The sequence below is a fragment of the Pezoporus wallicus genome, unplaced genomic scaffold (genome assembly GCF_028554395.1).
Source record: "Pezoporus wallicus isolate ANWC-B61680 ecotype Strahan unplaced genomic scaffold, APGP_CSIRO_Pwel_v1 contig_7113, whole genome shotgun sequence".
Lineage (NCBI taxonomy): Eukaryota > Metazoa > Chordata > Aves > Psittaciformes > Psittacidae > Pezoporus > Pezoporus wallicus.
The window spans coordinates 111,786-183,874 of record NW_026642076.1 but is presented as its reverse complement, the minus strand read 5'-3'; the positions used below and the strand labels follow the sequence as shown (position 1 = coordinate 183,874).

At 41.9% G+C, this 72,089-nt stretch overlaps 2 protein-coding genes across 3 annotated transcripts in view; both read right to left on the bottom strand.

Annotated features, from left to right (window-relative positions):
- Window positions 1-9,360, bottom strand: part of CPB2 (carboxypeptidase B2) — a 17,096-nt gene extending 7,736 nt beyond the window's left edge. Inside the window, exons 1-6 of the mRNA XM_057426940.1 lie at window positions 9,162-9,360; window positions 5,152-5,227; window positions 2,356-2,480; window positions 2,163-2,271; window positions 1,535-1,636; window positions 875-979 (exon numbers count right to left, since the gene is read on the bottom strand). Coding sequence (XP_057282923.1) covers window positions 875-979; window positions 1,535-1,636; window positions 2,163-2,271; window positions 2,356-2,480; window positions 5,152-5,227; window positions 9,162-9,238 — 594 coding nt within the window. The 5' untranslated portion in view covers window positions 9,239-9,360. The remainder of the gene's footprint in view (window positions 1-874; window positions 980-1,534; window positions 1,637-2,162; window positions 2,272-2,355; window positions 2,481-5,151; window positions 5,228-9,161) is intronic.
- Window positions 9,361-19,951: 10,591 nt separating this feature from the next.
- On the bottom strand, window positions 19,952-66,207 carry LCP1 (lymphocyte cytosolic protein 1). Of its 2 annotated transcripts, none has more exons than XM_057426932.1 (16): window positions 66,189-66,207; window positions 38,994-39,084; window positions 37,091-37,242; window positions 35,664-35,793; window positions 34,658-34,790; window positions 33,993-34,074; window positions 31,944-32,109; window positions 28,703-28,845; window positions 27,033-27,128; window positions 26,325-26,520; window positions 25,558-25,636; window positions 25,207-25,321; window positions 24,240-24,373; window positions 23,115-23,238; window positions 21,655-21,779; window positions 19,952-20,274 (listed from the first exon to the last, which is right to left on the bottom strand). In XM_057426932.1, exons 2-16 carry the CDS (start codon window positions 39,058-39,060, stop codon window positions 20,142-20,144), a joined length of 1,875 nt encoding a protein of 624 aa, XP_057282915.1. In that variant the 5' UTR covers window positions 39,061-39,084; window positions 66,189-66,207; the 3' UTR covers window positions 19,952-20,141. The 2 variants fall into 2 exon arrangements, with proteins under 2 accessions (XP_057282915.1, XP_057282914.1); XM_057426931.1 differs by lacking the exon at window positions 66,189-66,207 and adding an exon at window positions 47,740-47,908.
- Window positions 66,208-72,089: the final 5,882 nt, after the last annotated feature.

Sequence of the window (72,089 nt, the reverse complement as noted above, 5' to 3'; positions counted from 1 at the left end):
TTTACTAGTTCCCATGAGCTGGTACTATGCATGTGGCTGGCAGATGTGGATCGTGTTCTGGAGGTCTGAAATGAGGTTGTCTCTAGGAGGGATGGTACCTTTAGAAGAAGGTGGCTTGTGTGGCCTCGTTCTCTGAATGAGACAGACTGGAAAAAAGCAGGAGCACAAATAAATAATGCAGAGGCAGGACGCAGAGGAGCAGTAGGAGCAGGCACGGCAGCAGGTGACACATCACAGCAAGTGATAAATAGAGATTGCTGGCATTCATGCTGGTGTGGAGCTATGCCATGCCTGGAGCAAGAGGTACGTATTTCTTTAGGAAGGCATGTAGGGAAAAGTCAGGGGTTGTAGGACAGCTTGAGCTCACTCTGGGTCTCCTCTGATCTACTCCAGGCAGGGCCAGCTGCCAGTAATATGGGCATGAGCCACCATGTGCTGCATGATTCAGAGCTAAGATCATTCCTTGGATCCATGTGGTGATATGGGCACAGCCCTAGTAGATTACCAGGTACTTGCTTTTCCTGACATGCCCTCTCCATCCATGACTGTTCATAATTGTAAACATCTATGTTGAATCTGCTGCACATTTGAAGAAACTTTGAAGTTTCTTTCATATACTTGAGAATACATCTGAGCTCTTTTGCGTTTGATCCATATGACATTCTGTCTGTCGCACACATCCCCCCCCTCCACCTACTCACACATGCATATGTGCACACACGCTCACTGCTATGTATGCAGCTTAGACACAAAACTCGTATGTTGGTGTTGTAGATTAAGACTTCATGAAGCTTAGAGTGCAATCTGGTAAATAATCGAGATTTTTTGCTTTGCTTTGAAAATGATAATCAATCAGATGTGTTTAGCTACTCACATGGCCTATGAACCACAGGCAAAAAGCAGGAGAAATCCATTCCCTAGCATGGATACCACAGTCAATCCATATGACACTTTTGGATTTGTCCTGCCTTTTAGAAAGCTGACAAAAGAGAACTTGTATTAAAATGGCACCGTTGCAAAGTGAACCACCTGAAAGCAGAAGTAAAAAGCGTAACCAAGATGGAAGAAGAAACATCTGTCTTGTGAGGAGAGCTTAGTCTGATACTGGGCCAGGATACTGCTGTCAGTTATATTCACATGCAGTCAGGGAGCCATGTTCAGACTGCTTGCAGCAAGCTCCTAACATAGCATCAAGACTACAGCAAGACCTGAGGCCAAGTGAGTAGGTCACCAACTAAGCAGGGCAACAAACTAGGTTGGATTCATAGTTAGCAGAGGAGGGTATTCACCACACCAGTATTTCATGCATTTGGAAGATGGCCTAGATGTGACAACTTTCTTGTGACCCAACAAGGAGCCTAATGTGGTCAAGTGCCTTTGCAAATGCAATACACATTATTGCAAGAATTTAAGAAAATTCTAACCCCCACAAAAATATGCATATAAGTATAGATTTAAGAAAGTGTTCTGGCCAAACCTCGTCACTTGCTGACATTAATACTTGGACAGGTTTTGCAGTAAGTCACAGCTGTACCTTCAGAACATAAAGCGGTCTTTTTTCATATGATGATCCAATATATATTTTCTGGAGGAGGTCGGAATGGACTTTCACTACTTCTTCCATCCAATAATATATCTGCAAGGTTGAAGTTAGCAAATTGATCTTATCCCAATTGTTTGCCTTCATCCCTGAACGTGGTCTAGACTTAGATTAATTCTTCCTCCCAAAATCCTGCCTCTTTAGCTGATGAGAAAGAAAAACTAGCAATTCAGCCTACTTACCACTTTTCTCTCTGTAATTTCTCATAAAACCCCCACTAAGATACAGTCACAACAGTGTCCAAATGTAGCCCTGAAATTCCTCTTTACTTCTACTTAGTTAAATTGCTGTTCATTTGATGTGTAAAATATTTGTATGTTGTTTTGTGGCTTCATTTTCCTTCCGTATTAACTGTATGTGAATGGCAGTTTGAGGCAAAAATGAGATTTTGTCTGGGGCTTCTTTCTTTATGAAGGCATTACAGTAAATACAACTCTCAGTGGCTGAGCAATACAATGGTAATAATTTACCTGACGATGATTTCTTTCCTTATCTCCATTCTCAAACATGAGACAAATTTCAGCCTTTGAATCTACAGAGGGTTACGACAAAAATGTCTTACTTCTTTCATCGAATGGTAGTTTTCATAATATGATGAAGATATGCGTGGGTTGACTGTGTCATTGATTATTTGTTTTTCAATAAGTCCTTGAACATCTCCCAGTGAGACTCTGAAAAAGAGCACAATGTCCTGTGAAATAAATGGCAAACAACTTTACAGAAACATTCACGACAACAAATAAAAAAATACATACTTGTGTTGGATGGTCAGTTGCCTTAACTGAGCTTTTATGCTATTTATGCTGGATGCCCTGACATAGAAATGGACTTCTCTGTCCTTCTTGATATTTTCAACCACAACAGGTTGCCAGAGAATGACCTGCAAAGTTTCCAAAAGCATTTAATTTTTTTTTTTTTTAACTTAGGAAAGAAAGAATATTCTTACTGACATTTAAGAAGTATTTCAAAAATAATCAAAGCATACGTTTTCAGTTTAAGACACCACTTGTAACAAGCAGTTTAATGTTCCCTGTGTTGTGTTTCTGCATTCTGCTGCGGCTGGAAATAAAACGTGTGTGTTTAAGACATGTTTATAGTAACTTCTGCACATAAATTCATAAATCAGGAACAAAGACAGGAACATAACCTTTTCCGAGATAGTATTTCTGGTATAATAGATATGCTTAGCTGGTTATTATGTTACATGTTTTAAAGTCTGCTGAGAGTTATTTTCCCTGAGGGTATTTGGAGAATTAATGAAGATCAGGCTAGTCTTTGTGGTTATTGTATTTGCTGATGACTTTGATCAGGGGGGAAATAAGTGCCAGAAGGGGTTTGAATATAAGTCAAGTTGAAGCAGCAATACAGAGATTAGAAATGGGAGCAAAATAAGAAAATGAGATTCTTCTTGGTAAAATTAAATCTTTTACAATAATAAAATCAGAAGCCAAAATATTCAATAAAAGACTGAAACTTTAAAACCAGTAATACCAAAAGATCTAGGAGTGACAGTAAGAAGAAATTTAGTTATGAATTCACAATGTGAAAAAGATCAACATAATCCTTGGATGCATTTTTGAAAACATACAACACGGAGTTGCCAGACAAAAGGGTTTATTTTTTTTCCTTTCTGATGTGGTTGCATTATTATATTCAACTTAGGCACCATGTTTCCAGGCATGTAGCAGTTGTCAGTTGTTTACCTCACTCATACCTCAGAGAGAATGTGTCTGCAAAATCTTACAGAAAACTCATCCATGCTTTTAATCAACACTTTGGAACAGTAAGTGGGAAAACATTTGGATATATTACTGCAGTGTGCTATACAAATGGTTGAGCTAGTCTCAGTGTATCACCTCACATATTATTGGCAGGGTAGTAGCAGCATCACATGGCTCAGCATTGTTTGGAAACATCTAAGATGCAAGCTGGATGCTTAGCTGCCCAGCACTGATTTTCCAGTTTCCCTAGCTAGACTGCTGTCTCCACCAGCATGCACTAGTTCAGATTGAGTTTCTCTTAGGTGAAGGCATTATTTGAATGGAGAGTGATGAAAACCAAGGAACTCTGGATTGACACAGCTGAGGTGGCAGAGGAGCAGTGAATGGGGGTAAATGGGAAACTCTCATAATGCGTATGATTATTGGTTTCTTTACCTATTATCGCAATGGTCAATACTACCCCATGGCAGCAAGAAAAGACTCTCTTGTAGGTGTTACTGCATCTGGGTCTTCTGATGGAGGCTACGTGCAATGTGTGTGCTGCAAGAACAAAGTATTTCCTTTGCTTTAGGTTTTTGCTTCCAACTGCAGGAGTAGCACCTATAATTAGCCTGATAATTCTTCTTGTAAGATGCTAATTTTCATATGCTTCTTCTTTGCTAGATTGCTAGATTGGAACCATTCAAATTTGTTAGGAGGCACTATTTATGGCTTCCCTTTCCTTCTTTCATTCCCTTTCTCTTCTTATAACTCGCTCAATCTGTAGCCATGGGAAAAAAATGGTCAGTTTATAACCCTTGAAAAATGTTCGGCTTGCGTATTCACACAAGTGACTTGGTAGAAATCAGCACATGCTCTCTCTGCACTGAATGTACTGCAGTTGTTCTTAATGACTTCTTGGGGCTCCTGCATACAGGAGTGAAGTGAAGAATGATGGTGATGAGGAAGAAATGGAGGAGGGAAGATTTACTTTGGTACAAGAAAGGAGACAGATGTGTGAATTGACTTGTGGAAGTGGAAAAGAGGAAGGAAGGTTATCAAGGTTTGTGAGAACTAAAGGGAAGGATCAAAAGATGCTAATAGGGACAGCAGAAGACTGGTAGAATTTTGGGGTGGACATAAAACAAATAGTAGCCAAGAAAGACAGAGAAAGACTGGGCATAAGCACCACTGAAAGCTTTCATCCATCTGTAACACATCCTCAATCATACTGTAAATTATGTTGGTTGATGGAACATTTACAACTTTGTTGCAGAGTGTTGGCTTCAAACTGGGAGGGTGCAGCTGGGCAAATGCTTTTGAAGAGGAAGAGATGGCTCATTTTAATTAAATACTCTAGTCTTTAATGAAAGGTTAAAATGCTTTTTGAGTTTTGGTTGTTTACTTTTAAAAAAGCTATTGCTTAAGAGATTTTTATCTTTTAAATGCTGCTTTAAGAAAACTACCATAAAAATCCAGTACTGATCTTCAAAGCTGTGCAAGTCATATAGGTCAAGACTGCATTGGTCTAAAATGCTGAGGCTCCCTAGCAAGCGTGTTTCTATTTACTGTGTGTTGGTGCTTTGCCAGTTTTTCAGTGTCTTACTCCACAAAATCAATTGCAGAAATCTGAGCTCTATTATAATGCATTACTTCAACTTTATGAAGAAAATATCTCCTCATGTAAGTCAGAAGATAGTGGAGCAATGAAAATCAGGCATTTGTTGAGTTGCTGTATTGGAACAAGTGAATAAAAGTGGGCTAAATCTTCCTCTGGTAAGAAAGGCAGTATTAGTTCACCTGGAGGAAGAAACTGGCCTAGATACAAGAAAGGCAGAGGGATCTGTTTACCTCAGTGGTGTTCAATAAATCCTGAAGTGCTTCAACCTGTTTGTCTGTTTGTGGAAGAGCCCACAAAACTTCATCTCTGAAAAAGAAGGGTATTTAAGTAAAGCACAGGTACTCAGAACTCTAGGTCATGTGAAAGTAGAGAAGCAGGCTTGGCCTTTCTCATCTTCCCTGGCTTGGCTGCCGTGGACTCAAAGATTCAACAATGCAGATGCTGAGCTCCATTCCAGCCTTTGCTTTTGCCAGCCAGTAAAATCCATGAAGGAAGTGGTGCAGGGCTTTGGTAGCCAATATTTATTGATGGACTATGAGAACCATCCCGGGAGCTGGTACCAGCGCAACAGCAACAAGCTCCAGCTGCACCTGAGTGCAGCAGCACCGGTGGAAAACTAGCCTAGACCAGGAAGAGAGCTCTCCTGTTGTCCCCCGAGTTCTGTGGTCTCAGCCACTGTTCAGCAGTGGAAAAAGCCCTCCCAGGTGGGCAAAAGCAAAACATGATGTTTTATAGATGAGCAGAGACTACCACCATCATCATTTCTACTAAAGTCCAGCTGTCCCAGTCTCCTAATTTCTGTCCCTCTGCCAGGTATTGTTTCAGTTGGTCTATACCACTGTCCTCCCCCTCTTTGCCTGGTAACTTATATTCCCCTTCTACTTGAAACCCATGGTCTGGATATGCAGTACATGAAATGGTGCAATCCAGCTGCTCCATGCCTCGCCCCACTATTGGTGACAGAAGTGAAATTCACTTTCTGGAAAGAAAATCCACTATTTTTGCATTGTAAATCCAGTCCTGATTTCCAGTTCCCTGCAAGCTCTGTAGCTCAAAATTGCACTGGATAGATAATTAAAATAATTTGTCTGTGTAGAAGGAGCAGACTCAGGGGAATGTCAAACACTTATTTCCATTGTCTGGAAATCAGGCCCTCAGCCTTCTAATCGTGTGGAGTTGGCAGTAGTGTATAAACCTGACACTGTGGAAGCCCCTGCCAGCTGTGTCTGCAAAGACTATTCTGAAAAGAAAACAGGCAGAGCTATCAGAACTAGTGTTTTCAAGCTGCATAACACGATTGTCACAACTCAGTGTTGTGACTGATTTCAAGCAGAGACATGACAGCATCTGGCAGCCTGGTAATTTATCTTTTCTACTTTTAGCCACGTTCAAAGCAATCACTGTTGTTTCTCATGTAAAACCAGCAATATGCCAGCCCTATTTTTGCCTCCACCGTCATTTAACAGAGCATCAAAAAGTAATCAGGGATAGTCAGAGTTGGCATTTTGCCTCATTTTGCCTATTTCTTTAGGCAAGTGTAGTTCACAGTGTGTTTTTGTGGCTACTTTAAAAGTGAATTTGTCTTCTTGTATCTGAGGGAGTCTTTTCAGAGGGGAGGCCAGAAAAGTGCTGCTACATCTGGCTTTGTCCTGTGATTCACACAGCCTGAGAGTGCTATGATGAGGAAGCTGGTATGTACTTGCACCCCAACATTTGCTGCACAAATATTTCAACTGAGTGTGATAAGTACTGGGCAGGTCATAGCCAGCAGCAATTCCTCTACAGCTCTCATTGGTAGGACCTGAATACACTGAAGAAGCTGATCTGAGTTCTGCCCTTGCTCTTGTAGCCATGTTTAACATGGAGAGTAGTAACAGCTGAAATTGTAGTCGTTCAGCTTCTCAGTTCCTTTGCTTTGAGGAAAAGCTCTAATTGTTGCCTTTATACAAATCTCAGAAACAACCTCCCATCCCCAGCTTCCTTTTCCTGCCTACTGCCCTGGTTGGACATGTTCATCTTGAATACGCTTCCACTTTTTGTCCTCATGCCCTGCTTCCCTAGTTACTCTTTAAGTTTGTCCTTAAGAGGTTCCTTCATATTCCACTCCTCTAACTTTCTGCCAGGGTCCCACTGGGCTCTGTCATTGTTCCCCATCTATTTTGCCTCTACTTTTTCTTTGGGTGACAAAAGTAAGTCCAGCTGCCATCCCCCGCAATGCTCAGGCCTTAACTTGTAGCTATGACAGAGTGAGTGGGGTGCATTACAGCTCATTTTAGATGGTTTTGGTATCTGAGCTTGTCACTCCTAATAAAGAAACAGACATTTTCAGGGTCTGGTTAACCTGAGTGAATTTAGATGTGTGTGCTAAACTGGAATAAGTTATAACCTAAATACACATATTTTTCTCCACTAGCTGTACAGGAGGTGAAGGGGACTTGTTCCCATGCAGCACTCTACAGAAATCCCATATAGTCAGCTGAATCCCACCCATGGGCCCTGGCCACCCTCTCACAGATAGTCGCAAATCAGTGCTGGCTCTCTGGCATGTCAGTCTCTTCATCTCTCCTCTCCACTTCATTTCTCAGTCACTGTGAATGCCAGTGGCATCACATGCCGCAAAACCTAGGCACCAGCAGGGATGTGTCTCTCTGTCCTCATAGCCTGGCTTCATTTGAATCTTGCGTGTTGTGACTATCATCTCCAGAAAAGAGACCTCCGTACCTGTCTTCAGCTGAATGTCTTACCTGCCCCTGGCAGGTAGTGTCACTAGAGGAGTGCTGCCAGCATCATCACCCGTTCTCCTGGACCGTGTAAGCTGTTCATCTGACTCGAGCAGAGATGTCTGCCTGTGGGCTCTTTTCTCCCACCTTGCTGTCTCTCAGTCAGCTGCCACACTTGCCCTTTCCCTACAAGTGAACTGTGTGTCTTTCCACTGTTCCCAACTCTTTCACAAGTCTCACAATGCAGTAATCACACTATAACCTTGCAAAAGCAAGCTTTAATACATGACCATTAAATCCTTCCACACTAGCACCCAAATAAAAGTAAAAAGTCAGTTATATCACCTTTAAAATCTCATTGTTTTAGCCATTTTTATAAATAGGGCTGGGAAGGTCAGACTCAGACTTTTCAGTGGGAAATGTTGCATTCTTCTGTAAGGGTCAGATATTCATCATTTAATTAAAATATGAAATAGATGAACCTTCAAGTAGCACAGAGCAGTATTGCCCAACTGAATTAACTTAAAAACATGTTTAATTGTCCCCCTATTAACCTAAAACCATGTTTAACTGCTCCCCCGCTGTAACCTTCCTCACACCTCTGTAGCAATCTAGAACAAAACAGGATTGTAACACAAATGGGGATGAAATATCCTCTTCTGAGACATTAACTCGGTGGTGTTCATCTCTCACAGGTCTGCCACTGGCATGTGGTGTGGAGTTACAGAGGGGCTGTGAGACATAATTCACTATTATTTGTGTGGGTGTTTCAGTCCTGTGAGCGGGTTTTGTTTAATCGTGATTCCTGTAGGTTGTTCATCTTGCTTAATAGCACCACAAGGGGCTTATCCTCTTAGTTCTACCTATTAAAACATTTCAGTTCTTTAAATCATCTGTACATGTAGAAAATCAAAGCACTTTGCCCGTCTTCATCTCTGACATATGTCCTTGTGTTTTAAGAAAGAGTTTGGTTCCTGGGCATTTCTGAAATTTATCAATAGGTAACAATAAAGCTGCTTCTAGAACATTGTACGAATACCGAATGGTTATTCAAAAATGATTTAGGACTGGAAAAACAATCATCAAAGCTGCTTTAGAAAGAAAACAGATTGTTAGCACTTTCTGAAATGGTTTATCTTTCTACCTCAAGAAGTAATTCACTTAAGATCTTGTTTTAAGGCAAATGAAGCAAATTATTTTATCCCATTAAGTTTCAGAATGCCCTTTACTGGCATTCAAAAGAACTGAATGAACAAAATTGATTGGCACTTAGACCAAAAAGAATAGTTTTAATATGATTAAAAACATGGGATTTATGGATGCAAAGAAGACTTAGAATAATTTCATTTCCTCCATCATCTATATGTTAAATTGAACCACATATCCAATTACAAGACCAATAAATAAATGTCAGCCTTTGCCAAATGTTTTCTTATGAGACTTGGAGTTATTCTGCCTCAGTACATTCCCTGTCCCACTCACCACACTCTTAAAGCCCAGTAGTACCAGTAGATATTTACCTTGAAAGAGTGAAGACATGCTTCTCCTGAATCCAGATAAGTAGGGTAAAAAAGAGCAGGCAAAACTTCATCTTCATGGCATACACAATGAAACTAAATGCAATTGGAAAGCCGAGGGTTCAGGACCCACATTATTGATTTAAAAAACATTATTTAAAGAGTGGTTAAAATTTACTACTGTCTCTCATCTCAAGCCCAAGCTCCCAAGCTCCTGGTGGCTAAGTCAATATGACAGAGCTCCCTGGGGAGGTCCTGCTCATATTGATGTTGTCCACTTCCAAAAGGATAAAGTACATTTTGGGCATTTTCATATTGACAAGTCACTTTGTCATCTCAGCCTCTAAGTCATTTCACTGTGGCTACAAACCACAGACATAAGAAAGAATACACAGCACAAAGGTTTTGTGATCCTGTAATGTTTACAGAGGGTACATCTGTCCTAAGAAGCCAGACAGCTGAGTTTTAGATGGCTGAAGTCAGCAGAGGTGAATGATGCTACCCAGTGAGTACCCTGGGGTTATAATGTCTGTGAATATACACCAACACTGGAACTCCCCAAACTGGACACCAAAGGGAAAATAAAAAAAACACTGACACCTTACCTAGATTTTATAGTTCCTATTTTATCTTTTGTAGGTGTTGTTCAAACAAATTGGAAGTTCTGGTAAGGTACAGAGGCCATTCACAGCAGGGGAAGTGCTGTGCCACAGGGGTTGATTTTTAAACCAGGGGTTCAGATGCTCTTCCCTCATGTAGGCAAAAGGAAGCTGCCAACAGAGGATAAAATACAGGAGATGAAGCTTGGCCATCCCGGCACCCTTTTGTCTGGAAATGTCTGATGCACAGACACAAATTCAGAGAAAAATTGAACCTACTGAGATAGGTGTAACAGAGGAAATTGAAAAGCTGATGGAGTGGGGTTGCTGGTAACAAAGGAAATAAAAGATCATATTTCTTTATGTCTTAAAGCATTAATTAAGTAGGAAAAGGGAACACTTTCTACTAACTACCTGAGAAGAAAGTTTGGGAAAATGTGAGACTTTTTTTTATGTTGATTGCTTTTACTGTGGGTTCTTCAGCTTTTCGCAAAGAGGTGGCTCACACCCTGTTTGAAAGCTGCTGTTTTCCTGCTTGGTTTTGGGTTTCTGGTATGTATTGAAAGTGTTTCACATCCCCCCAAAAAAGCAAAACTGGGTGCTTGAGGAAACTAAAGACACTAAATGAAATTCTGAGGAAGGACAAACTAGAGTCTTGTGGTGGTTAAGGCACTGCACAGGTTAAAACAAAATAAACAGAAAAGTAAATGTAGGATGGAAGACCAAAAAAAAGAGAAACTTAAGCATTAACTTCTCTACTTCCACCCAGCTGTTAGGGGTCATCATTTGTCCTTATGTTGACCATACCCCTACCCACTTGTCTTGTCCTCTTAAAAACACCATCTCCTCCAACTTCATCCTTTCCCAGTGCAGACCACTATACCTGAGTGAGCCATCTCATGCTGCTTCATTGGCACTGCAGAGAAGTGGCCTCTTTCCAGGACTAATCCATCTGTGATCTCTATAGACATCTCAGAGTGTAATGAAACACCTGCTCCTATTCATGGCCATTGGAGCTGGGGTGACTGGCTTAGAGGTAGAAGGCTGTTTGTTCCAGTGAACACCATGAGTTCCAGATATCTCCCTCCCTCAGCTTGGACATTCAGGTCTTTGCTATGGTCAAGCAATAAGAGCTATTCTGGGCTACAAAAGTCATAAATTAAGATATATTTGCTCTACCCACAACAGTAGATTGTTTATTAACCTTCAAGAATTTCTGTGAACCTGAGAAATATTTCCCAGATAAGCTGGGAATAATAATGCAGTCTTAAAGACCACTGTGAAGGGCAACTATAAAAGCAAATGAGTTAATCAAAGTATGTAATTTTCATCATTTCAACCATTATTTGGTTTTACTCAATTTCAAGGCTTTTTATAATTTTATTGAAAATTAACTTGCATTTCTATGCTTGCTTTTTTTTTTTTGACCTGGAGAAAATCAAATTGAATTTAGAAACTCTTGCAAGGCGAGATTTCAACTGTTCAAGAGCTCCCTTCCCTGAATAAATGTATTTTTCTCTAATTAGGAAATTCATCAAAACTGATCCTTTTTTGCTTCTGATGAATCAGCATTCCCTGAGGAAGAGCTGCTTGGTTGAAAGTTCAAAGGTTTTGCTGCACCTGGATTAATTATTCCTTCTACCACGGGTGGACCACGGGCTATGATGAGCTGGTGCCTGTAAGTGTTACCATAGCAGATGTGATCAGAAGCCTTGCAGTAATGAGGGACAGTTGGTTTCTGTTAACTTTTAGAGTAGCACTGGGACACGCACAGGCTTTTATTTAATAAGGGACAATCGGCTCCTAGTTTTCAGAGCAGGTAATTAACAAAGTAGTCTGTTGATTTCTTCGTTGAAAACTACACTTGTGAGATTTAGGACTGGCAGTATATAAACTTCCTGGTGCCATTAGTATATCGCTTTTTTAAGTATAATGACACCTCAAAGGCAATTCTGAAGAGATATCCATTCTTTAGGCCAAATTTGCTTTCTCTCCACTCCCTCTCCACGTTCATGTATAGTAACACTAATGTCCTCTGGATGCTGCGTAGATGTTGTACCTCATCCAGACCAGGCTTTGGCACAGATTTGTGTGGAGGTTTAAGATATCTGTGACGAAAAAGGTGGCAGCAGAACAGGCCAGGTACCCGTGTCCCAGCTAGTCAGGGTATCCATCACTGCTCAAGCACCTACTGCACCAGCATACAGCTTCATGCTTGGCTGTGATGGTTATAGGAGTTCTGAATGCAGAGCATGCTGCCAGACCTCTGTAAACATTACAGGATCACAAAACCTTTGTGCTGTGTATTCTTTCTTATGTCTGTGGTTCGTAGCCACAGTGAAATGACTTAGAGGCTGAGATGACAAAGTGACTTGTCAATATGAAAACGCCCAAAATGTACTTTATCCTTTTGGAAGTGGACAACATCAATATGAGCAGGACCAGGCTGTGCCTGGCCATTGTGCTGTGCTCCTGCAGCTGCTGTTGCTGGTGAAGGAGAGCCAGACCCAAGAAAATGGTCAGATAGAACAAGTCAAAAAAGTAACTACTGGTATTGCTGCAGGGAGATGGTCTTGAGCATTTGCAGCAGTGCCACTGAGTAATCTCCAGTGACTCCCATCAGTGGCATCCTTGGCTTTCAGCAGCTAAGTGTCAAGAAATTTCCTCTAAGATCAACAAGGACACAAGTGTGGCTGTCTCTTTGATCCCAGGCTTTCACAGTGTCAAGCAGCAAGACTTTAAATAACAAGCCTCTTCCTGCATCGAGATTCTCGGATCTGAGTCAGCGAACCTGTTAACAAGCACACAGAAGGGGCAGTAGAACGAGAGGTCAGCTGTTACCAGCAGCCTCATCCCTCAGATCCTTTTTGCTGTTTGGGATTAGCATATTTTGCTACTGTTTTGACCCTTAAGAATCCTTGTTTCCAGTTAATCAACAACGAGGCCCTCTAGGGTTGGATAATCACAATGGATCCAAGTAACTGAAGCAGAACACAAAAGCCAAGTGAGTCTGTGCTGTCCTTCTTGGTTCTTTAAATTCAGATTCAAATACAAAATTAATCTCCTGAAAAATATTTATGGCACTTGCCCTTTTTTGTGCATTAAAACTACTGATGAGGCCAAAAGTAACTGGTTAGCATCCTTCCTAGATGAGGCAAAGAATGACTGGAATCTGACTAAACTCTGATCTCTGTTGCTTGCTGTCAGATGCAGCTGAGTGCCATTGCTCATGAACCACACAAGGATGCAATTAGTTTAACAGCTCTTTATTATGAATACAGCAGAACAGAATTAGAACTCAATTTACAAGTCTCTCTTTCAAACCCATTCAGCCGTTAAGGCCGCATCATCTTTCAGTTTTCCAAGGCATATAATTGATAAATGATTTCTCCTTGCACACCTCAGCTCCTCATCTTTATTCATGAATCAATTAATCTCCATAGGACACTGTGATCATTTACATACGTGGGCAATGTCACCAACCTCTGTCATTTTGTTCTGGAAGCAATTTTGCAGCCCATGAAACCACCAGGAAGTGACAATCTGAACTATGTCTAAATTTTTGTGGTTACAGCATTTCTCCCTCATATACATGTCCACTTTGTTTTTTTGAGTATTCATTTACACCAACCTATCTTATTAAATTTTTATTCTACTCTCCTTACTGTTTAGCTTTCCAGGGTCAGCAGGGAGAAAGATGCTGTAGTGTATGTGCCGTTTTGTGGAGGTACGGAGGTGTCAGTACTGGTTAAACATTTTCATCATGAGCTCTGTTTCCTGAAGGTCTGTTATCAACTCCCACCCAAACAAGTGACTCATCTTTTCTTAATGCCAGTAAATACTGATTTGTTTGTCAGTATCTTAACAAGAAGTACTTGCAAAGCAAGCTTAACTTTGTTTAAAAAAGGATATCAATGGGAACTGCAGGAGCATTCCAGGAAAAGCTACTGAGCGTTGGAGAAAGTTTCTTCAAGTACCACCTACAGAGATCACCTAAGGTGCAAGTGAATGCATGCACATCTGTCCCCATCTCTATGTACTTATGTGCATGTACGTAAATGTCAGGAACACAGTTAGCCCTGGACTAGTAATGTGTTCTGCCTATCTCTTGAGTGCATCAACAGTAATTGCTAGTCTTCTCTGCACTGCTTGCACTTGTTCACATTGCTTGCATGGCATCTGGTAGAGGTTAGAAGAGTGGAACCTGCCTTTGGATTTTGAGGATGCTGCGACCTGTTTGGAGGATGTCTAAACCTGCTTGAGGATGCTGGTGAAGAGAAGCTTCATGGAACAATGCTCCTGCCCCCTTTCATTCACACCTTTCGCTGGTATGGTCCCCAGGTCAGATTGGCACATCTCATTCTCAGCCCATGCTGACCATCAGTCTGCACAAGCAGAGCCACACTGCACAGGGACTCATCACTGTCCCACTGGAAAAGCTCTTGTACAAATGTATCCAAATATGCACTTGACTTGTCTTCTATCCATCCAGGGATAGGGGAGGTTAGCTTTCTTGCAGTGCACTCTCAGCATTGCAGTTGCAGACCCCAACAAAGCCGTGGCACTTCTATGTGACTGCTCCAGCCCCGCATGGTGCGACCGCTCTGGTACCTAAGGGCATCTGTGCTTAAAGTTTCTGCAATCTACGTCAAAGGGCCATTCTCTGAGAGCACCATGATTCCTGTCTGGGGTGTCATTTCGAAATCTTTAGGAGATCACTGTAGGCTAGAGAGGGTGCTGTATAGTATACATGTTCTGCATTCCTCTGCCCAGAGCTTGTATGAGAAGCACATAGTGAAAGTACTTTATGAGAATTTGTTCTTCTATGAGGCTCAAAGCCCCTGGGTGCTCCCAAATGGGTTCCACCAGGTCAGCAGAAGCTGAACCCTCATTAGCAGGTTGGTCCCACATGTTGTGAAGCTTGGCAAGCCAAGGAGGTTTCCAACCTTGGTCGCATTCACAGTTCACAACTTCTAAAATTAGCAGAACCTATAATCCTAGAACTTGGCTTCAGTGGTGAATTTGGGATGTTTCTAGAGTCATTTGGCTGTTCTGTAAGGTTTATCACCACATGCGCAGCATCGCTCCAGCAGTGGAGGTGGGGCTGGTAGTGGGGGCCTGCATTCCTCCTCAGAGAGCTCTATTACTTTTCGCTGATGTGGCTGATTGAGCCTTTCAGTGGCATGTTCACAGGTCTGTTTTACTAGCATCCACGCAGATGCAGGTTATAAGGAGAAGGCATGGACAGGTTGATACACCTAATGCTTATACACCACCTCTCAGATGTTCAGGGTGTTCTGCCAGGGCTGCAAAATCGAGGGAGGGAATGTTACTGAGGGGCTGGTCAGAAGACATCTCCCCACCTCAGTGACAAACCAAAATGTGCTCCGTGGCATCCAGCTTGCTTAACTGCAGTGAAGAGCCAGGACAACATTGTAGGCTGCTGGAGTTGCCTGGCAATGTGACATTGCTTTTCTGCTTGTGTCAGTCAAAGCAGCACTGTGCATGTCAGTTACCTGCTATGAGATTTCCTGAGTGTATGTGTGGGGTTCCTCTCCATGTTTTGTGTGTTTACAGCTATCCATTGCTGTATTCCTTGAGATCCTCAAGACCATGCACTAAATGAGTGCATGCCCTGAGGGAGTTCAGCGCTTCTATGCATGATTGATTATGTAGTTTTCTGCTCTTTTCACAGATTTCAGACATGTCATTACCTGTGAGCACATGTCTGTGTGAATTGTGACCTTCTTGGCTTTGAACAATTTATCATGGACCTGTAATAGCTTGCACCCTGGGACTAAATCAGGTTTTCTGTAAGACACGCCTTTACAAAGTGATCAGGGCACAAAAAGTAAATAAGGTGCAATGGAAAACAGTGCTCTCACTAATGCTGAGAACTAAACTCATGCTTAGTTCTCAGACTAATTAGAATTAATGCTTAGTCTGAGAACTGAGACTCAGAGCTGTGTGTTACTTTGACAGCAGCAAAGGAACCATCAGGGCAACAAATCAATGGCAGAAGAGAACTGCCACTGAGCACTGATTGACATAAAAAATACGAACAAAATGAGAGCATTATCAAGTGATGTTGGTCCTAATTCAGAATTTTCCCACACTAAGCTGTATAAAGTCCACAGATATCACCTTACCAGTACACAGAGCTCCTCTATTTCCTGTCATACTTAGTAACAGCTTCTTAGGTTTGTTGATAAATTTTGACTCTGACATTGCTCACCACACAGCAGGCAGTAAGGCTGGTACTCAGGCATTCAGTGTGCCTCTTGCTGCTGCTCACATTGTCTGCTTGCCTGGAAAGTGCTGAATGTAAAGTGACTGAGCAGCCTTGAGGAAAACACTCCCAAATGCTTGATTCCATTTTTCAGGCACTGGAGGAGGCTGCCAGGAGCAACAGACAATGGAGAGCTGGACAGTCACAGTAGCAGCTCAACACATGGGTTTGCAAGATCAGAGGCACCAGGAACCATTTCTGAGTCAAGCTGAAAGCAGCGATAGCCAAGTGCTTGCTCTAGAACCAGTGCTGCTTATGTGCTTTTTGCAGCCATCTGCCAGTATCATGGTCCCATTTTCCAAGCAGGAGACAGATGGAAGCTGCTTCTCAGTTAGGCAGCAATGGACACCAAGTCCTGACATTTTTGATGAGGCTCACAGCAGAATTAAGCTGCACTTGGAAAGAGGAGTGATTTCAGCTTGCGGTTTTGGTTCAATTCCACCCCTGGAGGAAGCAGAAACATGACTTTATCTGTACAGGAACACAGCAGCCAGCCATACTGGTTGTTATCCTCTTTTTAAGGCCAGAATAGATGGTTTCTAGCCAGGATAGATGATATACAAGAAAGTTTAAAACCCTCATTGTGCACCTAATTATGTTTTACTACACTGTGGGGGAATATTTCCTTCTGAGTCCATCTGCTGATCAGGCTGGTACCCTGGAGCACGTGGATTGATTGCCCTCATGTTTTTTTCTCCTACTTAAAGTAACTGCTGACTCTTTATTTTTATTCATATGAATGTTTAAGCCTTTCTGAAGCATTGAAAATTATGATTAATTGTGCAATGAAAATCAATAATGAAAGGGCTTACAAAGCCAGCTTGATTTGGGAGTGAATCCCAGACAGCTGCTTTTTCTAAGAGTAATGGAAGAAGTTGGAGAAAAGCAACAGCAAAAAATTCCAGATCCTGCTTTTTTGTGATGGTTGTCATAGGTTTAACCCCATCAGTATCTGCTGGGAACCTTATTACAGGCTTCTGTTACCAGTTCATGAAAGCAAAGCCTCAAGTGCCTGAAATAAACAGAATACCCAATTAAACAGAGTTGCATTGAAAAGTGAGAATGTTTTTACTCCTGTAACAGAATGCAGCTATTCCCACACCTCCAGGCCCATGACAGATTTATTTTTCAAGGGAGATTATAGAGATAAAAATGAAGATCTGGTAAGGCATTTGCTATAGTGCCCCTGACAACAACACCTATTCCCTTTTGCACACTGGCAGCTGCTAGCGTTTTGCCTAGGGTTAAATATCCCTATTTTAGTCCATTTCCCAGAGGAGAGCATTTTGAGAACTCGAGCGAGGCAGTCTCTAAACCTCCAGACAGAGCGAGTGCCATCTCGCGGTTAACTCTCCGTGCTGCACTGGTCCAGAGCTGGTGCAGAGGCTGGCTGCAGGTTGAAGCTCAGAGAGTGTCCCAAAACGCAGCCTGGGGCACAAGGGGCTAGCAAAGGGGAGGGTTGTATGGCAGGGTGCCTGACTCCAGCGCTGAGGAGGAGGAAAAGAAGCCCTCTTCACAAAATATGCTTTGACTAACAGTGTACATGACCAGAGCCTGAGCTAGAGGCAGGTTTTGGTCTCCACAGACACCTCACCACTGAGAAATACATGATGTGTGAAAGCCTCCTCTCCCTGCCTCTCTCAGCAATTCTACCCTTGTGCAAAAAAAAAAACTGAGTTGCTAAGGGCTGGTGAATGGGAAATGCCTGAAAATCCCTTCTTCTCTCTGGGGTAACTGCTGCTTGCACTTGTCTGGGACAAAGGGAAAAGCCCCTCCTCTTACCCCTGTGCTGATACCATCTCCCATCCATCACCTACTTCATGCCTCACATCTACACCTGAGTCTGGGGTGAGGACATCTTCCTGAGATGGGGAACCTGGAGCAAGGCTGTCCTTAGGCATGATTACCCGGCCTTTCCAGATCTACACTCTGTATCAAGCCAAAAATGGCCCCTTGCACTTTGCAAACGTGCACAAAACACACACAAAACACATGACCATCCCACCAGAGAGAAATGCTGTTGTCTACATTTTCCTCACTCTGGTTTACCTCTGTAGGACTCTCAAGTAAGGCAACATAAGGGAAGAGCAGCCACCTTTTCAGTGTCACCCCTCTTGAATGGCAACAGTTGGTCCTATGCTGGGGAAGAGGAGCAGCAGCATAGGGGTGATGCTCTGGTAACTCCCCCTTGCTGGACAATAACCTGGGGTGACATCTCCATCGTAACACTAGAGATGTTCTCCTTCTCTGCCAGCACTGGGAAATACTATGACCAAATGAAATCAGTCTTAGGATACTGCACCTTTCCCACCCTGTATTAAATACGTAGGCTCATGAGAAGAACAGGGTGCCCAGATCTGATCAGGAGCAGGATCTGAACATCAGTACAGAAACAAAATAGTCTGCTTGCACTGAGAATGCTAAAAGAGCCAAAGTTTGTGGGTATATGAGCAAAGGAAGACAATGACGGTTACTGCACTGAATGGGGAAAGTCATACTGGGCCAGGCTGCAGATCCAGCAAGCAGAGTCACATCTTTGGTGGTGTCTTGGGAGTGGCATGTTCAGAAATGACATTGGAAATAATTCTTCCTACTTTCTGCCATCTGCAGTATAACAATGTGGAGGATATATCCTTAATGAGCCCACAATTTCAGGGTTTTTTTTACATCTGTCTCCATTTCAGCTCTATGATACATTCTTTCCCATTAGCACATGCATTACTAAAAGCAAAGACTACACATTTGGCTTTATAGAACATTTTATTTGGAGATACTTCTCACGTCATTGAATATTGATTCTTTATTAAGGCAATTCTGGAGGGGCTGAAGGGGAGGGAGGGAGAAAGGGAGGGAACTGAGACTGCATCAACGGGATTGCATTAAGGCCAAATTCCCTCCTTCTGCATTTCACCACAGTAAAATCCACATAAAGGCCAGAACAGTAAATTAATCATGCCCAAGAAGAGATTCAGTGCAAATATATCCCACTGACTACCCATAGATAGGGCCAGGACCTTAACTGAGGCAAACTGACAGCGCCTTGTTAGCTTCAAAGCTATGCTGATTTAGCTCTGTTGAGGATCCCAGCCTAGGTTCAGGGAACCATTTTAGTATATGTTTCATATGCAAGCACAGTTTTAGGTGGCTCTCCTGAATCCAGGCCACAGCCCTTGAAGTGCAAGTCCATGAAGTTATCAGAGTTTAATTTGTATTTACTACACAAGTATGTCACTTTGTGTTCCTTTGGTTCGCTTCTTACCATATTGATACTGAGTGTTTCCCCTTAGTTTCTTTAACATGGCTTTCATTTCCACGATGCTTCCCAATCTGCTTATATTTGAAGTGTATTATGACATAAAAATGAATTATCCATTAGAGAGTATTCCCTGCAAAGGTTCCAAAGTTTGGATGTTCTTGGAGGACCAGGTTATGGTAAGTTTTTTTCAGTGAATAGTAATGTACTCTGTGAGTAATGCCTCTGACAGCAGAGGTGTAACTTGCAGGGAAAAGTACTGCTCTGTTTACATATCAGCAACCCACTGCAGACCCCAGACACTTCTCTCTTTCCACAAAAATTTCCTAAGAGGATCCTACCATTCAAAAAATAGTCACTAGTACTTGCAGTGGCTTAGGGATACTCTTTTGTTATCCCAGGTGCAAACCGAAGGAAAGTATGGCAGAAATGCTACCAAAAGCATGAAGACATTTTCAGACGGAAGCTGTATATAACATTTCATAATCCTAAAAGCTGTTTTTATCTCCCAAAATGAAGATCTCCAGGTGAACTCTGACAGAATACCCTGGTATCCATTAATAAAAGTATGAAAACTTATTCAGGAATACAAAATAGCTATATCTAGAGAAGTGGAAAATAAGGCAAAAAAAAAAAAAAGGTCAAGCACATATTACTGTTCAAAAGAAAACATTTTCTGGATACATGTGGACACACAACTTTAGTATGATCTGGAACCGTGTTAACATTCATGCCTTTAAAGCATGAGCACCCTGCATATTCCTTGATATGGAGAAGAGCATCCAGCAGTTTGAGGGAATGAAAAGGGTGAACACCAGGCATCAGTACAAGTATTTTGTGCTTTAAACTTTCTTCATGCCTTTTCCCATAAGGCAAGCAAACACTGTCATGACCATTTTGGGTTTTACTTCAACCAGGTCTTCTGGAAGGGCATAGACTCTTGCTCCAATTTTTCTCGCCATAGAGATAGCATACCTGCAATGCAGAGGTCAAACAAGCAAGCAAATTAGCGCAGTAGTATTAATTTTCCCTCTGTTAAGAAGTTTTTTACATGATTAAAACCAGAATGAGTTGGGAACTCATTGACTCATGAAAAGTAAACTTTTCTACAGAAACATATAAGCTTCAGAGAAGACTACATTTCTACTAAAAGGTAGAACATATTCCCAGATGGTAGAACACTGATTATCTGCAGCATGGGAGACTGCAGGTTGAATTTTTGTATGAAACATTTAGTCTCCCATCCCCTGAAAGATTATCCTCACAATCAGCCGTTCTGGCCTTGCTCCCCTTCAATCTCTGTGACTCAGTCTTTACACATAAATATAAATTTATGAGGATGGAAAGCAGAAGACTGATGTTGGTGGAGATTGGAAATGTTGGTGCTGTTGGAAATCAACAGCTGATGCTGGTGCTGTTGGAAATCAACGTCCAGGGACCTTCTCTTCTGCCTGAGTCTCACCCAGAATTTGTAAACTGAGCTCCTCATCTCCCTGCTCAGAGTGCACTGTTGCACTGCTACTGGCTGTTCTATTTTTTTAACAAACAAAAACCTAGAAAATCCAGGTTCCTCCTACTGCAGAGCGCACACATTTGTGAAATTCTTGCAAAAAAATGCAGAGAAAGAGGGCTGGGACAACAGGGGTGGGGGGAGAAGAGGAAAACATCAGCAGAGGATGAAGAAATAAGTATAGTTAGAAGCACATGTGGGATTGCAAGGAAAGAAAGAGAACAGATGGTAGGAAACAGAAAGGAAAAAGAACAGTGCTATTTATAAAAATGATGGCAGCTCTGACTCTAGTTGCCACATAGCAAAACAGAAGCTAAACTGATGATGGCTGGGAGGTGATTTGTGTAACTCTGAAAGGAAAGGGAAAAGTCCCCAGCATTTGCTCTCTGCTGGATTTGCACTCAGGAGAAAAAAATCAATATCCACGTTCATAAACCCAGTTTTTCAGGCATGAATCCTGTTCTCCTGCTTCTCTCTTAAATATGCCCTTGTTCCACTTGCATGTGACTAAAGAGGTATCCTGACCTCTAATCACTGGTTTCCATGGCTCACTATTGTTGGCATTGTTCCCTGATCTCTGAAAGAGTTTTAAATTTAATAAGAGAAAATAGGGGCTTGTAAAGCCAAGTGATTTTGATCCCTTCAAGGGAATTATAAAGCAGGAATTATATATAACATCACACACTTCATTTCCATTGATAGTCTTTTTTACTGCTTAACTCCTAGCCTTCATGCTTGTAACTCTGGAGGTATTAGCTGAGGTTGGGCCAGATGAGAATGATAGCAGAGCAGTTTTCAAAGACAGAGCAGGTAACTCATGTAAGTGTCACTTGGCAGAAACATACTTAGCATTATTCAGTTTCTCCTCATCATTCAGGTCCTCTGTTTTCAAGAGGTCATATTTGATTGATCCTGGTTGAATGGCATCAATGAGATCCAGGACTGGCATGCTGGTGCTGATTTTGCTATCCTGCATAGATGAAAAATACAATTAGATGCAACAACAGAATGACAGATCTCCCATAAAGCCTGAGTCTAGGATCAAGAACAATGGACAGCTCAGTCAAATACCATTTAGATCTTCACAAAGGGCTGCTTAGCATCATCTAAGCCAGACTAAGAACCATTTAAAAGATTGATGTTTTGTTTTGTTTTTTGTTTGTTTTTTTTTTTTCCAATGGATAAGATATCACAGAATCATTTAGGTTGGAAAAGACCTTTAAGACCGAGTCTAACTGTTAACCTAACGTGGCCAAGTCCACCACTAAGCCACATCACTAAGTGCCACATCTACACATCTTTTCAGTACCTCCAGGGATGGTGACTATGCCACTTCCCTGGGCAGCCTGTTCCAATGCTTGACAATCCTTTCAGTGAAGATATTTTTCCTAACATCTAATCTATACCTCCCCTGGTGCAACTTGAGGCCATTTCCTCTTGTCCTATCACTTGTTACCTGGGACAAGAGAGATCAACACCAGTCTTGCTGCCTATTTCTCCAGGAAAATGCTGTGGGAAATGGTGTCAAAGACTTTACTAACATCTAGGTAGACAACATCCACAGCCTCTCCCTCTTCAATCAGGCAGGTCACCTTGTCATAGAATGCAATGTCATTAAAGAAAAAGATGGAGTGCTGGGCCAATGAACTTGTTTTCTGTGGGGAGATGATGCTGACACACATCTACTGATGGGAGGTGGAAGGGGACCGGCTGTGTGTCTCCTGAGCTCATTATGTGAAGTCTAATGGATCTGTCCTTGCCTCATGCAAGCTGCTGATTTACATCCACTGAGTGTTCCCCAACTTCAAAAGTGTTGCAGATGTGTTAGAAAAACTAAAAGCTCTCTGGAATTTGTCTGGCCCTTCGTTTACATGGTACCTTGCAAAATAGGGTGAGGTATCCCCGAATGGTCTACTGGATTAAAAATGTATTGTTATTGTTCTTTGTAATACTGTCATTTGTAATTGCTGTTGTTTAATAATAATTGAAACCACAGCAATTCTTGCTTAGTTCCAGGTGTCATTCCTGGCCCTGTACTTTGATTTCCAATGTCAAACTGGCATTCAAGGTGTTTCCTGTCATGTTCATATCATGTTTCTGTTAACTTTTCATCATAAAGCCCCTTGTCTAAAATCTGTATATCTGAACATGCTTTTAAAAGGGAACAAAAAATGACCAAACTATGTAGTTAACTATACAAAAAAATGTAGTATGTGCACGTATATGCATATATACATCTATATACAGGCAACATATGTAACATAACAGACACACTGGTTAAGAGATTCCTAACAAAAAAATATACCTTGAAACTGGCGATGGTTGAATTCTTCCTGGCTGCAGTCAGTGTTTCATTGACCCAGCTGACAATGATTTCATCATTGACCTTCTCTCCACCACCAATGTCTTCAAGGATGTTCAGGGTGTACCTTAAGAGGGAAGCAAAGATATCTTCCTTTGCTCAAAGTCTACCGTAACCTCAGAACCATCCTGTATGTGTGCAGCTTGACAGACATCACCCCAACAGTCCTCTTAGAACTGATATTGCCCTGCTTCCCACCCTTCAGAGCATATATGAATTACACTGTAACATGATAACTGATCTAATGGGTCTAATTCATCCCCAATTCCCTTATCACGGTGTTGCGCATGTCAAAAGTGCTTTGATTTTCAGAACTGTAAAATGTCCCTTTTAGTGGATCTTGGTGCACATAACTCATTCTCATAGCGCTTAAAAAAATGATCACTGGCTTTAAGGCCAGAAGGGAATCGTTATGCTCATCTAAGACTGACCTTCTGCATAAACACAAGCCTGGAATACTTTGCTTGTATGTCAGCATACACCTTGGAAAGACATCCAAAATTGATGGCAAGTAATCGCATCCCTAGATTAATTACCTGCCTGATAAACCTGTACCTTGCTTTATAGACTGAATTTAGTCTGTGTTCAGTTCCTAAACACTGGGTGTCTTTACGCAAAGTTATGGAGCTCTTAAACATGCACACAAACACACACATACACAGAGAATTACATTAAAATGGGGAGAGCTACTTCATTGCATCCGCTTCAGGTAGCAGATTACAAACCTTCTTCATCAACCCCTTATTTCCAGTACATTCTTCCCACTCTCTGATACAGAGACCACCAACTTATTTTTTTCTCTTTCATGCAATGAACATTTTTTCATGCTATACAGACAGTGACAATAATAATATTCTACGTGAGTTGCCTGTAAAGGCCTTGCCCACAAGATGATGTGCTTCCTGATTGCATCCCTAACTAGGAGCGAGCAAAAGGTTATTCTGTCTTTGCATATAAGCGCAAACAGAGTAGTTAGAAAGCATGTCAAGCCTTCTCAGTGATAGCAGCATGAGACTGTCACAATGCAAACTGAGTATACAGTTTGCAGTTTGTGTCTGGCTGCCATACCTTCTCATCAACTGCCAGATTAAGGCCAGTGTGAGCGTACGGTTTCCTTCATTCAGATCTTGCCCAGCGATGCCAACAAGGGAAAATTTGGCTTGATTCTTCCCCAGTTCCACTGCATAGTTGCAATTTTCAAGCTGTAAATGACAGGGTCAATTAGTGCAGCTCAAAAAAAAAAAGAAGATAAGGCACTGTTACTTTAAATTCTTTTGGTTGCTTAGTCCTGATCCTCCTGGGCAAAAAGGAGCTTTGAGGCTCTGTGACAATACAGCTGTTTGACTATCAGTAGCTGGTTCCAAAACACCATGGTAAACAGTTAACGTAGAAGGAAATGTTATACTTCACCATCAGGACCTGAAAAACTGATTTCCCTGGATAATACGAATCTATGGCTCATGGGTACATCCAACATCACAGCATTGCACTGAGATAAAGGATTAGTGTCCCAGTCAATACTGTGGTCAGTTAATCACTCTGGCTTAACTGGATGGAATTACTCATCCAGATAACTGGGAGAAAGCTTTGTATTTAGCATCAACTCTGTGATCAGTTCTTGAGGCATCTGGTCAAGAATGCTTATCATCACTGTCTTCATTTGATGTGGAGGGCAGTGATCCAGACAGCTGCGATTAAGCTGGTGCCATATGACTTACAGTGAAGATGCATTATAATTGGTGACTAAGACACTAGCAAAAGTGGCCTGCAAATACAGTTCTTAAATATTGACACCAAAGGTTCTGAGTCTTTTTTCTTTACAAATATTATTCACCTGTCAAAAGAGCCCATGAGTCAAAGGTACGTTTCTTTTTCAGGATGAATAATTATTCACTGATTAGACAAAAAAAAAATCATTTAATGTGCTGTACTTGAGACTTGAGAGCAATGCAAGTGCCCATATTGCTGTTTGAAATGATATAGACATCCTTTGAGGATAGAGCATCGCTACTGGAGCTATTCCAACTTTTTTTACCTTCTTCATGTTGCCACCCAGTTTAGGATATGGTGGTTTGTTCACTCTGTTCCAGTCTACTGGCACTTTGATCTTTTCATAGAGCTGGAAGATGACCAAGGCATCTGATAGGTCACTGAAAACAATAGAAAAGATGTATCGTTGTCCAAAGATCAGAGGAAAGGAACCCAACAAAATTATTAGTGGAGGTAAAGATAGTCTTCTATTAAAAAAAAAAAAAAAAAGCAGCAAAACAAACAAAAAAAAAGAGCATATATTCTTAATATTCTGATAGGGCCCAAAAGTTTTTGGTTTTTAAGCAATTTGGTGGCCAAATTTATTATCTGAAGAAAGTGTAATACCTCTTCTTACCTATATAAATGATTTACATGTGGATTAACACCCAGAGAGTTCATCCAGTTCCTGAACGTCCTCTCTTCCCTTGTCTCACCTAAAACAACAGATACATCAATCAACAGGCCTGCAAAACACAACGCTCCAGTAAAATAAGTGTCCTGTGATGAAACCATAACTCAGAATTTACAGTGCACTGAACCATAAACAGGAGACACTGGTTGACATGTAAAATAAGAGAGCATGGTGCAGCGCGTTATATTTCTTCATGCCCTATATATTATGGCATTTAGGCAGATTGGCCTTGAAATGCCTTCAAGAAATCAAGAACAGCCTGTGCCCTAGCATGAACAGCTTCACTATAAGGCTGAAAAAGAAGGACCTGAAGCTCAGCAAATGATCCATACAGCAGTGGCCCTGACCCCAACCCAGAGCAAGCAGGCAGCAGGTTTATGCAAGATCTGAGTTTTAAATTATACTCTCAATTAAGGGAATGCCAAATCAACCCTAATTTCAACTAACCAGCACACTCAATAGTCTGCACTGGTTCAGATATCGCACAGATATTTTTGTCTTTTAACATGCACTATCCACAGAACAGACCTCCAAAATACAAGAAGCCACATGCAGGAGAAGAGCAGCCTCCCTTTCTCCAGGCTGCCTGTGCTAATAGTGCAGTGACTATATTTGAAGGACAGGAGCTTAGGTTAACATATCATCAACTCAGAGATGGGAATACTGTGGCACTGGTGTCCAGAAACGTCCTTTATTTGCATTCCCCTCACCTTCAATAGAGCTCCAGTTGATGTCCTGGTTCTCTGGCTTATGCAGGGCAGGGTATTTGTTAAACAAGTTGGCGATGAAGGCCAAGTTTAGCTTTGGGTTCCCCCGCACAACGTCGGTGGCGGTGACGAACTGCCGGCAGCCCAACCGCTCTGCCTGCTGCAGCATGCACTCTGCTCGCTGGACATCATCCTTCTCCTGCTCCCGGAGAAAAAGGGATCATCAGCCTCACCCCATCGCCTTGCACTGCACGCGAGAACTACCCGGAGCTCAAATGGAGCTACACGTGAGGATGTTAAAGCAGGTCCTTGTTGGATTTATAACTATTTCCTTTCCCACTTTTAAAAACATCAGGTCTGTTTTCAAATGGGCTTTACCTACAATCCAGCCATTTCACCCTAATGCTTTTACAGTTATATTCCATGTAAAGGCAGATGGTTTGATGAAATTGACAAAGAAATAGATTTAAATATACTTGTTACAAGTTAGTAGTTTATCGGTGTCATTCAATGGTTGTTTCAGTTTCAGCAATAATATCTAATGAAAACACACCATTTAATTCATTGAAAGCTTTGATTTCTGAAATACAAGATCAGGTTGCAATGCTCAAAAGAGTTTCCTTGTTCTGGCATCCCAGCGCAACTCTGTGTTGGCCAGCAATGCAAGTGAAAGAAAATATCGGCATTTACTCTAAACTTATCTCATTTTACCCTTAATCCTGACATGTCAATAGTAATAGCCGGAATGCCTTCTTCATCTCCCTTGGGGGCAACCTGGTTCAGCAGATGGTAATAAGCTCTTGAGTCCTGTGACAGACAAAGAAATTAAAGGGAGGAAAAATTACATCTAAGGCTCAGGTACTGCATGCCAATGCTCCTCTGAACAATGTGCCTGCATGCTTCATTTTTATTGCATCAATCTTTGGGCTACGTAATTAAATTAATTAAGCTGGAAGCATTTAGCAGTTCCTACTTTATGCTGTATTTACCAGATCTATTTCTTCCCCAAGCCAATATATATATATGCTGCAGAATGCTCAGCGCCTGAGACAAAATGCTGTGTGTTGCACTTACTTACAAAAAGGACGGAAACAACAAAAAGGACAGCAACAACAAAAAGGTATTAGAATTGGCTTAATCTGAACATTAAATTAGAGATAAGAAAATGCATACCTTTATAATGCTGTAGAAGTCAGGCTGCTGAGCATTTAATAAAAGAAAATGCAGAAGGAGAAAGCAGATGTTTAAAGCGGATTTCAAAGCAACGCTGGAACAGTTATGGAAAAGAAAGCATAGTTTTCAAGGACAAAAGTTAAACCCAACAACAGTATCAGCATTTTTCAGGCAAGAGGGCAGGAAAAAGACAAGGATTTAACATGTTGTATCTAATCTTTTGTGAAATGTAATGTTACTTCCACGTATGGAAAATATTAATCTCACTTCAGTAATAACTCAAACAAGTGAAAACAAAGCTACATGTTAGTATGTAGGGACTTGACTAACTAACTCAACTAATACTCTTCAAAATACAGCTTTTGCCATGCTATGGTGGGAGCAGGCAGGTCGGGTCACGACTGGTGAGGCTGGTGTGCTGGCCATCCCCTGGCTTTCCTGGAAGCTCAGACACCCTCCACTACAGCCCTAGGATGCTGGCCGTGCCTCACACTGTAGCTTTAGCATCTGAAACTCACCAGAATGCACCACTGAGGTTCAGATATATTTGCATAGGAAGAATAAATATCCTACAGAAAAAGCTCTGCTGAAATTTGCACTCATGAGCCCGTGAAGTCCCAAGTACATGACATATGCCGCATGAACTAGAGACCCATCCTTGCAAGTGCCTTCCTATCTAGCTATATTATTTTGAATAGTCCCACTGAACTAAAATGTGGAGGTGAGTGCGTGCAGGGATATAGCAAAGGCTGGGACACAGGAGCACGTAACCCAGGTGCTGTACTGAAGGAAAGATCAAGTGAAGGAATTGGAAGATCCCCATCCTCTTCTACACCTAGTTACATGTCTGGGTAAGGTCTAACTTTTACAGACTAAAGCCAGGTCAAGAGGCATTCAAGGACTTTTGGGAAGGAAAGCAATAGAGACGGGGAGCTGAAATTACAGTGGTAGAGTCTATACACTATGTTCAGAACCAGCAGCCATTTTGTTCCTAGGCATGTGGTGTGCTGGGGCTTTGAGGTCAGGAGGAGGAATACTACTAAGAAGAAAGGTAAACCACACTAAAATGATTTTATTTGCCTGGCCCCATATATTTGGCAGAGCAGTCTCAGCTGCTTGGATTGGTTCAGTGAACAATCCCCTTTTGGAGAAGAGGGATTTGAATGTGGAGCTGCTGGTTTGCTATTGTTGGTCAGTGTTTCTCATACCTTGATGTCTGAGCTGAAGTTGCTGACTTTGTTGCATCCTGCATTCTCCAGGTGATAGTTTGCCCATCTCAGCAGCAGTTCCTCTGGAGACAACTTCATCAGATCCTCCAGGCTCTCTCCTTCTCTCAGAAGAGCGATCAAGGCTAAGCAGGACAGACAGAGAAAAATAATGATGTGAATACTTACAGAGGAGAATGTATAACTATTTTCTCTCAAATTTTGAAATCCTAGTTTCTAAAAGAAAGGGACCAAAGTGTTGCCAAAATTCAAGATAAGTTAGCATGACAGAAGACATAAAGAGGAAAAGGGTTTCATCAATAAAATGGGGACAAGGCTGTTAGTTGTGGATCTAGTAGTGGATGAAATAGAAGCACAAACCAAATTCAGTGTGCTCTAAGAACTACCCTATTTCCTTGCCTCAGATCTTAATTAAAATACAATCATAGAATTGTAGACTAGTTTAGGTTGGAAAGGACCTTTAAAGGTGTTGTGGTTTAAACCCAGTCAGGTAATTCGTTCACTCACTCCCCCCCTTCTTGCCCTCCCCCTACTCCTGGAGGGACAGAGAGGAGAATCGAAAAGAATGCAACTCCCATGGGTTGAGATAAGAACAGTTTAGTAACTAAGGTATAACACAGATCACTGCTGCTACCACCATCTAGTCCAACCCCCCTGTAATGAACAGGGACATCTTCAGCTAGATCAGGTTGCTCAGAGCCCTGTCCAACCTGACCTTGAACACTTCCAGGGATGGCACATCCACCATCTCTCTTTGAAACATGTTCCAGTATTTCAGCACCCTCACTGTAAAAAATTTCTTCCTTATATCTAGTCTAAATCTACCATCTTTTATTTTAAAACCATTGCCCTTGTCCTATCACAACAGGCTGTGCTACAGTGTTTATCCCCATCTTTCTCATAAGCCCCCTTTAAGTACTTCAGGCTGCTGAAGTCTCCCTGAAGCCTTCTCTTCTACTGACTGAAGAACCCCAACTCTCAGCCTTTTCTCATGGAGAGATGCTTCAGCCTTCTGAACATTTCTGTTGCCCTCTTCTGGACCCACGGCAACAGTTCCATATATTTTCTGTTCTGAGGGTTCCAGAGCTGGATGCAGTAATATTGAGCATAGGGGCAAGATGGGAATGAAAAAATGAACAGAGCTTTTGCAGCTTAGATAAAATCTCAGTAGCATTTATGCTGAAACTGGATCCACACAGGTATTCTGGAGAACTTGCACATAACTTCATGAGCTCATGGGCCAGTAGGGTTAACTCATCTGTCAATTGGAGAAGATATCTTGTTTATATAAAATACTAGCGTATAGGAGAAAGAGGCAGGAGGGAAGGATCAACCCTCGTAAATGCAGGATTCCTTGAAAGAAATATGGACTTGCTACAGAAAGGAAATTATATCTAGAGTTCCACAGATAATTTGATATAGGGTACTATGGGGTTAAACTGAACCAGAAGGGGATAACAAAAGGATTTGGAAGTGGATGGTGTATTTTATGAAGAGAGAAACATCAACACTGAAGTAGGGTGAAGAAGGATTCTTGTGGAGGTGGATCATAGGTTGATATTTGGATTAATGTTTTCATCTCTTTTACATCAATTACCTTGGCACATATACTAGCAACATGCTAAAAATTTGATGATGATTTTCACTAGGTGGCATAGTCAATACAGGGGATGATCAGGAAATCAGACAGAAAGAACTAGATGACAGTAATAAAAAATGGAATGTAGTTTAATAGTGCCGTGTTCAAAGACATTCACTAGGGAATTAATATAAATAACTGCTATGAGCTAAAAGCTTATATGAACAGAGGATGAGAGCAACTTGAGTGTATTAAATGTCTTCTGAGCTACTCTGAGCCAGCATGTGATATGGCCAGGGGAAACCCAAACATGGTATTAGTGCATGCCACGTATTTCCCATAGAGGTTGGGATGTATTACTGCCTTGATACCATGTGCTTATGAGAGCTCATTGGAAATACAGTGTCCCATAGTCAAGGGTTATCAGGACAAGACAGAACCTGAAAAGAAATCAAAATTATCTTGGCTTGTCTATCCTGACAAATTTAAATCTGAGATGAGAATGAAGGAGAAAATACCATAAATGGAAAAATAGCTTTTAAGCAGGGTATGGCTACCTATAAAGGATGGGAAGTGATGGCTCTGGCTATGGAAGGGATAGAAATCTGCAAGGGGTGAAGCAATGAAGGTAACACCTGCACAGGAACTGGAGGAAAGCAGTGTCACTGTTGGTTGAGCAGACTATCCAGAGGTGGAGGAAAGAAAGCAGCAAGGTAAGGTGCCATGTGGATCGCATGTACATAATCACAGCCTCACACTGAAAATACTCCACAGAGAAATCTGGCATTGGTAAGACACAACTGGAATGCTGTGTCCAGCCTAGGGCTTCCCAGTACAGGAGAGGCATTGGCAAACTGCAGGAAGTTTAGTGGAGAGAAGCCAAGAAGATTCAGCTGCAGTACATGATATATGAGAAGAGGATGAGAAAACTAAGATTGTTTAGCCTGAAAAGAGGTCTGAGAAAGGAATAAGTATTATCTCCAACAGCAGAGGGGCCACAATTGCATTTTCCCAGTATGCACAGCAAAAGAATGAGAAGTTGCAGTCACAAGGTGCAGGAAAGAAAATTCCAGCTAGATGTAAGGGGAAAAAAAAAAAATCACAAGAGTGGTTGGGCTCTGGAATAAGCTGCCCAGAGAGCACTGGAAAAGGCCCTGAACAACCTCACCTAACCTTGAGATGGTACAGCTTGAATTGGGTGGCTGGGTGGCTGAACCAGAAGACATTCAGGGTGGACCTCCCGAGGTTCCTTCTAGCCTAAATTAGTCTCTGATCCTATAATTCTGATTTCATAAAGAAAGAGGAGATGTTTGACAATCAAGAGCAAGAAAAGAGCAAAGCTTTCTAAATGCAGTGCAGCATTTCCTTATCCCAGATTTAATACCAAAACACCAATATACCTGGGTGTAGACCATCATTCCTGACCCAATGAGCATGAAACTCGCTCTGCACATACAAGCCTGCATGTAGCCTTGGACTTTGGAGTGCTGGAACTTGCGAAGAGCAAGGGAAATCAGCACAGGCAAGAAGACAGGCAAAAAATACTTGAAGAAAAAATTAAATCAAGATTTTTTTAAAAAGAACTTTATCCTAAAGGCTGTTCAGTGATAATAGTAGAACACTGAAATGAAGAGCCATACATACCTTCATTCCTGCTGATCTCTATGTCAGCAAAGAGTCCAATTTTAATGACTTGCCATAAAAGACCCAACACGAGGTAAGGTTTCCCTTCTTTTAAGTCTTCAGCTCCAATGTTAACAACATGGCACCCAATGGCTGAAGCAGAGTTCAGGGCGAGGTTCAGATTTTCCTAGGGAAAAAAGAGAACTTCTGAATGATGCAGCAACTGGAGAACTGAGGATACAGGAAGGGAGGACAGACAAAACCAGTGAGATAAACAAGTAGTTTCACTGTGAAGGCATTTATGTACACAGAATCACAGAATCATAGAAACATAGAATCATAGAACAGTTTGGGTTGGAAAGAACTTTCAAAGGTCACCTAGTCCAACCCTCCTGCAATAAACAGGGACATATTCAGCTAGATCAGGTTGTTCAAAGCCCTGTCAAACCTGGCCTTGGATGTCTCCAGGGACGGTGCAGCCATCACCTCTCTGGGCAACCTGTGCCAGTTTTTCACCACCCTCATTGTAAAAAGTTTCTTCCTTCTATCTAGTCCTAATCTACCCTCTTTTAGTTCAAAACCATTACCCTTGTCCTATCACAACAGGCCCTGCTAAAAAGTTTGTCCCCATCTTTCTTATAAGCCCCCTTTAAGTATTGAAAGTTCTGGGTTCCAATGTGAAGATGGAAAGGAGCTCTTTGGCAAAGGTGAAAGACACCATGTCACAAGGCATTGGAGCTCAGACCATACAGCCGTATTCAGAGATGTCTGGGCTCAGTCCTGGTTATCAAACCCAGGCTCTCCTTACAGCTAATGCATAGGCAGATGCTCAAGCGCAGCCTTAGCTTTAGCATGGGGCAAGCTATCCACCTGTGTCTTGCACACATGGAGAAATAAGGGAGCTACAACCCAATCAGCTATCAGATATTCCAGGCTCATCTCTCTTTAAGCAGTATGCAAAAGACCTAATACCTGAGATAGAAATAAGTTGCTAGCTAGCAATGTGTATAACCAGCGTATGTCATAGGAGTCAGTATGGTTGAACCTGCTGGGTTTTCAACCTTGACATTCAGCCAAGGTCAGAACTGATCAAGTCTAGATATCTTCTCCATGCTCCAAAATCCATAATCTGGAGCATGGAGTCCTGGCCTGGGAGCATCCAATGGAAGTGGAGGGATTCTGTCATTCACAGTGAGGGGCAGAAAGAAACTGATGTTTCAGGAACATTATGTTCCTTTGCCATTTCCTTCCCATTTATAAAAAAGGGTATAAGAAAATCTGGTCTGCACTATTCAGAAAGGTGACTTGGTAAACACAGGGCAAGTAGAGAGGGCAAAGAAGCCTGGAAAATATAATTTATCACATAGCTCTGCAATTTTTCACATGAATTTCATCACCACTGGCATGACAGAGATTTGATTAGATACAAAATGCAGAGAGAGACATAGTGCAAATTCTCATAAGGTAGAAATATTGGAGCATTTCCAATTAATTACCTTTTCTCCACCAGAGAGCTTTAAAAGGGTTAAGTTAAAGTAGAAGCTTTATTGATCAAATCATGTCTATGTGTGACAGGGATCGATCTGAGCTGCATCACTAAGCTATGCTGCTGACCAAAATGATTACAACTGAAAAATGTGGTATACAGCATAAAAATCCAATTTAATGGCTTCTGAGCTTATTTGAGCCTGGCTAATGTTCCATCAAATCAGAGTAGCTGAGGGCTAAACTGGGTTAGGTTTGTATCTCTTCCATATATCTATTTATATTCTGTATCCAGATATGTAGGTGCTGTTCCTATAAAAATATATCTCTACGTATTGTTGTGTGAACTGGTAAACATAATATATTGGGCAAACACAAACACAGTTTGTTCAGTCAGATTGCTCATATATTTGGAAAGAAACAAATATAAATCTTCATGGTTTTAGGATGTGGACCTGAACATCTCCCTTTGCCATAAAAAACTTTGATTGTGTTAGGCAGGACCGCGGTATCTCCAGCCTTTGTGCTAAGTGATTATATCAAAGCATCCAAAGGGGAAAAGCAAAGAATCTTGTATTTTAGTACCTGTATTGTGAAGGGTGTGAGTTTCTTTTTGTTGATTGTTCTCTCATCAATGGTATCTGGCACTGAGAAATTGATCATCTTACTGGAAATAAAAGAAGAAACAACAAGAAATACATTACTAGATATGTGAACACAAAATACAGATACAGTTTTTATCACTATGCTGTAGGACAAGTCAAAGAGTTGGAGTGTTACTGAAAAAATATAGATAGCCTCTGTTTTCCCAGGTACACACAGGCATGCATGCAAGAAATTCTTCTGGGTCATGCAGATTGTACTATAGGTGTGAGGCAAAGAATGCGACAAGGTGAAGTTGTGTGAGAAGTTTATTGTGCAGAAAATTTCTGTGAAAGCACTCACTATCTTTTGCTGCTTTGTGTGAACCCCCAAAAATCCTTGCACAAAAATAAACCCAAGTGACTCCTCAAATTTCACTGAACTCATCTTATTGCAAGGGCCCATAGGAAAGGAGAAACTCTCATTTAACACAAAAGAAGCTTTATATTTGTGAAGATAAAAGAAGGAAAATCCCCTAGCATTATTAAGGCCCTGAATCTGCAAAGATGCGTGATCTTAATGTAAGGTCAGTAGCTTCCCATTAAGCAGGGATGTGAGTTTCTGCAGGCTCATGGTTCCCAGTTGTGAGAAAGATAGGTATTATTTACCAAAGCACTATGCCATCACCAACTGCCTGGAAGAGGTCATCTGTTTCTGGATTCATCGGGACCACATGCTTACAGTCAGGGTCTTTCTCAAGGGCTTTATTAATCCAGTTGACAAAGGCATACTTTTCTTCCTCTGTGAACACAACATCAAATCAATCAGTTTGCTGTTGCAATACTTTTACCATCATTTCATTTACAAAAGCAGAACTTCTGGGGGAGAAGACTCACCCACCAGTATGATTGGAAGAATTTTTTGATCCGTCTGACTAATCAACAAACTCCCACAAGGGAAGAATGCTGAGGAGACAGGCAAATGAGCTGAAGGCAGCAATGAGCTTGGGCTGGTTAATGCTCCTTCCATACTCCCTCTCACTGACTGGGGTTGCTTAGTGCCATGAGAACAGGTGTATTATAGAGACTGGTAATGAAGTTCATGTGATTCAACTATATGTTGCAGCTGCTATGCTCTGCTAAGTGTAATATGTAGTTGCACCACAATTTTAATGCATTGTTGTATCATTTTGCTAAATTAAAATCCCATGTAACTTCAAGTAAGTTTAAATAGTGAATTCTGTATTGTATATTACACCCTTCACATGTTAAATATCTAGAAGAGCCTGTCCAGGATTGGAGTCTCCCAAAGAGTATTCAGAGGGTAGTGGGCAAATATTCCCTATAGTCCAGCAGGGCTACCCTGTACCAGCAGCATTTGCAGGGGCTCCAGTAACTCAGAGGTGTCCTCTGTGCTCAGATGGGTGGAGACCTTGGAAGCATTTGTGATGGTGTGCTCCCCTCACCCCCAACCTGACCTTTATTTCCTCTCTATAACTCTGCTCAAGTGACAACCGTCAGAGACAGTGGTAGTGGGTCGTGATGGCTATATCAGAATCATATCAGAAGTGGATACAGGGGAGACAAGTAACAACACAATAGCCAAGGGTAATCTGAATCACTGCTGCAACATACTTGTTCCTAGTTGCTGTCAGTGTAGGTCAGCTGTACCTACCGGAGTAAGAGTGTTGCGTGCCAGCACTGGACTGCTCGGATGTCCCACCGATGGCACAGATCCCCTCCTTTTTGTTGATTTGCTTTCGGAACGACTTAGCAACATCATCACTCTTCAAGTTTTGGAAAATCTTTCAAACACGAGAGACAATTATAAAATTTCAGAGAATTAAACCAGTTTGCTCTTGGGCCATGAGACACATCCTCTCTGCTTCATGCAGAGGGAAGCACAGCTTGTGTATTATTCACTGGGTTTCTGTGTAAAATTTGTGTATCTGCCGTGGCAGAAAAGGATCATAAAAAACTTCTACGTTCTATGCGAACAAAGACCAGCTAAGTAACAGAAATGTATATGGTATGAAACCATGGAGCTAAAATGTACAGGAGGAGGGCCTTTAACAATTTTGGTTTGAAGAAAGGACAAGCAAAAATCTACTTCTCCACCCAGAGGGAAATTCTGCTTTAGTATTTGGTTTTACCCCACTTCAGGCCAGAAAAAGAAGAAGAAAATGCTCCATAAAGTTTTCAGTTTCAATCTGATGAAAGTTTTTGTAACCATTGTCCTGGGTTCAGCAGTAGCAGTCATTTTTCTCCTTCTTAGTAGCTGGTGCAGTGCTGTGTTTTTGACTTTCAGCCTGGGAACAGCACTGATAACAGCAATGTTTTTAGTTGCTGCTCAGTAATGTTTACCCTGACCAAGGACTTTCTGAGTCTCATGCTCTGCCACGGAGGAGGGGAAGCTGGGAAGAAGCAGAGACAGGACTCCTAACCCAGAGTAGCCAAAGAGGTATTCCATAACACAGCACGTCGTGCCCACTATATAAACTGGGAGGATTTACCCGGAAGGCCCAGATCACTGCTCAGGTTGGGCTGGGTATCGGTCGGTAGGTGGTGAGCGGTTGTATTCTCTTCTGTTGTTATTTCCCTTATCATTGTTATTATTGGTGGTAGCAGTAGTGATTTGTGTTATACCTTAGTTACTGGACTGTTTTTTATCTCAACCCGTGGGAGTTACATTCTTTTGATTCTCCCCCCTCGTACCTCCAGGAGCAGGTGAGGGGATGAAGGGGGAGAGTGAGCGAGCGGCTGCGTGGTTCTGGGTTACTGGCTGGGCTTAAACCATGACAGCCATCTAGCCAGAACATAAACCTTTTTCAACTCATAACTGTAAAACTGTATCCAGCTAAATCAACCAAACTGAAAGATATGAAGTATATTCAATATGCAGCAGCGTTCATGTAACTTGTCCCAGTTAATTGAAGGATTTCTAGTTGGATTACTTCTTTCTTTCATCTTTTCCAGTGAGGGGACTCCTTGGATACCCCTGTGGGTACCCCCATGGATACCCATGAGGCCCTGTGCCCTGTGCTTGTGCCTCTCATGTGCCCTAGGGAGCATCTTGAGTATTCTGCATGGCATCTTACTTACTGAAATAAACTCATCAAAACTGATCCTGCCATCCCCCGTGGTTGTCAAATTTTGAATGAGTTCTCTGGCTTTATATCCTGGGAGAGGGAGATTGGCTGCTTTCAACACATCTGTTAAATCGTTGGTATGGATGAAGCCATTCCCACTGACATCTGCAACGATTCAAGGAAACATTTATATTCTACATCAGCCCAATGAAATGTACAAACAAAAAAGGCTGTTGCATTTATTTTACCTGGGGAAGGGTATGTTATATATAAAAAATTGTTATCCTGAAACCCGGTATTTTCAACCACTGTTCTGTCATTCACACCCAAAAAATAATTACTATCACCAAACAAAACCCGACAGTGATGAATTTATGTTTTAGACATACAGCAGTACCTTAACAAAGCTAGGTTTAGATGCATGTAATTACTTTCTGATGTTATATATAGACAAACATAATTTAAAGAGGGAGTATCCTGTCTACAGAACAGCTAAAGAGAATGGAATTCATGCTGTACAAAGTTCCACTTTACGCATGCATATATTCACAGGTATAACGTGATTTTGGCCTATTTCCAATATCATCAGAAGTCATGAGTTTAGAGGTTTGGAACTGCATATGGTCATCCTTAAAATAAAAACTTGGGCATTTCTCTGAGATGGTGCTGAACAGATAATCCTGCTGAGCCAGCTGCAAGATCTGGGGTAGGATTTTATGAGATCACCAATACAGTTTAAATAGTTCTTTCTTTGCCAGTTTGTGTAAATCTCCACAGACAAAAAAGAAAACTGAATCTATCGCATGGAGAGGCTTTGTTGAAAAGCCATGCTTATGTACATGGTCATTTACATATATATGTTTTTATGCTTACATATTTGTGTTTGTGTTTTATGTATCTGTGTGTTTCCTGTTCTGCAGATTCTTTTCCCCCAGCCCAAAGGCTGAGGTGATCTCAAAGAGGCATGTGTTAATTTCCTGTGTGGTAAATTGCAACATGAGCTGCTCATTGCATGTGGCAAAAAGGCACTTGTCTTTCAGCATCAGTAGCATGGATCAATGTAGATTGCAAAAGGCATCCTATCTATTTCTGAAGTCATACAACAAAAGGGTCTGGACTTGGAGAAGGAAATGTCTGGGAGAGGAACGAGAGTTTCCTTCCAGTGTTTGCCTTGTCAGTGCCTTGGGTGTATGTGGCACACAGTGACCACATGTTTAAGATTGCCAGCCTGGACTACTGTGTGCTCAGAAATGAAACAACCGTCGCCTGAAACAGCAAGGACAACTGATTAACACATAATCCAGTGAGGCTGACGGATCTGCTAATAAAAGTTAAGTGAGCTGTGAGAGGTACAAGGACCTCTTCTTAGAATCTGGGTAGACAGGGATGGTCTGCATGACTTTAAAGGAGACAAATCAGACGAGACCTTTAAAGTCTTGGAAAGGAAAAGCATACTTTAAAAATTTATGTGTCTTGAAAGGTCATAGTAAAGGGATTACAAATTTTGTGGCCATTTGCACATTTGTCCTCTCCAGACTTTCCCTCCCCAAAGTAAGCAATTTCCACTAAAATAAAAACTTTTTGCTTTCCAAATACTTTGTCAGGAATAAACAATATTCTTAGGAAAAGACATGAGAGTATTTCCAACATGGTTTTCTGTACAGCTTTGGAGGTTATTTCATAAGCCACTCATTGCCATGCCATCTGTCTCTGGTCAGAAGCCATTGCTCTGCAGCGTGCTGATGTGGTTTCATCTAGGAGGCCTGTAGTGGCAGGAAAAGGACTTTCTGTGGTCTCTGTGATATAGCAGATCAGCACTGGAGTGAAGGACCATTTCCTTATGAAAAACCAGTACATGAGAAAAGAGCTTGCCATGGCTTCACACTTCTGCAGCGTTTCCTGTTTGCTGTACCCACCAACTTTGCTGAAAGCCTCTTGTAGCTCTGCCATCTCCTCCTCTGAGAAGTGTGCTGTTGATGCCATTTCTTACTTCTCTGAGTGGCAGGTCTGCAAAAAGAAAGCACTTGGTTTTATTTGGTACCTTTTGGGGTTTATAGTTGTGATGAAAAAGAGAGGGTTTCAATTGGATTTTCAATGTCTTGGAGCAGCTCCCCATAGCTGAAAGCCCAGCTCTTCTCTGCATCCTAAAATCAAGTGAAGGAGTTAAATCTTCATACATGTGATACAAATCCATGTCCCTGCTGGTGTTTTGCCAGGCCCTGCTCAAATCCAAACATTTTTTGTTTAAATGCTAATTTAATTGGAATTAAATCCTATATCTCCTCCCTTTTGTTTCTCATGGGGAACGCGGATAAAACCATGCTCATTCTTGTTATTCCCCTTTTGAAAGAACAGTTCACCTTGTGCTTCGTCAGCAGCGCTGGCGAAGAAGCAGCGGCCCTGTCTGCCCCCAGGCCTCTGGGCTGGAGCCCTCCATTATTTGCACTGGGATATTTCCACTGCCTACCCTTGGATACCTAATGAGAAGCTGGCTACCTTTATGAGATGAATAGATGCAGGGAGGGAGGGAGGGAGGGAGGGAGGGAGGGAGAGAAGCTCCTTCACAGAGTGTTCAGAGCAACCAGGTCAGGCTTCCTTGAGGGCTACTTCTCTTCCTGGTTATGGGGAACATTTAGGGACTTGCCCTTCAAGGTATCCAAGTGCCTGAGGCTGGATGGCACTTTAGGAATAGGTGGCTGGAAGTTTTCCTGCCTTTCCTCTCATCAAAGATATAAAGCAGGAAGAAGGATTAGACTTTCCCTTTCTACACACTTTTCTTAATAAACAGAAAGTTTACATCCATTCATCACATCATTTAATACACTGCCAGAAAATACACATTATACCCCTCTGCTTTTTCATGCACCTACTCTCCCTTGCATCTATTCCTGAGGAAACTGTTAATGAGATGAACTATCTATTATTCTATATTTGTGAGAATGACTCTAGTGTCCTATGTCTCTTTAAGAATTAATTAACCAAGCAACTATTTAAATAGAATAGAATGGAAACCTGAGTTGGCCCTGGAAAGTCGTTGCTGTAGCTACAGTGTTCAAATGAGGAAAAGCAAATACCTGAAATACCTCATTCCTAGACTAAAACAAGCATTGCATCCTGGAGGCTTGGATTCCAAACTTTATAGAAAGATATACATAGATAATGTAAAATATTACAGATGTGCTCTAGCTCTCTACAGAGACACAGAGTTGCGTACAGCCTATCTGGTCTTCAGATTTAATGCTCTCTTGAACTCAGGCATTGATTCCTTGTATCTGTGAGAACCACTACAGATACGGCTTTGAAACAGTCCAAAGACAATCTCATGTGTTTAGTTTTTTGTCTACTGCCTCCCTGCAGTACCCTTTTTCTGCCTGATCACTGTGGTTTTAGGGTGAGGACACCTTCCAGAGAAAAACTGGTTAATTCACTTGAACCTTCATAAGTACAGAAATGCAGTATAATCCATAATGCAGTTGGCTCTTGGGGTAGGAGAACCCATGTACAGTTTTCAGCACAATCAAGCTGGTGATTGCTACTGAAATACTAATATAATACTACAAGTGGTTCTAACGACCATATTTCCAAGGATTACCTGTAAAAATCCCTGTGATCCACTATCAATGTGGGTAATGTATACTAGGGTAAAATTAGATCCATAGTCTTCCATCTTCATCCTGGTATCCTTCCTGCCTCTGATTCCTCACTACCAATCTCTTAACATTGCATGCCCCATGTTTTTGCAACATGTGGATTCCCTAAAATGCACCTGGACACATGAAAATCTCACACCATCATCAAGAAAATCCATATTCCACTCAATTAATCAAAATCAGAATTTTCTGATTAAAGGTTTTAGCGCTATTCACAATTTAAAAATGCTATATTTTTTAATTGTTCAGGTACTAAAAACAAACCATACACAAATCAAAAGAGTTAAAGCCCAAAGCTTTAGCAACACACACCAAAAAGTAACAAATCCATTTTCAAAAAGCTACTTTTCAGTATATAAACTGCTTATTTTGCTTAGATCATTAAAAGTAAATGATGATATTTAGGCACACAGAAATGTAAAATGCTTCTGGACTATGGTGGAGGAGGTCGTGTTCAATATTTTCCTTCTGATTTTATCAGCCAGGAGCAGATTCATTTGCTTCCAGGGGCCAAACACTTTAAGCACTTCACTGACCTCAATGCAAACTGAAAATACCTTGAGCATCCTATCAAGAGGGCATCCTATCAAGAGGGCATCCTATCAAGAGGGCATCCAATAGCCCTGGATGAATAGTTTAATTACAGATAATCCACAAGGCATTGTAAGCATAAGTTGTGCTGCCCTGCTCCAAATCATTTTCAAAATCAGTATGACAAGGCAGATACAGAGAAAAAAATGCAGAGGATGGCAAAGGAGAATATGTGGAGATGACGGACAATATGAATGAGCTGAAATATAGCTTCTTTGAAGGGAATAGCTGTTGAGTAGCTGAGAAAGGAGCCAAGAGAAAATCAGTCAATGAGAACCAGGCAATGGTTTTGATCACAGACATGCACAGCAAAAAGCAATGGGAAAAACTGGGCAGGAGGGAGGGGAGTTTGGAAAGGAACAAATACAAACAGCTTAGCTCTCAGCACAGATGAGATTTTGAAGGTCAGCAGCAGCTGGGAGGAAGGATCTTGAACTTGGTGTTATCAGAGATCAGTGAAAGAATTCAAGTTCCTTAGAGAGAACAAGATGAAAGTCAGCACATGCTCAGATGAGGAGGCAGGATGCTGAGGAGGGGAAGACAGCTCCATGGGTCAGAGCAAGAACGACAGTGGAACTGCAAACCAGAAAGAAATGGAAGGTAATAAAAGCTCATAAGGAATATATAAAATGGTCTCACCTAAGCTGCTGACAACCATACCAAACTGATAGCAAAAGAGCCTCTACGAAGCACTCCCTTTCCTGCTGTCATTTTCAAACCAATACATTACAGCCATGCATTTAAGCGTCCTTTTATTTGACCTTATCCTAAGAAGAACCTACTATCACACCGATGTTTTACGAGATCTAATAACAAACTATTTTCAGTCTAAAATATAAAGGAAGAACTATAATAATCTCAAACCTGAACGTTATTTCTAAATTGAAACACAGCAATATTGATGTCCTTTTATCTCTTTCAATTTTGAAGCCATAATCTGAGAAGCTGCCTGGTTATACATTACTTGGCAAAGCGTGCACCCACCATGCAATATAAATAATAAATGGCAAAGCCATTAAAACCTCAAGGTTTCCAAGACTCTCATTAAGTAGTTACCTTGTTTCATGTTTTCCTCCATTTCTCTGCTGTTTAAGCTTTACTGCAAGCAAGGCAGTGAAAACCTTGAAGATGTGAAACCACACTTAACAGCTAGACATAAAGTTGTATCTTTACCCAAAGCAAAAAAGCAAATTTCATGGGGCAACATTACATTTCACAAACACATATTTAAATCATCAAGATAACTTAACTGAGAGTTTGAATAAATTACTAATATTTACTCAATTGCTACCATCAGAGCTTTATTTTATCACACTAGTACTTTGTTAATAATTCCAGAGGTTCCCTAGGTGTTGGAGAGCAATCAGATAAAGAACTGCAAGTGTGGCCCTGTCATATAGAAATTTCCCTCCTCTTCTGCTATCTTCTCTCTTCAAACTAGTTTACTTTTTTCTGAAACAAGAGACACTCACTGCTGCAAAATGTAGCTGTTAGAGTTGCATGGGGCAGCACAGGACCCCTCCACACAGAAACCTCTGCCTTTTACGACAGCTTTCAGCTCTAGTTCCTTTTCTCTTTCTTATCTCATTCGTGAATTCAATTTCCAAATGTTCAGCTTCCGGTAACGGCTGGGGAACATTTCCCCAGCTCTTTTCTGCATTAGCCTTTCCTTCCTCACCGGTATTAAAGAGACACCCCCAGTAATTCTCCCCCAACACACAGCTTGCCCTGGACAATGCTACCAGCAGGCAGGAATAAGAGAAGTGACCTCAGAATTGTGCAGAAACTCTTGTGATAGATCCGAAGCATCTTGCAGGACAGAAAAAAATGGAGTACCTTGAGTATATTCAATGTTTGTCCCATACTTCTTTCACCTTTGGGGCTGTCCTCATTCCTGGTCACTCATTAGAATATCCCTGATAGCATATTCCTCCACAGAAATATTTCCCTCTACCTTTCTCTCAAAACGTCCCACACATAAGACCATATATCTATATGAATTTCTGTTCAAATGATGTGTCTCAGTCAGCTAGTTTTCTAGAGTATGGAAGGGCTGAGGAGGAGACAAGAAAAGAGAAGATTTATGAGTTAGGCTCTGATAGGTATTTTCCTTCTGCAGACACATTTTGTCATTTTTGTTCTCACTAAGGGATGAGAAAAAGAGAAATTATTCAGTGGATCTCATGTTGAAAGAAGAATCAACACTGTAACTGCAACAGTGTGGCCTAGAAGTTCCTGAATTTTAAAGTTTCATCCTGTGCACATCAGAAAAAAAATTCTACTAAAATGCAAGAGGCAAAGCCATCTTATTGGCAGTCACCTGAATATACTCTTTTGCATAATCCAGAATAGTTTTTCTCCTAATTAAATTTTACAATCTCAACATGCTATTATTATCATGCTTCTTTTCCATATATTTATTATTATCTGTTGTTATTTTTACCATTCTGATCAAAATAACATGCTTGCACCCCTGTACTAGCACCCACAGCGAAGTAGGACAGTATCATTAACACTAAGTTTCCCCAGCCTTACTGCCAGTTCAGAGCAGTGATAATTTGCACTGATGGCTCTAGGGTATCCAGCCATCTTAGACAAACAATACCATCCATATCCTTTACTCTTGTTTGGTGTTACAGCTTCCAGGCAGATTGTGTGGACATTTTCTTGTGACAGGTATTTTTCTCCTAATGGAGTAAGAGAAAAACTAGAAACTTCTTTGCTGATGAGTTATTCAGCTAGGCAGCTACTCACCATGACTGACGGCATCAGCAAATACCATCAGTTTTTGAACCATGTATCAATTAGATGCTTTTGGTACACAACAACTTTGAAAATAATTTAAGAAGCACAAATGGCAGTATCTTTGACCACATGAGGTGTTTCATAATAAAAAGTTCCTTTTTCAAGTTGTGCACTTAGTGGTACAATTATTTCTGTATTTAAACAGCTATAGATATACGCATGGATAAAAGTTTTTTCTAACTTCCTCAAAGATGATGAGCTGAATTTTAAATCCTAAAGTAGACAGAAACGCACTTGTCTCTATTTGCAATGTGTAACCTCGATTACAGTACCTTCGGTCTGGGTGGGATCTTGCTGTTTAAATCAGCATACAAAACACAGACCGGAGTCTTTCTGAGATTATGGCAAATAGTTCCTCTCTGGGACATGATAAAGATTCACAATAAAATACAATCTTCGTCTCATAGGCATTTTAAAATGCTACAACAGCAAAATCTCCCTGGGTATGCAGGCACTGGAATTAAGCTGTTGTACTTCACATATTTCCTATACAATTTGAAGAAACAGAGAGAAAAGACATTTATCACTGTTCAGAAAGCAACACGGTGATGCCCATGAATTATTTTCTTAATGTTCCATTTTATAAAGGACCTTATATGTCAATGCAATGCCCAAGTCCTAAATTAAATATGAGTCAACAGGGCTTGGGAAGGGAAAAGCCACAGGATTTGTAGCGAAGTGGAGATCTCTTTCCAATATACCACTCAGTGGCAAGGAGTGCTAATCCTTCAAGGAAATGAAGATATTGAAGAAGCAGAGCAGTGAACCCATAAATACTCTCCTCATGTGTCTTTCTTACCAGGGAGAGTCTATATATATGCATATTATTTTTCAATCAGAGTCTGTAGAATTTTTCTTTAAAAAGAACAAATTGATCCAGTACACTACATTTTTTGTTGGGTCACTTATATTTTCTATTCCTTTACGAACACAACCCAGATTTAAAGTGAAAATATTTTTCCATGGAGAATGGAAAACTTTGACTCTCAGCTGCTTTCCAGTGATTTTTGTTTCTCTCTCTTTTTTTTTCTTTTTTTTTTTTGTCCAAAGTTATTTTTCAAACCAAGCCAAACTGACAAACGGCTTCAGTCAATGAGCAGATATCCTATTTGTTGAGGAAAGCCCTGCTCCACCCAGTTCCACCTTCACTAAGGTGGGGAACCAGATCATCTACAGGGCTGCTTTGGATACAGCTATGAGGAGCTACCCCACCTCTGCCCCATCACAACTGGAGTGGCAGATAGGACACAAAACCCTGGGCAGACAGATAAAATCCCTCTTTTCCTATTCCTGTGAGGCAGTCATGACACTGCAGCCCAACAGCAGGTCAGGAAGTACTGACTCAGTCCCAAATGTCCTGTGAAAGCCTAGTATCTGATACAAGAAAAGGAGAACATGGCCTGTGTTTCCAGCTCATTAGCAGGAAAACAGTTCCTCTGCGCATGGAAAGCACTAAAAACATGTTCCAGCTGTAAAGAGGAGGTGGATATATTATTTTTAGATACAAATGCATGTTTGCATTTGACTGATTCCTCCTAGATTTATGAGTCTGTTGCTGTTGCTCCCATGCCAGGAGTTGTATTCTGTCTTCAGTTTTGCAGGGCTCTTCACTGACTTCAGTAAGATTTTTCAGCACCTTCCCATGGGTGTTGCCTCCATATCTGGGACACCCCACTCATCTCACCCAGCAGCAGCAATTTATTTCCTGTCCTACAGCTTTCCCCTTTAATAACTGAAAACATGCACAGAGTGACCAATGCAGAGCCCTCTGCTTCATCTTGCAGCATCTAAATACCATTTCTTTTTTTTTATTAGTAAATATTTTTAATTTTGTGAAATATTTTGCATCAGCATTTCACTACAGTCTGCTCTTTTTCATGAAAGGGCTAAGAGTATGAAAATCAGCTCATTTCTGAATGCACTGTACTCTCCTATCTTCCCCATCTCTTTCCTTCCCCTTTACTCATCCTCTTTTGTACTTTAAAAAACATATGATGATGATTTTTACTGTATGATTCTATCAAGTAGATAGCTCTGCTCCATTCTACACAGCTGTATTTTAACTGAAAGCAGAAGGAAATGGGATTAAAAAAAAATGGTAGCATCATAAAACATGATGGAGTACACATTAGGTTCTGTGAGCAGGGGGAGAGAAGCAACACCACTAGACTTACTTAAGTAAGTCTAGTGACTTTCAAGAAGACTCTCAAACATTTTATAACCATAACAGTATTCAGTCCAAATTCTTTTTTTGGTTTCAGTTGAGGAAGCAGATTCAAAACCAGTAACATAAAAAAGCTCTTTTTGACCTACTGCATGAGCATTGCCTTCAGCTTCTCAGCTAAGTAAATCTGGACCTCATGGTCAGGACTGAAGCAGAAATCCCAACTCTTGCTACCAGCAAGTAGGCAGGTACCTCCCAGTCCCTCCTGGCCCTTACATCTCTCCTCGATGGAGTTTCCCACCACAGGAAAACAGGGGGGCTCCACATCTCCTATCAGCTCAGCAGAGCTTCCCCAGCCCAGTCCCTACCCTCTGAAGGCCCTCTGGCCCCATTTCACAAGGGCAAAATGCTCCTGTGTGACAAGCCAAAGGGGAGGAAAGCGATGCACACTGGAGTTCCTCTACATGAGAGGTTTCAGGGCGTGATCTGCTTTTATCAAGACAATCAAACACCCATCTGCTGAGCACCCATCTGCACTCCTGATGGCACAATCTAACCTACATTTGCTAGAGGTTTTAACTTTACACCTGCAGCAGTGAGGGCGGATGTCTGTGACTTTGGCTACAAAGACCTGAAGTCCCATTTGCTTCAAAAGTCAAGCTGTTCACAGGCTTAAGGGCCAGTTGTACAGATAGTGTTCAAACCAAATCTATGTGCTGAGGAAAACACTATCTGACAAAACCAGCAAGTCTACTGCTCTTACAGAGCAAAAAGTTCAGCCCAAAGGCTCCTGTTCACAGTATAACCACCTAAAATGTCTGCAGACATTTACAAGTTACAGATCATCCACAGTCTCAGCAGAAAGCTCAAAGAAGACAAGGGACAGGCCTGACCAACTTCAACAGTCAAGATCTTAAAGGCAAATTCGATGACAGACCCACCCCATACCACTGTTTTTAAAGCAGAAGTCCCTACTACAATCAGGCTCCATCATGAATCAGTTTTATTTATTGTCTTCAGAGTAAAATTACATTTATAAAAGCCTAATATAAATGTCCTAACATTCAACAAAGTATATTATAAGCACTACAGGCCAAAATACATTGGCTTTATGAATCTGTGTTTTTCATCACTGGTATCACAATCAGCTTCTTACAGGGATCCACTCTGTAATGTATATAATGGCTTCTTACATCATCACACCCTGCCAAACCGATGCAAATTCAGACTACCACTCTACTCAGTTAAAGACCACTCTGCCCGATTAAATACATCAAACACTTTCCTGAAGGTCAGTAGAAACGTCATGTACAAGACAACTGGCAAATGCGTTGTGCTAGTACAGAGCCTGCACTGCTTTTTTACGGTTACCACAGTTTCCTGTGCAGTTAAGCTGCTCATATGCCCCATGAGGGCAGCTTGCCATAGAAACAGCAGGTGGTATGGTCTTACCTCCTGGGTTCAAGCGGTGGGTCCAAACTGCCAGAGCAACAGCTCAACTACGGCAAATCCAAGAGGGAGAAACCAACAGAAGAAAAACCAAACTTCTCGTAGGTTGGGTAACTACAAAGCAGTACGTCAAAAGGTTGCTGCGTCACTAGGAAGGTCCTCTTTTTTGTGCAAAACAGCTAGTCAAACCCAACACGGAAAGCCCAAGAGTGAGTGAGCCCAGAGAAGGAAATGAAATAGATTTTGTCTTTATAAGGAAATCTCTGGTCTGCCTCTACTACTACCTACATAGCCTACCTCACTACTCCTAGAATAGCTCCACTGCTGTGACTGCTTCCTCTTAGTTTTACCCCTCTTTGGTTCTGCTCTCTCTCACTAAGCATGTGCATGCACACACAAAACGCCTTCTCTCTCTGGTGATAGGAGCACCATGTTTTAAACTTGCATAACAAGGTCTGCAGTCCCACACTATGCTCAGCACAGGGTTGGCTGCAAAGTCAAGTTGGAGTCAAGTTGGGGCAGTGTCTCAGGGATGGAGACCCCTCAGCATCTCTGGGCAGCCTCTGCCAACGTTTGAGTGTCCTCACTGTGAAAATGTTTCTTCCTTACATGTGGCTGGAATTTCCCTTGATGCAATTTGTAATGTTTTTATTCTCAGTGTGCATGTCTGACAAAAGGCTGTCTCCATCTTCTCTGTAAGCTCCAATTAGGTATGTGTTAGACACCAAGAAGATCCCTCTCAGTCCTCTCTTCTCCAGGCTGAACAAATCCAGCCCTCTCCAGCTCTTCTTGGATCTCATGTGCTCCAGCCCATAACCATCCTGGTATCCTTCTACAGTTTGTCAAAGCCTTTCTTGTACAGGGAAGCCTCAAACAGGACACAGTGCTCCTCATGCAGCCTCACAACAGACACTGATTTCAAGAATACTTTTCCCAGCTACACTGAGGGTCAAGCATAATAGTGCTTGATAGGTGCAGATATTAGCTCTCTTTCAAATCTGATGAGACAGCATTAGAAGCCTTTGCAGAACTGAAAACACAACATCAATAGATGAAAGTGATTCATCAACCCCACGGGGATTTCAAGAAATGCCCTGACTTAACAGCAAAATTTCCACCTCTTTCCACAAGCTGAAGAATCATCCTTCATCTTTTTTAACAACTTCAGTTCTGACTTTTACCTCTGAAAATAGGCAGCTGGAAGAATGACCAAACTGAATCACTTCAATGAAGAAGCTGCCATTTACAATTCATCAGACCAGCTGGACCATCAGTTACATACTGATGTAGAGAGTTTTTTCATCATCTCCATAGCTGAGATCTGTCCTTGAAGGACATGTACATTTGCTCTATTAAGAATTACACTGAAATGTGTGATTTTATTTTTTGGTGTTTGGGTTTTTTTTGTGTGGTTGGTTGGTTGTTTTTTTCTGCGGGTATTTTTTGGGTGGGTTTTTTTTGGTTGTTTGTTTTTTTTTACAAAACAAAACTTGTAATTTTGTTGAACATGTTACAGGCATTTTTTTATGACTTCCTTCTATTTGAAAAATACCTGCCCTATTTCATTATTTCATTACCTGATAGACTCTGCCACAGCTCCTCTTCTTTGTTTTCTAGGATATTTAACACCAGCCTGATGTTTGCCACAACTTTTTTTCTTACAGAACTTTTGAAATACTTGATAATTTCTGTTGCTCTCCACATCTCCCTAAATGCTGCAATACCTTTTCTGAGATAGATAGGGAAGAGGACACCAAATGGTTGCATGCCTTAAATCTAATGTCTTGCACAGGAAAACTAGGGGTGGGGTTTTCCTTATCAGAGATGTTTGCTAAGCACTCTTAATATCCTTTCTTGAGTTACTGTAGTTTATGGAGAAGATAGGTAAGGAACTCAGATTTTCCATCTTAGAGTATGGTATTTTATATTCATGTCACTTAGACTGAGTTCAATACTGTGTCATAAGCACACCGCACTGATTCATACCAATAGGCACCAGATGTGCTGAAAGAGGGCTCAAACAAGCTTAGAAATACAAGGACAGGGAGAATGAGATTTAAAGTATGATGGATTTATAAGGCAAGTATAAACAAAAGATTTTGATAGATTTACCATGGGAACCATGATTCCCTTTCCCTTTTTCTGCCCTATTTCAAGATCATTTGGGATGTCACTGTATACTGTATATAATAATGTATATATACTGTATACTGTATATAATAATGCTCTCTCACCAAACTTTTTAAGAAGTCTTTACACACAACCCCAGCTGAAGTCCTGTTATAGCAAACCCTATTTAAATTCTGCACTGTGCATCCTTGAAGCATCACACAGATAACAATTTTATAAGGATGTGGACCTGTTGGAGCATGTCCAGAGGAAGGCCCACAAAGATGCTCAGAGGGATGGAGCATCTCTCCAATGAAGACAGGCTGAGAGAGTTGGGGTTGTTCAGCCTGTAAAACAGAAGGCTCTGAGAGACCTTAGGGCAGTTTCCAGTGCCTAAAGAACCTGACAAGAAATATGGAGAGGGACTTTTTACAAGTACACATAGAGATAGGACAAGGGGGAATGGTTTTAAAATGACAGAGGGGAGATTTAGATTAGGTATTAGGAAGACGTTCTTCACAACTGAGAAGTTGTCGCTGCCCAGTCCTGGAAGTGTTCAAGGCCAGGCTGGATGGGGCTTGGAGCAACCTGATCTAGTGGCAGGGGTTTGGAACTAGATGATATTTAAGGTCCCTTTCAACCCAAACCACTTTGTGGTTCTATTGGGCAGCACTGAAATACATTTAACTGGTAGGGTGCAATAGTTAACTCCTACCTGTACTTGGTTAACTTGTACCTCTGTGAAGTTTGTTTGTGGTAATGCTGACAATATGAGATTATGTGACAATGATCTCTTAAATGCAATTTCTTACATGGGGCAGGATACTGTCGGCAGTCATTATAGTATCAATTTCCTAGAATTGTGTTGAACCATAACTCTTCAATATAAATACCTTCTATTTTACAATAAAGTACACTTACTGATAGCAACAGGCTAGTGTTACAGTAGGATGTACTGTGATACTGAGTTAAATGCCTATTACTGTCCTGCATTAGAAAAATAATACACTTGACTTACAGCTTCATTCTTAGGGCCAAAATACCAATGCAGCTACTTTGTGATCTACTTGCGTGAAAGGCAGAAGAGGTACAGAAGGGGAGGGCAAAGACATTAGGAAACAGCTGAAATGATTGTCTACAAGTTAAGCACCATATATTAGCATGCACTGTGTCTAATCACTCACAGAGGGAGAACTATAACTATAAAAAGACCATGCCCCTGAGCCACAGCTGAAGAGGTCAAAACCAGTCCTTTCTCCTATGCTGTCACCACTAAAACACTTCAAAAGCCTTTCCCCTTATTGTCCAAGTGCCTGTGGGACCTTTCTTTCCACCTACCTTTTGCCAGGCTGAAACTTTCATCCTGCTGCACATGCAATGCAGCCAAGCTTCTCTGCAGGTCAGCCAGGCTGTGTCACGGTGGACTCCAAACCCTTCCACCACTTTTCTCCTCCTCTCCTGCAGCCTCTGCTCTCCTCTGCCTTTGTGTCAGCCCCACAGCTCTGAGCAGCAGTGTGAGTTCACTCCTGCCTCCTTGCCTGCCAACAGGCTCTTACCTTCCTCCCCTTCACCCTTGAGTGCCATGGGGAGCCTTAGGAAGGGTGGTGACTACTCACTTTCTCCCATCATCAACCTCAGATATTGCTTATCAAGGTGAGCAGCAACCCAAAAACCCTGTGGAAACCATGGAACCTGTTTCCACTAATGAATGGGAATTATACTGGGGGGAACTGGGGCATCTGCCTAAGAAGAGGTACAGCAGCATCTTACTTGGCAGTACTGTGTTCTGGCAGCCCAGAGAGGTTATACGGGGATCCCCAACTGAGAAGGGAGTTGGGGTGTGCTACAAGTGAACAGTTTCCCTGTGGGAACTAGGGAAGGGTATTCCTGTGGTGGCCTGTTCTGGCACGACCACCTCTTGACTCTTGCGTTTGCCCACTGCAGTCTCCCAAGACCTTTCCCTTCTTGCAGCCTGCTTCTACTTCAGGGAATGAGTTTCTCCAAAAGCCATTATTTCATAAAATCACATTCATATAATGCAATGCCTTCTTTGCCACTGCTGACAGTCATGGGTTTTCATGGGTTGTGGACATGTCCTCTATCCAAGAACATACACAGGATGGGAAGGGCATGGTGGGGAGCAGAGAAGGGACAGCAGCACTCATCTTCCAAGCTGAGAGTGGAAGCTTCCTGCGGACCCTGCGAAGTATCTTTGTTATAATGAAAGCACAATTTTAAATGAACCCTTTGAGGGGAACCTCCCAGTCCATAAAAAATTAGGGCAGATAAAAATGAATGGAAAATATATAAAAGTGACCTCATTCAAACAAATATCTTGCTCTTACGTAAGTACATAGGACCCTAATTCCTACTACACTTTGATGTGATCTGAATTACACCTTTCTTCTGTGTGACCCTGTTGTTGTTCCTGTTAAAAACAGTGACACTTCTTGTAGTGACTAGGAACTGAAATGCCTGCCTCCTTTCTGAGCTTGGAACTTAAATGCTGTTGAAAGGTAAATGAGTCCTTGTGAAGCAGAAGTCATTACTCTGATGGCATGTGCTCAGGTGGGGGGAGGTAATTTGACCAGATGCTGGGACTATGTTAGCAACGTATCCTGAAATGCCACATGTGATGCCTGCAGGAGAATACTAAAGACTATGGACTTTGCAGAATGCCTGTGAAAATAACACCTTTTACTCTGTTTTCTTCCCACATTACATCTGCCAGAAGAAGCCCTGAGAATGCAAAGCAACAGTGGGTGATCCCATAGAACTTGTCAGAACTTGGATACTGGGAGCTTTTGGGGTGGAATCACGATTATCATAAAATATTTGTTGGTGCAACAGAGCATCTCACTCTCTGTCTCAGTCTGTCCATGCAGAAATGACTGGGGCAGACCTATCCCTGCAGAGCGTCGCCTCCCAGATGAGTCCACCACTGTGTTCTCCCTCCCTGAGACATGGGATCACCAATCCCCATGCAACCACCACCCTCCATGCCAGGACCCACATGGACCTCTCTATCATCATTCCCAACAATGCTCTGCACAGCTGCTGCATGGAGCTAGAGGAGGAGGAAGGAGGTAGTATGGAGGAGGGTGATGGCCCATGCCTACATAGGTGGGAAGAAAATGAAGGGAAACTTGCCACACAGCAGAGCTGGGTGTGAATCAGTAACAAGGCATTGACACTTGGGTAGGGAGGGTCATCTAGGTTTGTATATTGGCACATCTGGAGATACAGGAATGTAGAAAGAGAGATCTCTTGCTCTGAAAAGCATGGGTCTGGTGGGGTCATTCTCAGAAGCAGTGACTCTCCAAACCTCACCCTCTCCTTTGCAGAATGACCAGGAGGGTAATGTCCTGTTAAATCTAAGTTGGGAGACTAGTTTATGATTTTGCATCCTTGTGCAGCTCACAGTTTCCAAATTCTTAACTCTTGAACACCTGCCTTAGAGTCTTCTAAGGAAATCTGTATTTCAGTTCCACTGTCAACCCATGTTATTTAGCAATCAAGATGAGCCACAAAGATCAAATAAGCTATGAGTAGACTGCTGCCACAAAGATCGAATAAGCTATGAGTAGACTGCTGCCACAAAGCAAAGGAAAATATCACTTCTAAGCAGAAGTACAACCTACAATCAGCCTAGAAAGATCTACATTTCCCCAAGTATATGTTCAGGGGCTTAGGAGAGAACAGTGCCTGCTGGCAGAGAAGGAGACGGAGTAATGATCAACTTCTGGTCCTGAAGCAGGTTTTTCCCACAGCAGAAGTAGCCAAACATCCCTATGAAACAGAAGGCAAACAGCTCTGAGGCCATGGATGAACTTTGGGCTGTCAGACTTTGTACCAAATTCCCGAAGTCATTTGCTCCACAGAGATCTCCTGCACTGAAGTGGCTGTGTGTCTGAGTCTTCATTATGGCCCAGGCCCTTGCAGTAAGAGCTCAGCCTTAGTTAAAAGGTGTAAGGAGCAAGATTAATTTCCTGCAAGCAGTCTGAACTTTGAAGGAGAGGCATTTAAGTGAAAAATGAAATACCAGGGGAAAAAAAGACCCTGTAAAACGAAAGCAATGATAAATAAATAACAGGAAAGTGTACACCCCACTACAAATTTAATAGGCTACGCCCAGACATGAATTATTGAGCAGAACCAGCCATTTGCTGCAATGGGGAGTACTAGTGAAATATTAATCACAGTGCATGAGTTAATCTTAGGTTTTACTTTGTGGGGGAGAGAGAAGAAGAGGTTGGAGTGCCCGGCCACTGCTCACTGAGAGGCTGGCCATGATGCTCAGCCAGCTCCCAAGCCTGACTGCAGTGACAGGAGGGTGCACACTTCCTTGTTGTTTTTTTTCTTTTGCATTCCTGTGAAAACCAGAGTCTTGGTTAGACCCAGACTCAGCCCCAAACCCGTTTCCTAATTTTTGTACTGTTTTTTTTTAGGAAATATTTAATCTTTTTGATGAGAGTAGAGTATGAAAATGTGACATTGGTGGCTTAGCTGGCCTGAGGCTTACAGGAGTAAAAAGCATGGAGGAACAGATGGAAAAAAAGACTTTATTTTTAATTATAATTATTATGACAGTTGTTTTTGCAAAGCTGGATGGAAACAAAGTCATGATTTTTGAGAATATGGATCTGGCAGAAGCTTTCTCATAGTTAACCAACCTTCTCATTTATTTGTTACACTCACCGCCTCAATCTCACTTGATGTTTGGTGAGTGAACTGTAAGTAGGTGACTCTGGCACAGTATAAAACCGGGCCTCCCCCCTTTGCCAACTACATGGGCGCAGAGCTCCACCATGCACCCAGGGTGCCTGTCACGGCAAAGATAAAGCACTTCTGCTGGGAACCCAGGCACCACCATCCCAGTGTTAGAATTTCTAGTACCTGTCTTCTTGCTGCAAACTGGTGCAATGGCAGGAAAAAAATTGCACAGCTATAAATGAAGCTGCTCTCCCAAATAAATTCCCCACAGGCAGCTCTTTGCCAAGAAAAAGAGATAATTCAATTTCCTTTAGATCCAGATGGAAATGGAGGACTGATCAAAATGTCATGTGCATGCAGGCTCACTCGCATGCATACCTTCTTGAATAGTCTATCACTATGTTTTGATTTCATATCTTTTTTAATGTTGGAAATTTTAACCTCCCAGGCTGTTTGCTTTGCTTTTAGCTTATTTTACTTTTTTTTTTCCACTCAGCTTCTTTAAAAATTTTAGTTCTGTATCTCTTCCTTTTTTTTTTCACGTTTCCCTTTATTCTCTCTTTTTCCCTTTGTATAGTCTATATTTTTTATCTTTCTCCCTCTACCTCTTGCCATTTCCTCAGTCCCTGACTCCAACTCTAGCAGCTTTTGCTTGTTCTGCCCTCATCAGTGCTCTTCTTACAGCATTATTCATAATATTTCTAATGGCACTCAGCTCACATTCAGCTCAGAAGCCCCACTTCTTTTTGCAGGCTCTCGCCTGCATTTTCCAAGCCTGGGGGTCAGTGGTGTGAAATTCTGCACAGAAACTGCTGCTCAGAAACCCATACAAGCAGTTATTAGTTCCCCAATGATGGGAAGTTCACCTTCACCAGGAGGAACTTGATGTGTTTCTACAGCACACCCCAAAAAAAAAAAATCTCAGTACAGAATCTGGAGATCAAATGCCCAAATTGAGGGGGTTTTGTTTCCAACCTTGCCGTGGTTGTATTTGCAGAGCCAGCCCTTCTTCTGGCTCTGCATCAAGGGGACTCACCACACTCCCTGTGGGTGAAGGATGGAAGCCAGCACTAGGCTGACCATGTGCTGCACTGGGTGATAGCCTTTCACTTGGAACGTATCCTGCATCGACTGAAGCTGCAGGAAGACAAAAAAAAAGATAGTGTGGTTTGGTTTTTTTGGGTGGAAATTAAACACAGAGGTATCTGACATCAGTCTTTCCACAAAGGTCCTAAATCCATAAAATTCTTACCTGGTACATCTCCATTTTTGGAAAAGGAATGAGTACAAGGCCACTGTCTTTCCTGGCAAATCTAGTCCCAGTAATGGTGATTAAGAAAACCTCCACGTCAGAGCTTGTATTTGGGATGAATCCCTTCCATGACATACATAAACTAACAATTATGAGAGGAAAAAAGCTTGGGAAGGGGGAGACATTTCTGTCTCTCTCTGCCTGCAAGCAATCATGCACCCTGATTACAGCTGGTCTTGGCTGTAATTCTGCATCAGACCAAGCCCCATAAAACCCCAGTTACAATTCCTGCATGTTTTCAGTATCAGCTTTGCTCATCTCAAATAAGCAAACCTAAGCTTTTCCTTGCTTTTTTTTTTGCTCCATCTTACTGGTCAGATACCTTCCTGTCCTAGTTCTTGGCGTAGATAACCTCTTGGGAGCTCAGCTAAGGTTGAAAAGATATGGATGTGCTTTGTAGGGCAACTGAAGGGTATTCAACCAAAGCCATGTTCAAACTCTAGAAGTCTATATAGAACTTTGCTTTGACAGTAACAGTGCCCAAGACTGTGAGGCTTTGCACACCTGAGCAAAAGTTTGAGGCAACCTAAACAAGTTTTAGGAAACAACATGTTTAGCTAACATGTTAAAAAGCAACAAAGCTAGAAAACTAAAATATGGTCAGGAATCCCCTCTCTACTGGGTAGTTAATTTAGCAATCATACAGAAGGCATATATTGTAAAAGAGAAAACAATAATTTGCTGACTGCTTGAAGTGAAAGATCTTTGGGGAATACAGATGTAAGATTCACCACTAGAAATTGAAACTCCACAACTGTATCTTGTGTGTGTGTGTGTGTGTGTGTGCGCTTGTTGCTGGCACCGGGATTGCCAATCCTGCTCTTCTGGGCATGTTCCCACCAAAGCAAGTGGCAAAGACACACCTGGCAACCACTGCCATGGACAGATAGGCCATGGAGTCCACTCCAAAAATCAGCACCAGGTACAATGAGCCACATTACTGCTCAAGGATGAAAAAGGCCTCAGCCACTGTGAAGTGCTGGACAGAAATCATCTTTCCTCGCACCTCAATTTTGCAGAGAGGAAGAGGTAATGCAGCTGGGGATTTTTCTTCCAGAATGTTTCTGGGTTCTCAACTTTTTTTCCCTTTTCACCTTTGTGTCTTCTTTGTTCCCAGGGGTGGTTTCTAAAATAGCTTCTGGAGCCTCTGGGCACTGTGGTTCCAGGAGTGAAGAAAGAGGATAAGAAAGAAAGCTTACCCAAACGGTATGTATTCCCACAGATGAGACATAGAGGGAGGTAAGAGTAACCAGATATAACAGATAGATAGACAGAAGGTTTGCTCTACCACCATCAGTCAGAGAGCTGCTAAGGGTAGGGGGAAGAAGAAAGCAGAAGCACATTCAGTTTTTCTTTCATCCCCTTTGCTAGCCAGGACTGAAGGATAGCCACACAAGAGAGGTGGGATGAGGTGGAGATAAAAGATCAGGACAAACCATCAGATAGCTCAAAGGAAAGACAGTTTAGTGTCATGAGTGGCAGAAGCAGCCTGCCTGCTGGTTAAACTTGCTTTGGCTGGTTTAATGCTCCTTCAGGCATTTCTTTGCCTTTTCCCACTTGTGAGTTACAAGTTTTCACAGGAGCAGCAATGAGTTTCCTACATGACAGTATCTCTAAATCCTTTTCTAAGCATTAGGGTAGAAAGTATCTATGTTCTTCACAGCATTACTATTACATAACTGAGTAGTGTGTAATGAAGTACCTGTTTTAGCTGTCAGAATCACTGAACAGCCAAGCCACAGCAAAGACAGGCAAAGATCTCACAATGAAGAAAATCCCACCAGTTTGCCTGGTTCCTCTCAGCACATGAACTGCTCCCGCAATTGCAACATAAAGAGGAAGAAAAACTTGGGGGTGGCTCTGATGTCCTGCAATGATCCCCTACAAACCATCTTCTGACTCATTTCACAAAGAGGTAACTCCTGTGCAGCACACTGATACTGCAAGTTCATCCTAGACTTCATGCTGCAGGATCTGGCTTGCAAATCACATTTAAACAAGAGGGTTTGCAGGTGCCTTTGCAAAGAGCAGGTTTAGTTCAGCCTGTTTACATTTCCTCTGTAGTTTCAGCTATATGTTGTAACCTCTGTTTCCTCCACGGCCGAAGAGCTGTTACCTTTTGGTTTAAAAACAAGTGCATTTCCACACCACAGTAACATTTCTCTTCTTAAAGCTCAGGGACACCTTTGGCAAGTGCATTTCTGGCCACAGCCGCATGAACGAGGCCCTGTGAGGACAGCTGGCATGTGAACTGTGCTGCTATGCCCAAGGGTATGTTCCAGCAATGACTGCAAGAGATGTTGACTTACGAATGAGAAGGAAATTACTATGCATTTATTAAGATCCCTTGCACCAGCTTCTCTGCAGCCTCCCCTCAGAGCTTTGTGGGCTTCCTTCCCAGCACACAGATATCTGCAGCCACAAACTCCAACTCTTACTAAAGGCCATCTTTTCACCAGGTCTTGCTACCTGCCCTTGCAATGTAAGTCAGCATGTAAGCAAAGACTGTGTGCTTCTGTCCAAAATTACTGCGACATACCACTGCATGGGTTCTGTGCGCCAGGGCCAACGCAGGAGAGTCCTCAAATCCCACCGCAAGAAAGGCTCCAAGAGGAAGGATGACAGGATAAATACATGGCAGGTACATGGTGGTCACAGCCTAAGGGGATACCTCTCTTGCCTCTCCTAAGATTTCTGGTTATCATTGGTTGCACAAAACCATTTAACTAAGGGCATGTAGACAGTGAAGGCAGAGTACTGCAGAAATACTTGAGTTTGCTTGCAGAAGACAGCTTAAATGCTGGTAGCAGCTGAGCTGCTGCTGACTGATGTATTCTACTTCAAAAAACAAAACAAAAAAACCCAAACAAAACAAACACCCCCCAAAATAAACAAACAAAAAAAATACAACAAGAAAACCCCACAAACACAAAAAAACAACTAAAAAAAAAAAACAACCAACACGGGACATATTTTTAATATATCTATCTATCTGCGAGAGCTCTCCCATGGTTTGAAAAAACTGTCTAACCATCAGGCAGTCCTTCAGTCCTTCCTCTTCCTATCTACATGCACCATGTCATTGTGAAAGTAGATGTGGATGAAGTCGCGACACTGGGATGCAAAGGAGAGCTGCAGACAAAGCTGAATGCTTGGGCACTCACAGCTTTGCAGCAAGGGCAGCTGGAGTTCCCTGAACACCAGTGTAAAATGCCAATACTCACCCACAGGCTGCTTTTGAATTGGCTTGACAAATTGTTTTCTCATTTATGTCTGCAGCATCCACATTAAAATACTTGGGCTCACTGGTGTATCACAGCTTAACTGAACGAACACCCCAAACCAAAAGAAGACTGGATATCAGATTGGATATAAGGAGGAAATTCTTTCCTGTTAGGGTGGTGAGGCACTGTAATAGGTTGCCCAGGGAGGCTGTGAATACTCCATCCCTGGCAGTGTTCAAGACCAGGTTGGACGAGGCCTTGGGTGATATGATTTAGTGTGAGGTGTCCCTGCCCATGGCAGGGGGGTTGGAACCTGATGATCTTAAGGTCCTTTCCAGCCCTAACTATTCTATGATTCTAAGACAGGGGAAGGGTGGTATTTCTTTTAAAAAAACCCAAAACCAATTAGTAGTAACAAATATTTTGATTCTTTCTGATACTAGAAATTAGATGTAAAATGCGACAGTCATCCTGTTACTTACAGGAGATTGAAAGTGGTTCTACAGGATCTTTAGTAAGGACATTTTCCTTCTCTGATTACCTATAAATCCCTTTGTCATTTTCTAGGAACTCTCTTTCCTTTGATATCTTTTTCTGACCTAGCAAATAGACAATATAAGAACTTGTTTGCAATATAAGAATAAAGAAACTGATTACTGCCTTATTCTGTAAAACATTTACCACCATCAATAAGCAAATGTGCAAAACATTAGTTTCTCTTCTTAGGACATATTTATTTTAATTCTTTGTCTCAAATACCCTGTGCACATTGACACCTCCTGTACGACCTAAAACCCAACAACTTTTGCAAATATCAGTCTTCCTACTGACATGCATATTGAAATACAGCTGCTTTTTAAAGTGCTTGCAGTTGGTGTTGGTTATGAGAAACACGCTCTCATAAGCATGGGAGACCTTCCGTGGCTGATGACCCCAGTTCATCGGGGAGCAACACAGTGTTATTACCTCTGTGCATTGTCCCTCACACCATCTATCCATGTGATGCCTATGTTATCTTTTCACACGCAGCAGACGTTCCCAGGCTTATGACTTGATGGCACCAAAGGTCTCTCCCACCAGGTAGAGGGGAGTCTGTTCCCACACTCAGAGATGGCTTCTTTATGGGAGCAACCCCACCAGCCATCTTGACAAGGGATCTAGCTTTTGGTACCTGATGAAGAGAATGCTTTCCTCTGATTTGTGGTGCTTTTAGTAAAGGGAGATCATCCAAGCTAGGAGTTACTCTGCCCAGCTTTACAACATCCGTAAGCAGTCAGTGAGGATCTCCCTGATGAGCAGGATCCAAGCTGATGGGAAAGCATGCTTATGGAAAATGGCAAAGTGAGTATTTTAAAATAGAGCTGTTAGGAGAAACTAAGGGTTTTTTTTCCAATAATGCATAAACTACTTCATTTAATTCACAGGCAAAAATAAATATTCTGACATTGCTGCTTGTTGTGTGCCCCTGCTCACGCTTCATGTGTTAATCACAGCTCTGATTAACATTCCTTATTAAAGCCAAGCTGGTCAAGTCACTAATATGCAAATGACCTCACTGTGCATGCAAAATGTAATTCAACCTATTTCCACTTCTGATGGCTGGCCTTTGCTGTTTTCCCTAACCCTGAATGGAGCCAGGTGAACTCTCAGATCCAGAACCCAAGGACTTCCATAAACTTCCAGTCTGCAGGTCTTCCAGAAAGCCTGGATGTATCCTCTTCCCTGGCACCCTAAGGAGTATCGTAGAGCTTTCTGCTCCGGCAGGGAGATTGGACTAGATGATCTTTCGAGGTCCCTTCCAATCTCTAGCATACTGTGTGATACTGTGTGTGAGTAGCTGCTCAGCATTTTCCAGAGACTGCTCTATTTTCTTCATGTCTTAAACTGGATAATCTGAAATCTATGTTTTATTTTTAAAACCCTGGCCTGGATAGGCTCGTGACAAAACTGAGGAGCAAGTCATGACTCCTGCCTGTACATAAAGAGAGCAAACATACAGGAGGAAAAGAGAAAAATAGTCTGCCAAAGCTAACTAATAGGAGCCAGTTACATTTGCAGGAGTTTATTATCAGTACTTCATTGTAAGAATCTCACAAACTGAACATTATATTTACGTATGTTTACTCTTTACAGAATGTCAGGCAGGCAAGGACTGTATAGAAAACAACAGAGCACAAATGTTAGAAAAGTTTGCTGACATTTAGAAGCACAGATGCTTTGAAGTTTAAAAGTAGGGTAAAGGTCAAATAATTTCTAAGAAGGTTTTTATATATGGCATAAATTATTTTGGTCTTGTAAATGCAAAGAAGTGTCTGTCTATGAGATAGACTGAAATCTCCTCTTTTGAGTTCTTCCCGTAAGTGATAGAAGAAAAATTATATTTACAACTCCTTGAAGTCATTCAGAAACTTGTTTATATAAAAAATTAGAGAATGCTCTCATGTATCTTTACATAATCATGAAACAAATAAGTTGTTTCTAAAGATACTATTTTTATGTATGTCTTCAGTGATTCAACTTGAGACTTCTGCTTAAGAACAGAGAGTGGGGTTTGTTTTTTTCCTTGTTATTTAACATAATAATCATAACAAACTATTATTAAATAAACCCAAACCAACCGACAAAAAAAGCCCAATAACTCTGGCTTTTTTCCCAATTTTTTTTTTTCCACTCAATTCTACTCTGCCCCAGCACATTGGCTCCCTTTTATCTGTACACACAAGAAAATTAAACTTCTTTTTATTTATTTTTTTTTCTGCCCTGAAAGGGATAGGAAATTCAATGCCAACACGGCATTGGTAAAAAGTTAACAAAACTCCCTTCATTTCAAGGCAACATAAAAGCACAGTTACAGGAACTGTAACGAGGAAAGAAATTCCACTTTTCTAAGAAATACAGCTATTCCTGCTTACAGGAACAAAAACACTTCGTAAAAATACTCAGGTCTCTGAAGCAAATATTTTTTTACTGCAGTTTTACAGGGCTTTATCTTTGGGGAAATCAATTCCAGAAAGATGCTGACCTCCTTTTCCAATGAACTTCTGGATTCACTGATTTAAGTGTGATGTGAAGACATGTGCTGCCACTCTGCTGTCCCAGATACTTGGACACTAGAGTTTTAACCACGCTTCTCCATCCTGCGGTACCCAGTTTGAACAGGTTGAGAAGGAAGGAACATGGATACATTGGTTGGAAGGGACCTCTGGTGTTCATCTACTCAAATCTCATGCTCAGTGAGTTACATGAAAATGCAGCGCTACAGGAAGGAAAATTCTGATGTAAAAGCATACATGTTTACTTAGCTCATACATATGAGCTAAAACAGTCCACTTCCTGCAGGATAAGGGCTTGCAAGAGCAAAATGAAATGTGCTGACCTTCTTCTGATATTTTCTTTAAAGCAAAAAAAACATACAAAACAACTTCTGTGGCTTCCTGAATCAGTAATGGTCAAGGGCATCCAATCACAATCAAATAAAGGTCTACTAGTGCTAAAATACCACAACAGGAAAGGAAGAGTAAATATTGAAGGTTCAATAATGAAAACCAACACAGATACAGAAATTTTAAGCTAAGGAAATATGTAGATATTGATTCAGAATAAAACTCTAAAAAAAATAAGTATAAGATGATCACAATAGAAACAGGTTAAACATAACTAAAGAAAATTAAAAAAAATAAATAAGGTTTATTCAAAATGCTGATGAAGTGGACTAGCTATCTTTCCATAAGAGAGAAGGAAACTGGAATAGTTGTATTCCCCTAAGTGAGAAGGAAATGAATGCACTGTAAATACTATGGGTCACTAGGTCACTAGATAGGGTAGGAAGGAAAAGAGCAAGACTACAGACTGCACAAGTTTACACAGGGAGTGTTCCCCTCCCTAACACTGAGCATCCACTCAGGCTCCTAAGCCCGTATGCAGTGGGACGAACTTCAGGGCTCCCAAGAGTTGAGGCACTCTCCAGAGGGTCTCTGCCCAAAGGCAGCACAGTGTGTGTCTGAAAAAAAGCAAAATACTGAGAGAATGAAAGTAGATTCTTTTCTTCACAGAGTCCACCATCAATTCAGAAATCCATCTCTCAAGTCCACCTTGTAATGATATTACCAATTTGTGAATTTTCCAGTTGTGTGCTCCCTATGTTGCCAATACTAAAGGTCAGTAGGAGGACTAGCAGCATGTTCCTAGCTTCTTCTTGATGAAAGTCATTCCATTTTATTAACCCACACTGTTACAATTGGTACTTTTTTATTCAGCCTTCAAAAACATCAATGAATAGACTATAATAGCAAGCAAGAGAGTGTAATTTCTGATTAATGATTGTATTTTCATGAGAAAACCTGCAGGTTACCTGTAAAATAAATAAATTCATAAATACATAAATAAATAGGTCTGGTTATTTAGCAATAGCACTGGTTATACATGTGCATGCAGAGAAGTAGAAGACATCTATCTCTGAGTTCTCTTGAGCTCCCAACACAGCCCCGCCTACGGTTCCTTGCTGCTCATTTCTCTGATTTGGCATGGATAATTGGAGGGTATTAGTGTTCTGAGGATTTATTTTTTTAGCAAGGGCTACCTGAAGTGTGTGTTGCACATGAGAAAATTCATGAACTGCAGGTCTGTCTTAGAGATGATGATGGGATGCAAGAGACAGAAATGGTTAATGGTGAGGAAGCACCACGTGATATGGTAATGTGGGAAAGGAAGTTTCATCTTGGCTTCTAATGCTGAAATAACATCTATAGCATACACCATTACTGGACTGTCACTGTTGCTGACCTTCTCACTCACAGTTAGTATGTCTTAAAAATTGTTAAAGGAATAAAGGGGATGATTTTGGAAGCAGCTGATGGAAGAACCATCCAACCAGTCACCCAAGGCAGATCATCAATGGAGATCAATGCCAGACACTGCTGGGGATGTGGGCCAAAGTCCCTCCCTCACATCAGACACCCACAAGCCTTCGAGTGAGATGGTGCGCTAAGCACAGGTCTTGTAACTGTTTTTTTATGCTGAAACAAAAAAATATACACCTTGCTCTCACAAACACAAAGGACACCTTGCTCCTCTCATCTGAAATGAGGAAAATCACAGTCCCAGTGAAGCCTGGAGAAGTTTTGCCAGGAGCTCCTGTAAGAGCAAAATTTCATCCCACTCGCAGAATACAGGATACAAAACTTCCTTAGGAGAGGAAGCCTACATTACACTCTGGTATTCAACAGGAAGGGTTTTCAGTCTGGGGTCCACGTACTACTTAGCATTGGCTTGTACTCCGCTGCAGAGCCAGGAGACAGCACTGCGGGAAAGGCTTCCCTTACCACCCCTGCCAGTGAGTACCTGGCAGAAGGGACTTGGCCAAGCCCAAGCTCAGTACCATCATCTGCAGCACGTGTGCCAACCCAGTGTCCCACCCTCCAAACACTCAGCTTTGTGCATGTTAACTACTAACCCTGCTGAAGTCAGTGCTTTGGAGAATAAAGATTAAATATTTTGGCAAGATTTTTTTGGACTATCCCTATTGCCAGTCCTAAAGTTCCACATTTATCTCCAATGGAAGACTGCAACACAACATTTTGCTGTCAACGGCATGAACACATACAAACTTTTTTTCAGTGAGGATTCTGGTATCCTTAAGATATCCTCCTAGCCTTCCTCAGAGTGTCATCTTCAGTGCAGGCACCTACATCTGACCAAGGGAATTAGGAGTGTGTCTGGCCTCCCAGATCTGAATGCTCACCCTCGTTGTACCCAACTCCAAACCCAAAGGCAGGCATAAGCACCCCTGTTCTGCCTCCCACAAAAAGAGGTGCCAGGGTGGGAAGAGGTCCCACCAGTCCCCAGCACCATGCAGTGCGCGGCCACATCATGGTGGATATGCAACCATCACTACTGCGAAAAGACAGTAACACGAGAGGACCTGCCCAAATGAGCCTACAGCCTAATGGGAGAGAGCTAACGATTTCACATGGGGTGCACATAACGTGTATTTCTTCATCAAGACATTTCGCTTTGAATTTCACCACTAAGCACATAAGCCAATGATAAAATAAATCATTTGGGCACAATATTGATCCTTGGATGACCATTGCATTAAAAAAAATATAAATGCTTTGGTGTGTTACATAAATAATTCCCCTCTGGCATCTATTACACCCGCTGCAGCCATACCTTTCATTTAATTTACACAGTTTTGAGGAAGGACATCCAAATTTTTCCCTCAGCCTAGTCCACTCACTTTACACAGTGGAGTATGTGCAAAGGAAAAGCAGAAGCAAGAGAGGGGAATTGATTGCTGCCAGCCTGGTAGGGAAGCATTACCCTTGCAGACAGGGGACAAACAGCAGAGTCATCTGCAACATGCAAACCAGCTTCTTCATTTCCATAGGGAAGCAAAAGAAATGCCCTTCAAAAATTGTCAAAACTATTACCACTATAAAGAAGTTGTCCTTAGCGGGATCCTATGGACCAAAATGAATTTAAAAAATAAATATTAACGTTAAATGTATCCACTAAGCAGTTTTTGACATAGAAAACGATGCTGAGTGGTCAGTCTGTGTAAGGCAGATGCAGACTGATCATCAGTCCCTAAATGCAACCTAATGAGACCATTTTCAGCTAACAGAGATGCTAAAACTGCCTCCAGTTCGGTATCCCAGCCTTCCCTATTTCATCCAGTCCCTGCTCTGCCCTGCTCCACATTTCCAAGTCACTTCCAACAGACTCTATACCCATGCGAGATTTCTACAACGCTTGATCAAACGGGGGCTTGCTTGAACCAGGAGTGCAGCGCCGGGTCCACTGCTGAAATTAGTTATACTTCCGCGACTAATTGGAAGAGGTTTGGCCCAGCTCGACCCCGCTCGGCAAGAAGAACACCATGTTTGCACCTTATCCCACCCGGGCTCCGGGCAGGGCGTGTGACCCACAGCACCGGCGCCCCGCTTCCAGCCCCTCCGACGATGCACGGTTCCCCTCGCGCGGCTTCACGCCCGCCCCCCCCAGCCCTCACACCGTCTCCGCTAGCCCCGAGAGAGGAAACCATCATCATCATCGCCATCATCACCAGTTAATTGCAACGAGAGGGTAGTTACCAGCGAGGAGCGGCGCCGCAACAGGCGATGCGGGGCAGCGGCGGGCGCGCTGCCGCAGACCCCTCGCGTGCTCCCGCCGGCCGTGCCCCGCCCACCCCCGTGGCCACGCCCCCTTCTGTTGGCCTCGCGTGCTGCAGCGGGGGCAGGCTCGGAGGCGGTGGCTAACGCGGCGGAAGGTGAAGGGGAGCAGGCACCCCGGATGCCGTGGGCTGTCCGCGGGCTGCCGTGTCCTTACGCCAGGGTGCGGGACGCCATCCTGGTGAGCCCCGAGTGCCAGAGGTTTGTGGCAGAGGGGGGCCCGCGCCGCCCCTGTGGAGAGAGGAAGGTGAATCTGCTGTGGGCCGTGGCCCAGAGGGCGGCTCCGCTCCCAGCCTGGGGGCCGGCAGCGGTGTGCCCGCGGCAGCTTGTAGGGACGGGCAGCAATGGCTGAATCAGAGAATCATAGCATCAGCTAGGTTGGAAAAGACCTTTAAGACCAAGTCCAGCCATTACCCCAGCACTGCCAAGTCCAACACCATATCATGTCACTAAAGGCCTCATCTACACGGTTTTTGAACGCTTCCAGAGACGGTGATTCCACCACTGCCCTCGGCGGCCTGTTCCAATGCCTGAGCACCCTTTGGGGAAGAAATTTTTCCTAATATCCAGTCTAAACCTTCCCTGGTGCAGCTTGAGGGTGATTACGTCTTTCTTGTTCTATCACTTGTTACTTGGGAGAAGAGACCAACCCCCATCTCACTACAACCTTCTTTCATGCAGTTGTAAAGAGTGATAAGGTCCCTCCTGAGCTGCCTTTTCTCCAGACCAAACACCCCCAGGTCCCTCAGCCATTCCTCATCACACTTGTGCTCCAGACCCTTCTTCACCAGCTTTGTTGCCCTTCTCTGGACCTGCTCCAACACCTCAATGTCTCTCTTGTAGTGAGGGGCCCAGAACACAGGATTCAAGGCACAGCCTCACCAGTGCCAGTACAGGGGAATGATCACTGCCCTGGCCCTGCTGGCCGCACTATTGCTGATACAGGCCAGGATGCCATTGGCCTTCTTGGCTGCCTGGGCACAAGCTGGCTCATGTTCAGCAGCCATCAATCAGAACCCCAGGTCTTTTTCTCTTGGGCAGCTTTCAGAGTGAGGAGTCCCCAGCATGTGTGTACAGTGTTCACAGATGCTGTGGCTGAGCTACTGCACGTTAGATCAGAGGCAGAAGCCAAGTCTGGGCAAGGGTTCCTATGTTCTGTCTGTGTCAGACAGTGCTGTGCAAGGCACCTGTAAAGGTGTAAAAATGGTAATAAGGAGAAGGGAAAATTTCAGCTTAAAGATGGGAAAGATTTAGAGTGAAGAGCAAAACCAAGCACAGTGTTGTATCTTACTAGTATTTTGTATTGTACAGTTATTATACTGCTCAATAAAATACATTTTTAAGGGTATCTCTGTAAAGACTTTTTCTCAAAGCTGATACACAGAATAGATGCTTTTTCCTGATCAGCATTAACTTGGTTTTGATACCATGCAGCAGAAAGTTCCTGATACTTGGCCATGCTTAGAGCAGGATACAACTGTATCAAGGTTTCTTTTGATCCACTCCTGAAGTTGCCCTGTATCTTTCTTCTTCATCATGATATGATTGTTGCATATTGTTCCCTCCATCCCCCTTCTGCCCTGACTTCATTCTTTTCCTCTAGCAAGGTCTTAGCCTGGAAGGGTTCACTTTCTTCTTCACTACTGTATCTTTCATTCTGTTCCTGCATTTTTACTGGGCTGAAATTCCCCACTACTCATTTTCTTCTTCCCTCCTTAAGCATTGGTGATTCTTGTTGGCTCAACTGTCTGGTGTCTTCAAGTAAATTGCACCTACATTAGTGACCACAGCCATGCTTCTGTGGCCACAGCCTTTAGACTTCTCAGTTCTGCTTTCATTTTGATTTTCACATAGAATCTTACCAACTATAATGGTCAGTTTTATCTCATGAGAAAATCATGTTCCCTCTCTCCTTGGCTTGCTTTTATACTTCCTGTCTCTAGCAGCTTGAACAACTCTATCTTTCTACCCTGCCAGAAACACTAGGGTTTCTTGTCTGTGCTGCATTTGCACCAGTCTCCTGCTTTCCTTCTTACCCACACTGCTCATTTTTGTAACTTCAGGTTTCCTTTGGTGCTTTCACCTCTTTCCCTGACTATGGGCCAATTGAATGTGCTATGTCCACTCACTGTCAGGACTTCTTTCACTCCATTTTCATCCTAGTCCTTAATTTATTTACAGTCTATTCTACCCCCATGTAATTTGCAGGCAGTGCTCCTCAAGGCACTGATGATTTGTTCTTAACCATATCTGTGAACATTTCTTATCATTCTTGATTTGTCAGCCAGTTTTCACACAGATTACCTATAAATGAGAGAAAAAAGAACATTTATCTGTCCTCAGATGTGTGCCCTAACTGGGTGTGCACTCTATGTTTTGATTTTTATCAACGTTGGAAGAATGCCCAGAGGTGGCCAGAGAGGCTGTGGGGTCTCCATCCTTGTGTAAAGCTCTAAGTAATCTGCTCAGACTTCATAGTCAACCCTACTGTGAGGAGGAGGTTGGATTAGAGAAGTGCTGAGGTGTCTACCAAGATGAATTGTTCCCTATGCTGTTATCCATGTGTCAGGTACCAGAACCCTTATCCTGAAGAGTGAAAGACTGATGATAAGATGGAATGAATCACCAGGGAAGTCCAGACATAGCTATAGAGTGTTTTGTTCTTGTTCCTGAAACTCCTTTGCCTTTTTAAGAATTCCTTCTTTGTGGTTTTGTTGATGTTATTGGGGTTTCTATATGTTTTGTTTTGGTTTTAATATTATATTCTTTCTCCTGTTCTTCCAATTTATTGCAAGGATGTTGTCGCTAGCCCCTGGTTAACATCATGAATCATGCCAGATTCCAGTTATTTTCATGCAGTGGTCACTCATCTTGCTGCAATGTTTGACCATTTATTCAAACTCAGGATGGCTATAACTGAGCTCCAGGCTTCCTTTTCAAACTTCCCCTGCTTCTTCTTTTCCCCATCCCCTTGTTTAACTGTGTCCTGGGTTCAGCAGTAGCAGTCATTTTTCTCCTTCTCGGTAGCTGGTGCAGTGCTGTGTTTTGACTTTCAGCTCGGGAACAGAGCTGATAACAAGGATGTTTTGGTTTGGCCAAGGACTTTGTGAGCCTCATGCTCTGCCAGGGAGGAGGGGAAGCTGGGAGGAAGCAGAGACAGGACACCTGACCCAAACTGACCAAAGAGGTATTCCATACCACAGCACGTCATGCCCAGGATGTAACTGGGAGTTAGCCAGAAGGGCTGGGAGACTGCAGGGTTGGAGGAGGTATCGGTCGGAGCTTGGTCGGGCTTGGGGGGCGAGTTATCGGTCAGCTGGTGCTGAGGTGTTGTATTCTGTTCCCTTGTTATTTCCTTTATCATTATTATCATTGGTGGTAGCAGTAGTGATTTGTGTTATACCTTAGTTACTAAACTGTTCTTATCTCAACCCGTGGGAGTTGCATTCTTTTGATTCTCCTCTCCGTCCCTCCGAGAGCAGGGGGAGGGCAAAAAAGGGGGGGAAGTGAGCGAACGAATTACCTGACTGGGTTTAAACCACGACAAACTGTCATTCATGCACGTTAGCAAAGTGTCAAATCAGAACTCGGCCCTGTTTACATAATTCGGGACTGCTTGTTCTTTTCATCACAGTATTTTTTTCTTTTCAGTGCAGTTTTATATAATGCTACACTCATTTAAATTAATCTTGTCCACAAGCAAAATTGCATTGAAGCATCAAGTTTATCTACTTTAAATTACTGAAATATTTTTGCATAGAGTTGTCCTTGCTTCTAGCTGTATGTGACCATTTTTTAAACCTTAATAAATCTTCCTGTGAACCATTAGTTTCCTGATGGCACTTTCTCTTCAAAGCCACCTTCATCAGTGCTTTCCCTTCTGTGTTTTCCTTCTGATTTGCAGTTCTTTAGTACCAGATCTTTATACTCTGTGAAGTCTTACAAGTTTTCAGCCTTATTAAAAAAAAAAAAAAAAACAAAACAAAAAACAAACAAACAAACAAAAAAATCTGGAATTTAGCATGTAGATAATCTTGAAAATTACTGTGAATCAGAGATTTGCTAAACTTGGCTACTAATAAGAGGATTTTTGAAACCAAATCAGGGTTTTTTTGATTGCAACCATTATCATTGCATGTATTCATAAACTAAGAGGAAACCACAACAAAGCATAAGATGGCTACTTGCAGAATCAGCTTTTTACAAGGGTTAAACTGTTTCTCTTATTAAATCTGTTTATCCAGCAGAAACTGTTTCTGGGAGCTTTTAGAAAGCTTGACGTTGGGTGTTTCTCTATTTTACTGTTCCTCCTTTAGAACAGAGAGTAAAAACTCCAATTTCCCCACCTTTTCTGACAGAGGTGCTGAAAAACATTCCTTACTGCAAGTAAAGCTAATTACTTTCTTTTTTAATCACCGATTTATTTCCTGGAACACTAATGATAACTAGAGAAACTGTTGAATTGGTTATTAAGTGAACAAATGCTCTTTTCGTCCACTTCTGTTTTATGATTCTTTTATCACCTGGTTTATCTGAGCAGACATTTATAGCTGAACACCTTAAACTAGAGATGACTATTTCTTTTTATTTGCCTTGTCAGATTCTTCTGATTTTTTGAAGTATCTTCAGTCATCCATCAGGAACAAGGACAAAGCACAAAATGACTGAGCAAACTGCTTTGTAGGCCTCTGCATCCTAAGCTGTCATCTGAATTGAGGGAGAATTTTCGTAAAGGCAAATTATATAAAGACAATTCTTGTAGTGCATAGTTTCAAATTCCATGTGTTCTCTAAAATTTACATAGAAGACTGGAAGTTAAGCTACTAGTGCAAAGCAGTGAGAATAAGACTGTAGTGTGACCTGTATGACCTGCATATCTTGGGAAGCTCTTCATGTAAACAGTGGTAAAGTCATCAAGGCAGCTTCTGGAACTTAGGTATTCCACCTATCAGACTTGAACACTACCTACTGGGTAAGAGAGGCATCCCCCCTCATTCATACATAGATACGAGAGAGAACATGAAAAACTGGTGGCATCAAGAAAAATTAAGTTAGATCACATGGAGTCACACCATAGGGGAAGTAGGATACAACTCAAATGAAGATGAAAAATTAAATGAAAAAAATAAGGCTTACTGAACACATAATCTATAAATAACATCCATCACTAATAGGTACTACTACAAGGACAGACATTACGACAGAACTTTGTTTCAGGATAAAAGGTTTATCTGTCACTTTTGAAATGGTTGGGGAATGGTCCTGCTTTTCTTAGAATATACATCCATGAAAAAAGCCACATGTTGGTTTATATTATTTTAAAGGCATCAAGGATTTCTAATTAAAACAAAGGACTCACAGTGCAGTATGGTTCAGAAATAACTGAGCATTTTGTGGGCCTATATATGTGAATGAAAAGCTCTTTCCAGTTTATATAAAGTAGCTATTGATTAAATATTTAAGGACTAGCCTTTAAAAATGAAAGTGAAAAATAATAACATGAGCTATAATAAAAACATTTTTAACAAGTAATAAAAAAATAAGCTAGAAACTAGGCACCAATCCTGGAAACAGATCTGTAGAGAAGGATCCTGGCACCTGAAGTCAGGTTCACTGACTTCGTCAAAAATGCCAAGCCCTAGGATCTGCTGTACAACTGCAGCATACAGAAATTTTGCAGTGCTTTTTGTAAAGATCAGCACAAAGTGGTGGCATGAAAAAAAATGCTGTCCCTACAAACTGGGTTAAAGACACCAAAGCAAGCTTTTTTTCCATCTAGCCTCTGTAATTGTGTTAGAAGTATCTAAATAGCTAAAACTCCTC

Excerpts from the sequence above, each read along its gene's own strand:
- LCP1 (XM_057426932.1), bottom strand. The coding sequence starts at position 39,060 with ATGGCATCAACAGCACACTTCTCAGAGGAGGAGATGGCAGAGCTACAA. Across the intron at positions 27,129-28,702 it reads ACTTCAGCTCAGACATCAAG|GACTCAAGAGCTTATTACCA; the intron begins GTATGAGAAACA and ends TGTCTGTCACAG. Across the intron at positions 24,374-25,206 it reads TGGGTGGCAACATGAAGAAG|CTTGAAAATTGCAACTATGC; the intron begins GTAAAAAAAGTT and ends TGTCATTTACAG.